Genomic DNA, 72,089 nt, shown 5'->3' with positions numbered 1-72,089 from the left:
TTTTGCTGCCTTATCTCTGATAGAGAAAGGGAACAAAAGTAGTTTGTAGGTGTCAGGGTGTACACTATTGGACTTTACAGTGTCACAAATCCTCAAGAATATAGTGAGATGTTGGTTTGGGTCTTCTTGGGTACCCCCTCCATATAAACAATTATTCTGGACAAGTGTGATGAGTTGAGGTTTCAACTCAAAGTTGTTAGTATGGATTGTTGGCTTTAGAATGCTGCTGCCATAGTTTCCTGGATTTGGGTTGATGTAGGAGCCTAAGACTCTCCTCTTTTGCCCAATATGATTGCCAGCATCTACTCCAACATGGTTTTGCACTTCTTCCTCTATAGTAGCTCCCATATCTTCCTCGACTACTTCCTTTCCAACTATTCCTTTGCCTCTTGCTTCCCTCCTTAACCTCAGGAAGGTCCTATCAGGTTCACTATCAAAAGAGGATGAAGTTTCTCCTCTCCTACCTGTCATACATTCAACAAACAGCAGATAGAGGACAAGTGAAGGAATCACTTCTTGTTAAGACTGGTGGTTAGTTTGGTTGGTAGAATTAATCAAACAGTTAATAGAGTAGTAAGAAAAATGGAAGTATGAACAATGAATAGCAAAAATGATCAAAGTAAAAATAAAATAAAATAGAAACAGAGAAAATTAAAGAACTGAAAAAGAATTAACAAGGTAATTAAAGTGCTTAATCTAGCTACCCATCAATTTAATCATTGTCAAATTCAAGCCAATCCCCAGCAACGGGACCATAAAACTTGATAACCGGAATTCACTCTCCATATAAAAAATAATAAATCCGTTCTTTTGGCAAGCACACCAAAAATATCATCAAGTAATAACCCACTAGGAAAGGGATCGTATCCACAAAGATTGGTAGATTTGAGCAATTTTAATCAATGGGAGAATTAGTCAAGCTGAGCAAAGTAGATTGTGATTGCAGAATTGTAAATGAGCAGAAATATAAATGACTCAAAAGTAAAGATAAGTAGTAAAGTGCAGAAAAAGAAATGGCCAGAATGTATAGTGTAGAAATATAAATGACTTAATTGTAAATGGGAATGGGGAATAACAGAATGTAAAGAAAGCTATAAAGAATGTGAAAGATAAGAATAGGGGAATTCATTAAGATCAGGAGATATTGTTCTCTTTGGATTAAATTCAGCTCATCTCATCTTCAATCATGCAACTCATTGACCTCTTGGCAATCATGATTGATTGAACCCCAATCCCTTGGTGATTCAATCTCTCAGATCTTGATCAATAGCCAATTTCTTGGTCTAATTGCTCATGAAGAGAGATATGATTGGTCCCTGATTATACCACACATCCTCATAGATCCAAGTAGAGGGTGGATTATATGTCACCATATCCAATCACCAAAACCCAGATTCTACTCAAGTGTGAGAAGCGATTTCTAGCATGGTTTCATGTTTCTTTATCCAAGGTTCCCATGAAACCCATTTTGCATTCAACCTCTTTCCCAAGATGATTGAACACTAATATTAAAATGAAATTCCTTCTAGCAAATCAAAGAGAAGATGAAGAGAAGAAGAAATTCACTATCATTAATCCATCAAGTACAACAGAGCTCCCTCTCTCAATGAGAGGGAATTTAGCTACTCATAGCTTAAGAGAAAAGTACAATAGATGGAAGAAGATGATGTGAAAAGTAGATCTAACTATAATTTAACAAAACTATTACTCAACAACCCCTTCTCAGTACTTTCAGGGGTTATTTATACTACTCCTATCACTAGAATAAAGAAAATACAAAAGAGAAAAGAAAAATACGATTTGGAGGGAAAAGAAAACTCAATAAACGTGACCTTCCAGCTTGGTGTGTAATTGGCGTGTAATTGGCGTTTAAGTGGCTTGCCACGCCCAGCATCCAATTTGGCTTGGCGATCCATGCCCAGCTCTTCAAGTGGCATGCCTCATGTTTTGGTGTCCCTGGCATGCCACGCCTTCGAGCCTAAGTGGCACGCCCTAGCCTCTTCCTTCTTCTTCTCCTCTCTGGAAAGCTGAACTAGCGTGGCACGCCCAGGGTCTGGCGTGCCACACCCATTATGTGTGCTTGGTTCTTCTTTCTGGTCAATTGAACTAGCGTGGCACGCCCAGGATCTGACATGCCATGCCCCTTGTATGTGCTTGTTTTCTTTGATGGCGTGCCACGCCCAGAACTCAAGTGGCACACCCATGGCCTCCTAGTATTGGCATGCCACACCTTGAAGATCAAGTGGCACACCTAAGTCTTCTTCTTGTTGATTGATGATGCTGGTGTGCCACGCCTGAGGCCCAAGTGGCACGCCCAAGTAGGAAATAGTAGCTGGCATGCCACGCCTTCGACACCAAGTGGCACGCCCATATATTTGGTCCTCTATCTTCTCCTCTGGAAAGTTCTACTGGCGTGCCACGCCCAGGTGTTCAAGTGGCATGTCCACCTTAAGGTGGCTCCTTTAAGCTTGGCGTGCCACGCCTGGGTCTTCAAGTGGCACGCCTAAGTGATGGTTTGGAGCTGGCGTGCCACGCCTTCGATACCAAGTGGCACGCCCAGGTGATTGTCCCTTCTGGATTGATGAACTAGCGTGCCACGCCCCTCTTGTGGCCTTCAGCATTGCTCTCTGGAAAACTATACTAGCGTGTCATGCCCAGTTTCTGGCATGCCACGCCCATGTAAAAGCTTTGAGGATCCTTTATGGGAAACATAACTGGCGTGCCATGCCCAGCTCCTGGCGTGCACGCCCATGTACTTTCATGGCATTTGTTCCAAGTGGCACGCCAGTTTCACACGCACAGCTTTATTTTGTTGTTTTTTTTCCTTTTTGTTGCTATTTTCACCTGAAATTCAGCACAAACCCATTTCAAAGTAATGTACCATAATATTCATCAATTAGTTCATGAATTGCAATGATTAAATAAGATTATGCTCTTTTATGGTCCTTTTTGGATAAGAAAAAAGGGTAAATGATGCAAGTCATCAGTAGTCAAAGAAGAGCACAAGGGAGCAGAACTTGCAAGATTATTGGGACCACCCCTTCCTAAGTCACCATCATCCATCCTTTCATTCAAGTGGGTAAATCTCTTATCCCTAAGCATTACTTTTCCACTTGAATATAGTTTGCTTGAGACGGATGGGCAACTTAGAGCTCTTTGTGGAGTTAAGAGTAGAGGAGAGTTGTGTAGTGGTTGACAAAATGATGTTAGGCTCATTAAGGTTGAACCCTCAAGGCATAGGTACCATGGTTGGAGGAATGCTAAATTGTATGGATCTTGGAGGAGAATTTGGTGCTCCAATGAGAATTCTATGTGCCTACCACCCGAATGGAACAATGATGATCAATTATAAGACGGGTGTGAAAATAAGATATGGGATCCCGGATCACAACATGAAGACCAATTTTGGAAGCTCATATCTTGGGAAGAACTTCACCCAAGCTTGGTGAATTCGGTTGGAAATTCTGACAACCGTTTGAGAAGCAAGCATCCTTGGAAGTTCAAGGACCAATACAAGCATAAACTACCTTGACAAGGAGCCTCCCAATTGTCTAACTTAAGGACAATAAATAAAAGTGTTAGGTGGGAGACACCCCACCATGGTAAACTCTTTTCATTCTCTTGTAGATAAATTTAATGGATGAATTGAGTTGCCATTGTAGGTAGTTTTTTTTTATTTTCAATACCCTTTTACATATTGCTTTGATTGATAGGTTTCTTGTTGGATTCATGTTTTAATTTAGAATAGTTGTTTTTGAATTGCATTTTGCTTGAAGTTCAAGTTTCGTTTGCATTGTCTTTAAAAATTTTTCAAAAACTAAAAAGATTTTTTGTTGAATTTAAATTTTGGTGGGCTTAGAGTTATACATAGTGTAGAGAGTACTATTCTATTTTTAAGCTTCTTTAAAAAAAAAGGGGGCGTTCCACGCGTAAGCATGGACGACGCGTACGCGTCACTGGTCTTTTTCGCACACCCATGCGTGAGCATGGATGACGCACATGCGTCATATGCTGAAGTTGGAACTCCTAGTACAAAAACCAGAGAGTTGCACTGGTACTGTGCGGATTTCATGCGCGGAGCACAATCGCTCTCCACGCGTAGGCGTGAACGACGCTTGATGAGGGAAAAACGATTCCACACAAACCAACCGGCAAGTGTACCGGGTCGCATCAAGTAGTAAAACTCACAAAAGTGAGGTCGATCCTACAGGGATTGATGGATTAAATAACTTTAGCATGGTGATAAATTTAGTTAAGCTAATATTGATGAATTGAGTGAAATTGGATTGACAGAAAGTAAATTGCAAGAATTCTAAAGTGCAGAATCTAAAGAACTTGAAAAGTAAATGGCATGAAGCTTAAATGACTGAAATTTAAAGTACAATAAATTAAAAGGACTGAATCTTAAATTGCAAGGGGTGTAAATAATTGAATCTTAAAGTGCAGAAAATTAAAAGTGCAGAAACTTAAAGGACAAGAAAACATAAATTGCATGAATTATAAAGGGATTTGGGTGCTAGGAATCAAAACAAAACTGGACAATGTAAATTGCAGTGAAATCAAAAAGATTTAAGTTGAAGAAATTCAAAGAAAATGATTCATCAGGGTTGGAGATATTATAATCCTTCATGAATCAATTAGATCTCAACTCCTTTCTCAATCATATGAGTAGATCTATGGCAGATTAAAATTGATTGGATCCCAATTTCTTGGCAATCCAATCTCTCTAATCATAATCAATTTTCCCAATTCCTTGATCTAATTGTCATGAGAAGAGGTTAAATGCATATCTATCATCATAAGCCACACTAACTCTTAGGATCTCAATTCCTCCCGAATGGTTTTGATCAAGAGAGTAATGAAGGATAGAGCTCTAATTCTAATGCAAGTGATTCCCCTTCCGAGGCTCACACAAGCATTCACTGAATTAAACCCCGTTCCGGAGTGAGTAATCCAAAATCAAAACAGAAGATACTCAATAGCTACACAAATGAATAGAGAAGAAGAAGAATTTCATTGATTCATTGGAATTACAATAGAGCTCCTCCCCCTAATGAAATTGGGGTTTAGTTCATCATTGATCTAAGATAAAATAGAAAAGAAAAATTATAGAAGATGAAGAACAGAAAGAAATTAGAAAATCAAAACCAGATCTGCTAGCTAGCCTACCTAAACAAACTAAAAACTCTTAAAACTCCAAAAAGAAGAACTAAAAAAAAGCCTCCTAATGAAATCAAATTCTCCTCTATTTATACACTTTCCAATTTAGTCATCAAGTACTTGGAGTGGACTTTTTGGCCTCTGTTGAAGTGGGTCAGAAAAGGTACTTCAAGGCAGCATCAGGAGAACGTAGCGTTCTCAAAGAGAGCGCAACGCTCATTCACCGACGAGTACGCGTCCCCTGCGCGTGCGCGTCCCTTGCATTTTTGCAATAGCGACGCGTACGCATATCATATGCGTGCGCGTCGTCACTATCTTCAGCCTCAGCCATGCTTGCGAGAATCATACATGTGTGCGCGTCCTTTGGCAGCGTTCTTTAAATGAGTGCTACTTTCACGCCATGAGCGCTCCCCTCGCGTGCGCGTCCTTTGCGCGTGCGCGTGGATGTCAAATTGTCAATTCCCAACTTCCGCGCCATCCACGCGTATGCGTGCTTGTTCCCAGATGCCCCATCCACGCATGCGCATCATATACGCGTGCGCGTCGGTGGCAAATCTTCAATCTCAAATTTGAAATTGTCACAGGCGCTCGTTCAAAGATAACGTAGCGCTCTTTTGTAACTAGCGCTGAGCACACCCACACGTACGTGTCATGCACGTGTACGCATGGGTCTTCCAAAATTCTTTCCCTACGCGTAAGTGTTTTGTACGCATGCGCGTCGCTATAGAGCGTAGCGTTCTTCTTCCTTGCTTCTTTCTCTGTTTCTTCCTTGCATCTTTTCATCTGTCTCAATCAAACATGCAATCAAAGCCTTGCTAAAATCATAAGGTTTTGCATCATTTCATAATAATCAAATAAATCTTGCATAAATCTCATAATAATGCATAAAATCAACAATGTTTGATTGAATCAAGATAAACATGAAATTCCAATCCAACTACTTACTTATTGTGCAAGAAATGCATGAAACCTAATGAAAACAAGTAAAAATTACTAGCAAAACCAGCCTAAAATGACTTGTCATCAATGCTCACGCGTCAGTCATTCTTTTTTGCCATCCACGCGTGTGCATCGCCGAGGCGTACGCGTCACTTGGCCTTCCTGCTTCTCGCGCGTCACCTTCGCGCCCTGTTTCTCCCTTGTTTCTTCTCCTTTCTTCTTCTTTCTTCTTCCTTCTTCTCTCCTTTTTTCTGCTCTCTTCTTCCTTTATTACTTTCTTCTTCTCTAAAATTCCACTTCTTATTTTTCTTATTTTTCATTTTCTTTTGTATGTTGCATTTGCTTATTTTCATTCATTGCATTTTAATTTTGTTTTTATAGTTTGTTCTTATTTTCTTTTCTAAGTTTCTTATTTTAATATTGGTATTGAATTTTTCTACTCAACTGTTGAAGCATTTCTTAGATTATTTTGGTGCTTCTTGACTTGTTTGATATTGTTGGGTGATGAAATTTTTAGGTCAATGCTTAATCTTTGATGACTCTTGCATCCTTTGTGCATTGATATAAATTCATATTGTCTTTCATGACCCATTCTTTCCTATTTGAACTTGATGCTTCTGAGTGTTCTCTTCATGCTATTTGCCTGTGCTGTGACTTTACTCTTGTATCAAGTATTAGCGATATGCCCTTTGCTTACATTGCTCTCTCACTTACATGTTGTAGCTACCATGTAATTAAGAACCATACTCTTATTTGGCATTAGCCCCCACCTATGTTCTATTTTCTTTGATATCTTTATTGTGGGCTTAATTTTCTTTTTTTTTCTCTCCTTTTAGGTTGGCCACCAAGAGGGAAAGAAAAAGCTTCTAAATGGGGCAACAAGCAAGTCCCTCTACACAACCTTTTGAAAGAGCTCATCAGTTGTAGCAACCCATCCACCTTGCTCATCTTTGGATGCACCGAGGACGGTGCAATCTTTAAGTGTGGAGAGGTCGAGACCAACCTCCATGGGTAACTACTTCCTTTTCCAACACCAATGCTTAATTTTCTTTGTTAGATAGTTATTGGATTGCATGCTAGATTGTATATTAGTTAGAATTTGTACATATTCTACCCATTTTTATGTTAAGACTACTTGGTTAGAGTGATGATTTTCTTTCCAAGAAAACTGTTTTAGGGCACCTTACCAATTTGAATAAAAAAAATTGTGTTGAACTTGCTTGAAGGAATTAATTTTGGAACATGGTTTTTGAGCTAAGAACACATAAGCTTGTGAGTTTTGAGCCCAATTGTGTGGTTACATCATATAACCACTTATTTCCATTCTTGTGTGTATTATTCTCTTTCTATGATTGTAATCTTTGATTTGTTTGATTCTTTATGTCCATTATTTTGTGTATGAATGCATTTATATGATTGAGACCATCATTTCATTTAGCTCACTTACCCAAATAGCCTACCTTTCATCAACCATTGTTAGCCAATTTTGAGCCTATTTAATCCCTTTTGTTCTCAATTTTAGCACATCACTATCCCTAAGTGAAAAATAATAAATGTATCTTAATTTGGATCTTTGATTAGCTTAGGCTAGTGAGGATGTGTATCATTTGGGTATGGGAAACTTGGGAACATTGGTTGAGATAAAAGTGTATTTTGTATTTTTGTTGAAAATCATGGGATTGGATACATATTCATGCACTAAATGTTTCAACCATATGCATTGATACTCTTGTATATATTTTATCTTAAAAAAAATATAGAAAAAAAAAAGAAGAAAAAGAAAAGAAAAATAAAAAGAATGTAGAAAAAAATAGAAAAATAAAAGAAAGAAAAATATATAGAAAAAGGAATCAATAAAAAAGGGAACAAAAATGCCCTAAAGTAAAGTAATAATAATAATGCATATGGGTTGTGAATTGAAAGAGAATGCATGAGTGTATGAAAAGTGAATAAATAGGTAGTTAGGTTGTGTATTAGAATTGTATAGGTTGTTATATGTGTTTGGTGAGAGTTTAGGCTAATCAAAGATTCAAATTTCAAGCTCACTTAACCATATACAATCCTACTGTTCATACACTGGGTCGAGTTACGTAGCCCAGGTTGACCGAAGACAAAAGTGACCGACCTCTTCAGGTTGAATCGCACCCGACCTCTCCTTAAAGAGCTCGGACAAATCACTATAAAGGCATAAGTAGGCCCAAACAGAGGGACACAGCCCACTCCGAAGGAGGTTGGCCTAAAAGATAAGATGACTTCACTCAAAGATAAGATAAGATAACTAACTTATCTTATCTAGAAAGGTCAGCTCACACCACTATAAATACGTTGGAGCACCCAGGTATAACTCATACTCTGATTCTACATAAAATACCTGCTTAAAGCCCATGCTAACTTAAGCATCAGAGTCTCTTGCAAGTACCACCACCCTTCGGTGATCAAGGATCAGCAGCACCACCAAAAGTCAACAAGTCGGACACAACAGCTCCGGCCACCACAGCAGATCTCATCCGAGATCGACCTTCAGTTTCAGGTTACCCTCAGAATATTGGCGCCATTGCCGGGGAACCTGGAAGTCATCCCATCATCATGGCGGACAACCATGACAACGATCACAACTCCGGATTGGAGGAAGGAACCCTGCTTAAAAATATGGATGCCACATCAAAGGATGAGCCTCAAACCAAGGGAGACAAGTAATCTCCAAACACCGAAATCCTGGATGCCCTACAAGCTCAATAGGATCATCTCAAACAGCTCAAAAAAGAGGCCGAGCATCAACGAGAAGCCGAAAGGGATCTCTAAAGAGAAACTAGGCGACACCGAGAGCTAGAAGACAAGCTCCTAAAGCTCGAGGCTGATCTCAAGGCTAAAACCATTCAGTCCAGTCACGATGACAGCTCCCACAAGGACCAAGATCCCTTCACCAAAGAGATCATGAAAGCTAAAGTCCCAAAGGATTTTAAAGCTCCCAACATGACTCCATACGACGGTACCTCTGATCCAAGCCATCATCTCAGCAATTTCAGAAGCAGAATGTACCTCACTGATGCCTCGGACACCATTCGATGCAAAGTCTTCCCGACTACCCTAACAAAGACAGCAATAAAGTGGTTCGACAGTTTACCTCCAAGATCAATCACAAGTTTTGACGACCTAGCCAAAAAACTCCTCGCCAGGTTCTCTATCCAGAAGGACAAGAACAAACATGCCCCAAGCCTGCTAGGAATTAAACAAGGAGATCGGGAAAGCCTCCGCAGCTATATGGAAAGGTTCAACAAAGTGTGTTTGGACATACAAAGTCTGCCGACAGAAGCAGCCATCATGGGTTGATGCGTGAGCATCTTTCCTATCTTTTCCTAGTGAATTTGAATTTAAATTGTTGAGTTTAATTAAGAATTAATTATCTTTTAGCCACTATAGATGCTACTTTGAGTCTTGTGTAATTCTGTTTATTTTAGGTAGCATTCAGCTGAATTTGATGGAGTTTCTGTAGAAGAAGAGATGAAGGCGAATGATACTGTCAACTCTGACCTCTCTGTACTCAAACCTGAATAACTCGAGCTACAAAGGTCCAATGGACGTGATTTTAGTGGCGTTGGAAAGCTAACTTCCATAGCTTTCCAACGATATATAATAGTTTATGCTTCTTCTCCGAACTCGCTGCCAAGGCGGCGCCTAACTTGAAATTTCTCAAGTTAAGCGCAAGACACAACAACAATACGCGAGATTGGTCCTGCCCACTTCAAGTTAGGCGCACTAAAGCCCAAGTTAGGCGTGGATCCTAGTGAAGCCAAGTGGTTACCATCCATCAATTGAAGATTTGCTGATTGCTATAATTAATTCTAATTTAAATTCAAATTTTAAAAATAGGAAAAGATATTATTTTAGTTTTAAAGATAAATTTTAAATTTATTAGGATTAGTTATAAAAGGGAGAAACTTTCCTTCCTTTAGAGAGATCCCAGACTACCAAAATACATTTTATTAGAATTCTTATTTTCTACTCTGAACCATGAGCAACTAATCCTCCATTGTTAAGGTTAGGAGCTCTGTCTATTTCTATGGATTAATTTTATTGCTTTTTCTATTTTAATTTATGCATGGATTTATAATTTAAGAATTATTTTTGCTCTTTATCTTATGAATTTGGGTGGAACGGAAGTATGACCCTCTTTCTATTTGAGTTCTTGTATAACTTGGAAAAGCTCTTTACTTAAACAACAGCTTGAAAACATATTCTCCTAAATTTTAATTATCTGGATTTAACGGGATACGTGACATATAATCCTTTTATTTTTGGGTAATTAGAGTTTTTGTGGCATATAAACTGGAATTTGATCATGTAGCTTCTAATTGGAATTAATTGACCAAGGAATTGGCAGTTAATGAATTTTAGAGGAGACTAGAAAGGTCTAAGGAATTAGGGTCTAGTCACATATAGTTTGCCATAAATTAAATCCTACATAATTAAAATAGTTAGTAAGAAAAATAAATCCGGAAAAATAGATAACTCTGAAACCTTAATATTTTATTCCCAACATTTTTACTTGTCTTTCTTCAATATTCTTTATATTGTTTAATATCTTTTAAACTCCCAAACATTATTTTCTGTTTGTCTAACTAAGTCTTTCAAACACTGTTGTTGCCTAATCCATCAATCCTTGTGGGATCGACCCTTACTCACGTAAGGTATTACTTGGTACAACCCGGTACACTTGCCGGTAAGTTAGCGGGTTACAAATACCGCACCAAGTTTTTGGCGCCGTTGCCGGGGATTAATTGTGATTGACAACTACTCGTTGTTTGATTTCTTAGATTAGATAATTTTTCTTTTAATTAAATTTATTTTATTATTATTAATTTCTATTTTTTATTTTTGTTTATTCTCATTCCCGTAACAATTTTTTTCTTTTCTTCTTCGTTCTTCCGTTCTTTCTTTCGTCCCCCCTTCCTGATTCATTTTATTTCCTTTTTTTTGCTTTTATTTTTTTAGTCCGTTTTTAACTTTTTTTTTATTATTTCATTTTTATTTTATTCTTTTTTATTTTTCATTTTTTTTATTTTTGTTTTTGTTTCCTTCCATTTTTTTATATTTTATTAATTATGTTTTATTTTTGTCTTTAAATTTTAAAAAAAATTAGCACTAAAATTTTTCTTAATTTCTGAATTAAGTTTGGTGTTACCCGGTTGATTTTATTTTAATTTTTCTGTTTATTTTTTCTTTCAAATTTTTGAAATTTTTTTTAATTTTAATTTTAGTTATTATTTTTGAAATTTTTATTTAGTATTTTTTTTATTATTTTATACAGGTTACCTCACAGGGACTTCTCTGCACTCTGACGTAGAGAGTCCCATCTTTTCTTGTCTTCTGTTTGTTTATGCGCAGGAACAGAGACAAAGTACATCTCTTAGACTTTGATCCTGAACCTGAAAGAACTTTCAGGCGGCGTTTACAACAAGCAAGACTTTACAAGACTGCAGAAACTATGGATCCTAATAATAATGCTGTTAATGCCAATGTGGCAAATCCGAATGGGGATGATCAACAAAGAAAAGTGCTTGGTTCTTATTCTGCCCCTACTGCGGATCTTTATGGAAAAAGCATTGTGGTGCCTCCTATAGCTGCAAACAACTTTGAGTTGAAGCCACAATTGGTCACCCTGGTGCAGCAAAATTGTCAATATCATGGATTTACTCATGAAGATCCAAATCAGTTCATATCTGATTTTCTGCAGATATGTAATACTGTAAAGACAAATGGAGTGAACCCAGAGGTGTACAAACTCATGCTCTTCCCGTTTGCTCTGAGGGATAAAGCAAAGCTGTGGTTAGATTCCCAACCAAAGGAGAGTTTGAATACATGGGAAAAGGTTGTTACTGAGTTTCTCACTAAATTTTTCCCACCAAAGAAGCTGACTAAGCTTAGGTTGGAAGTTCAGACCTTCAGGCAAAAGGAAGGTGAAACTCTTTATGAGGCTTGGGAGAGGTATAAGCTGCTGATTAGGCAATGCCCTCCGGACATGTTCTCCAAGTGGACCCAACTAGATATTTTTTATGAAGACTTGGGTGAGATGTCCAAGATGAGCTTAGATACTTCTGCAGGCAGTTCACTGCACAAGAAGAAGACACCAGAAGAGACTATTGAGCTGATTGAATTGGTTACAAGCAACCAATATTTATACTCATCTAACAGGAATCCTGTGAACTCTGAGACCCCTTAAAAGAGAGGTGTGTTAGAAGTAGAAGTTGTTAATGCTCTTCTTGCTCAGAACAAGCTGATGTCTCAGCAAATAAATCTACTTACTCAACAGATGGGTGGCATGCAAGTCTCAGCTATCAACACCTAAAATCCACCACAGGAAGTCTCCAATGACATGGCAGGTAACTTTATGCAAAATGATAATTATGATTATGCTCAATCTTCTTCTGAACAGGTCAATTACATGAGGAGTGGTCCTAGAAATCCCAACAATGATCCATATTCTAAGACATACAATCAGGGATGGAGGAATCACCCAAATTTTGGATGGAGAGATCAACCTCAGAGACCTCAGAACTTCAACAATAGTTCTCAGGGCAGTTTCCAATAGAACAATGATTTGGAAGCAATATTGACAGGTTTTAGACAGGAAACCAGAGCATCCATCAAGAACCTGGAGATTCAAATGGGTCAATTAGCCACAAAAGTTAATAAAATTGATCAGAGGACCACTAATAGCCTTCCTGGTAACACAATTCCAAATCCAAGAGAGGAATGCAAGGCTATCAACGTAATAAGTGAACAAGTGGCAAGTACGGAAGCACAAGTTATGCAGGAAACCAGAGCCTCCATTAGAAACTTAGAGGTGCTAGTGGGCCAACTGAGCAAGCAAATACTTGAGAGGTCTGCAAGTACATTTCAAGGTGATACAGTGGTGAACTCTGGAGAAGATTACAAGGTTATTCAATTGAGAAGTGGTAAAGTAGCTGGCTCTGAGACCAAGGCCAATGAAGAGCTAGTTGAAAACGAAGCTCCAGAGGAAAAGAAGGAAGAAGTAGAGCACGCCCCTCCAAAGCATTCGGACAACCCATTCCCAGACTCTCTTGACACTTATCCTACATTGCCAAAGGCTCCTGAGTACAAACCAAAAATGTCATATCCTCAGAGACTTCAAAAGGAGACCAAGGACAAGCAGTTTTCAAAGTTCTTGGAAATCTTCAAAAGTTGTAAATCAATATTCCTTTTGCTGAGGTTTTGGAACAAATGCCTCTCTATGCCAAGTTCATGAAGCAGTTGTTGTCAAAGAAGAAGCCTTTAAAGGGAAATGAGACAGTAGTCCTGACTAAAGAATGTAGTGCCATCATTCAGAATAACTTACCAAAGAAGATGCCAGATCCAGGGAGCTTTCAAATTCCATGCACCATTGGGAGCACAATCTTTGAGAAAGCGTTATGTGATCTGGGAGCAAACATCAATTTAATGCCCTTGTCTGTGATGAAGAAGCTGCAGATCCAAGAGGCACAACCCACAAAGATAGCATTACAGATGGCAGACAAATCTATGAAACCTGCATACGGATTAGTGGAAAATATCTTGGTCAAAGTGAGTAAGTTCTTTCTCCCAGCAGATTTTGTAATTCTTGATACAGGGGAGGATGAGAATTCCACTATAATTCTAGGAAGACCATTCCTAGCCACTGAAAGAGCTCTGATTGATGTAGAAGTGGGTGAATTAGTGCTTAGAGTGCATAATGAGCAACTGGTCTTTCATGTCTTCAAAGATATACATTCAACAGGTGAAGGAGAGAGGTGCATGCAGGCTGAGCTTATTGATCCAAACCTTCAAGAACCCCCTGATGATGCACAGAAGAGTCTCCAACTTAAACTCCTTTGGTGACAATCAGTAAAATTCCTCCTGACATCAAACCTAAGTTTGGTGTTGGAAATGCATCATCCACCAAGGAGGAGGTTCCCAAAAAAAAGAAAATACCCAAGGGATGGAGAAACAAAAAGATCCCCACTGAAGGTTTCTCCCCAGGAATGAAGGTGGTATTGACTAAGACTCTAGCATGAATTTATACAGTAAATAGAATCCTCTCTCTGGAGCATATTGAGCTAATTTATGAAGACACAGGAAAGAAGTTCAAAGTAAGGGGTGAAGAGCTGAGCCCCTATGATCCCCCTCCTTAGGGGAGCTGATCGTCAAGCTAGTGACGTTAAAGAAGCGCTTGTCAAGAGGCAACCCGATAATTTCGTATCCTTAGTTATTCTTCATAGTAGTAGCTTTCTTACTTATTTGATTTTTATTGAGTTTTTATTATTTTTCTGATCATGCAGCTATTTTAGAACAGGAACCGGAGATTCCTCTTACTATTTATTTTTATTTTCAGTTCTTCTTTGCTTGAGGACAAGCAAACCTTTAAGTTTGGTGTTGACGCTTCGCTTAAGGGTTTTCTGTTTATTTTTATTGCACTAAGGGAGGTGAATCATCTTCACAAAGGAGCACAACCTGAAGAATAAAACGACCGCTCGGATAACTAAGGTGGTTAAGTTCCTTTCATTTTTTATTCCTTTCCGCTTTTATTATGTTATGTTCCAGTTTCCTGCTATTTTGCTTTGTTTGTTGCATGATCCTTTATTAGTTAGAATCCTAGGTCTAGTTTAGTTTTCTCTTAATTGCTTTAATTTTGAAAAGATGTCTCATGTATTACTCATTGAGCTTGAAATTCAAAAAAAAAATACAAAAGTGATGTATTGCATGAGAAAGTGAGTTTATATTGAAGAATAGTCTTATTTACTTAGATGTGGTGGTACTTTCTGTGATTCTGAATGCATGACTTGAACAGTGCATATTTTTTATAGTGAAGTTTATGAATGTTAAAATTGTTGGCTCTTGAAAGAATGATGAAAAAAGAGAAATGTTATTGATAATCTGAAAAATCATAAAATTGATTCTTGAAGCAAGAAAAAGCAGTGAAAAACACGAAGCTTGCGAAAAAAAAGAGAGAAAAGCAAGCAGAAAAAGCCAATAACCCTTCAAACTAAAAGGCAAAGGGTAAAAAGGATCCAAGGCTTTGAGCATTAATGGATAGGAGGGCCCAAAGGAATAAAATCCTGGCCTAAGCAGCTAAAATCAAGCTGTCCCTAACCATATGCTTGTGGCGTGAAGGTGTCAAGTGAAAAGCTTGAGACTGAGCGGTTAAAGTCATAGTCCAAAGCAAAAAGAGTGTGCTTAAGAGCTCTGGGCACCTCTAACTGGGGACTCTAGCAAAGCTGAGTCACAATCTGAAAAGGTTCACCCAGCTATGTGTCTGTGGCATTTATGTATCCAGTGGTAATACTGGAAAACAAAATGCTTAGGGTCACAGCCAAGACTCATAAAGTAGCTGTGTTCAAGAATCAACATAATGAACTAGGAGGATCAATAACACTATCTGAATTCTGAGTTCCTATGGATGCCAGTTATTTTAAACTTCAAAGGATAAAGTGAGATGACAAAACTATTCAGGATTGTAGTTGTAAACCCCACTATAAGAAGAGACATGAGCTTAAGCGAATTCTCATTCTCATGCAAATTCACATCCTAAGTTTATATTAGTTTTGGTTGCTTGAGGACAAGCAAAAATTCAAGTTTGGTGTTGTGATGCGTGAGCATATTTCCTATCTTTTCCTAGTGAATTTGCATTTAAATTGTTGAGTTTAATTAAGAATTAATTATCTTTTAGCCACTATGGATGCTACTTTGAGTCTTGTGCAATTCTGTTTATTTTCTGTTTATTTTAGGTAGCATTCAAAACTATTCAGTGGCGTTGGAAAGCTAACTTCCAGAGCTTTCCAACGATATATAATAGTCCATGCTTCTTCTCCGAACTCGCTGCCAAGGCTGCGCCTAACTTTAGATTTCTCAAGTTAAGCGCAAGACACAACAACAATACGCGAGATTGGTCCTGCCCACTTCAAGTTAGGCGCACTAAAGCCCAAGTTAGGCGTGGATCCTAGTGAAACCAAGTGGTCCCCATCCATCAATTAAAGATTTGCTGATTGCTATAATAAATTATAATTTAAATTCAAATTTTAAAAATAGGAAAAGATATTATTTTAGTTTTAAAGATAAATTTTAAATTTATTAGGATTAGTTATAAAAGGGAGAAACTTTCCTTCCTTTAGAGAGATCTCAGACTACCAAAATACATTTTATTAGAATTCTTATTTTCTACTCTGAATCATGAGCAACTAATCCTCCATTGTTAAGGTTAGGAGCTCTGTCTATTTCTATGGATTAATTTTATTGCTTTTTCTATTTTAATTTATGCATGGATTTATAATTTAAGAATTGTTTTTGCTCTTTATCTTATGAATTTGGGTTGAACGGAAGTATGACCCTCTTTCTATTTGAGTTCTTGTATAACTTGGAAAAGCTCTTTACTTGAACAACAACTTGAAAACATATTCTCCGAAATTTTAATTATATGGATTTAACGGGATACGTGACATATAATCCTTTTATTTTTGGGTAATTAGAGTTTTTGTGGCATATAAACTGGAATTTGATCATGTAGCTTCTAATTGGAATTAATTGACCAAGGAATTGGCAGTTAATGAATTTTAGAGGAGACTAGAAAGGTCTAAGGAATTAGGGTCTAGTCACATATAGTTTGCCATAAATTAAATCCTATATAATTAAAATAGTTAGTAAGAAAAATAAATCCGGAAAAATAGATAACTCTAAAACCTTAACTGCTTTCTCAATATTTTATTCCCAACATTTTTACTTGCCTTTCTTCAATATTCTTTATATTGTTTAATGTCTTTTAAACTCCCAAACATTATTTTCTGTTTGTCTAACTAAGCCTATCAAACACTGTTGTTGCTTAATCCATCAATCCTCGTGGGATCGACCCTTACTCACGTAAGGTATTACTTGGTACAACCCGGTACACTTGCCGGTAAGTTAGTGGGTTACAAATACCGCACCATGGGTCTCATCAATGGCTTGCGAGAAGGACCTTTTAGTCACTTCATATCAAAAAAGCATCCAACATTTCTGAACAAGGTGCAAAAACGGGCAGAAAAGTATATTAACATGGAAGAGAATTCTCGATTAGGAGAAACCTTAAAACCTGGATTCTCCTACCCCTCTCGGGACAAGGATAAAGAGTCCAAGAAAAAAGAAGATCAACCCAGTGAGAAGCCTAGAAAATACCACAACTACACCCCTCTTCGAGTGTCTCTTGTGGACATTTACTAAGAAATATGTGATAAACCATTATTTTATGGTTTATATTGTGTCTAATAGTGTGGTTTTATCAAATCTTTACCCACTTATTCATTAAATTAGCATGCATTTACAATTCCTTCCCAAAATTACTCCATGATTGAAAAATTGCTTTATAGAGACTTTCAATTATGTATCTTAATTCTCCTTTATTCCATTCGATGCCGTGATCTATGTGTCAAGTGTTTCAGGCTTTATAGGGCATGAATGACTTGGAGATTGGAAAGGAAGCTTGCAAAACTGGAAGGAACACAAGAAATTGAGGAGATGACCAGCGAGAAGTGACGCGGATGCATGGCTCACGCGACCGCGTGAAATAGAGGAAATTGCAGTGACGCGCTCGCATGGACGACGCGCACAAGTGACGCGAATGCATGGACGACGCGCACGCATGGCAAGGCAAAACGCTGGATGACGCAATCGCGTGACGTGCGCGATCTGCAGAATCTGCATAATTCACTGGGGGCGATTTTGGGCCCTATTTTGACCTAGTTTTTGGCCCAGAAAAGCAGATTAGAGCCAGGAAACAAGCAGAGACCAAAGAACAACATCCATTCCGCATAATTTTAGTTTTAGATCTGATTTTACTCCTCCTCTAGGTTTTCTCTCTACATCGATAGTTCTTAGGATTTTGATTTCTATTGCTTTTTGGATTGGGATATTGAGAAGAGTTATTACCTCCGTCAAGACTTCATCATTCTAGTTTGTTTCCTTACTTGTCACTTACTCTTCCATGTCCTTAATTTATTCAGAGTTACTATTGGATTATTTTTAGAATTTATTAATACAAGAACTATTTTTATTTTTAATTGATCCTTTTGATTATTATTTATCATGTCTTTCTTTATTTCCCTTTCTTATTTCATGGATTTTACAATCATAATGAGTGAGTAGTTCCATAACTTGATTGGGAGTTGATTGAAAGGAGGACCTTGAGTTGGATACTCAAGAGTAAAATTATAGTTGGGTTTAGCGTTGGGTCGCCCTCTAATCACTGACACTAGTCCTTCCCAAGGGAGAGGATTAGAACTTGTGAATAGAAACTGACTTCCAACTTGCTTAACTTTCCTTTATCTGGTAAAGGATAACTGAGCAGGCAACCTTCAATTATCAATTGATCTTGGGAGAACTCCATCAAGGATAGGGCTTCCAACTAATCTACTCTCGGTCAAGGTTTTTATTTAAATTACATAAATTCTCTGATTTAATTTCCTGTTTATCAACTCAACCCATTTTAGAAAATATCTGATTAATAAAATAGCACATCTTTCTGCAACTCGTTAGGAGACGACCTGGGATTCATACTCCCAGTATTTTAATTCTAATTTTGTGATAACCCTTCTAAATTGATAAGCAGATTTTGGTTGGTTAAGAACTATACTTGCAACGTATCTCTTATAATAATTTTTTAACTCGCCAATTTTCGTCACGTCAATTTTTGGCGCCGTTGCCGGGGAGTTGCAATAGAGTGCTAAGTTATTGATTGAAATTTATTTATTTGCATTTTATTTTATTTTTGCTACTATGAGCTACATGTTTCTTTCATTAAATGACGCGTTCACTTCCGGATCCAAGCTTGCCAGTATTTTATCCTGAGATTGAAAGAACTATTTCACATCTAAGGCAAGCTCGGCGTCGGTTAGTCCTCCCCGAGGACGAATCTAAAACGTCACGTAAAGGAGAAACAAGCTCCCGTTCTACTGATTCGGTTGATTTACATGCAGGTGACATGGCAGCACCTAGGAGAGTTACTATCCAGGAGGCTGGAGCCCCTGATTTTACAATGCAACCGTTTCAAGCGCATCACCCAGCGGTGGCTACAGATTTTGAAATAAAGACTGCACTGCTCAACTTGATGCCTAAGTTTCATGGCTTACCTGCTCAAGAGCCTATCAAGCACCTTAGGGATTTCCAAGCAGCCTGTTCTACTGTCAGGCGTGATGGTACAGATGAAACTTCTATTCTGTTAAAGGCCTTCCCATTCTCTCTTGAGGGAAAGGCGAGAGAGTGGTACTACACTCAACCCGCAGCAACCATTTCTGACTGGGATACGCTTAGAAGAGAATTTTTGGAAAAATTCTTTCCAACTGAAGTTACTGATAAACTGAGGAAAGACATTTCCATGATTGTTCAGGACGAGTCCGAGACTCTCTACGAATACAGGGAGCACTTCAATAATCTTCTGGAAGCATGCCCCTACCATATGATTGACAAGATAGTGTTGCTCGGCTACGTCACACAGGGCATGAGGCCTCAAGATAAGATCACATTGGAAAGTGCTAGCAATGGGTCTATGAAAAAGTACAAGACCACTGATGAGGCATGGCAACTGATCAACGACTTGGCTGAATCTACTAGGAATCACAGACAGAAACAAAGTCGGTCGAAAGCTATTGCAGAGGTATCTTCTAGCAAAGAGACTACTGCTCTGACTCAGAGTATATGTGAAATGACCAACTTACTGAACCAGATGCAATTGAATCAACAACAAGCACAGCAAAGCCAACAGTTAGTCCCACAGAGAGTGTGCAGGATCTGTGCTGATTATAGCCATTATACTGATGAATGTCTGCAACTCCAACAGGAAGACAACACTGTAGCAGCCACTCATAACTTTTATGACCGCCCCAATCAAGGATACAATCAAGGTGGCAGTTACAACCATGGATGGCAGGACAATTCCAGCCAAGGTTGGAAAGATAATTCTAACCAGAGTTGGAGGGACAACAATAACAGAGGAGGCAGAGATAATCAAGAATATCAGAGGTGGAATAATAACAACAACAGGCAGCAGAACCAGAACCAGCCTTACAGAGCACCTCACCTGAGGCAGTCCCAAGGACCACAGCATAACCAACAACAAGTTTCGCAGATCACTCAATCTAATTCCTCTTCGAGTGACGAGGTGCTTCAATCCATTGCGCAAGGACAAAAGAACGTGGAAAGTTCACTTAATGGCCTAGCATCTGCTATACAAGCTCTCATCTCTCAGCTGGCATCACCCAATACTTCAAACACTCAACAAGCAAGCTCCAGTGGGATTCCTTCTCAACCCTTACCCAATCCAAAGGGTGGCATCAATGCCATCACCCTAAGGTCTGGCACCACACTGCAAGAGAGGAATCAGGAGGAGCCAATCCCATCAGAAAATGCCTCAGCTGAAGAGGTGGTGGAAGTAGAGGATGCTAAAGAGGAAGAGGAGATACAAGACATGGTTAAAGAAGAAGAAGCTCAACCACAGAAAGAAGCACCAAAGGAGGCAGACCCTACAGAAAACGCCCTCCCTATTTCATTTTCACAAATTGCAAGAAAGTCCAGGAAGCAGATGGAATTTGATCCCAAAATGGTAGAAATATTCAAAAAGGTTGAGGTAACTGTTCCCATTTTTGATGTTATTCAGCAGGTACCTAAATACGCAAAGTTTCTAAAAGATTTATGTATACATAAAGACAAAATTAATGAATTAGAAACTATTCCTTTAGGTAGTTCTATATCTGCTTTAATGGGAGGTATACCTGAAAAGTGTAGTGATCCAGGTCCATGTATGGTTAACTGTATTATTGGAGGTGTGATATTTTCTGACTGCATGTGTGATTTAGGAGCATGTGTTAGTATAATGCCTTTGTCTATATATGATACTTTGAGGCTCCCTCCCTTAAAAAGGTCGGCAGCTCGTTTTGTGTTAGCAGATAAAAGCATTATTACAGTGATTGGAATTGCTGAAGATGTATTAGTGAGCATTAAGGGGCTCACATTTCCCATTGACTTCTATATCCTGGAGATGCCCCCTAATGACTCAGGAAGGCCATCATCAATCCTTCTTGGAAGACCATTCCTGAAGACTTCAAAGATCAAGCTGGATGCATTTTCTGGAACTTATTCTTTTGAAATAGATGGCAGAATGGTGAAATTCAGTTTTAATGACGCGATGAAGCACCCTCCGGATGATTATTCTATCTCCCAGTGTGACATCATAGATGAAACCGTGGCTGAAGTTCACTAGGAGGAATTAAAAGAGAAGAACACAGGACAAGGTCCAAGTGTGGGGACATTCTCGGAGGACAATGAGAGCACTTCACCATTATCACCAGCTCCGGATGATCTAGAGCCTGGCCATGAGCAGAAATTAGAATTAAAGCCCCTCCCTCCACACCTCAAGTATGCTTACCTTGAGGACAAGCAGAAGTTTTCAGTTATTATTGCAAGGGAACTTACTTCTCAACAAGAAGAACAGCTACTCAGTGTGCTGAGAAAACACAAGAAAGCAATTGGATAGAGCCTAGCGGATATAGTAGGCATCAGCTTTCAAGTTTGTGAGCACAGAATATTCCTAGAAGAGGGAGAAAAGCCTGTTCGTCAACCTCAGAGAAGACTGAATCCCACCATCTTAGAAGTTGTCAAGAAAGAAGTGACCATGCTACTTGAAGCAGATATTATTTACCCCATCTCAGATAGTGAATGGGTCAGTCCAGTACAAGTGGTGCCCAAGAAATCTGGAATCACAACAGTAAGAAATGAGCATGGAGAGCTCCTGACAACTAGAGTGCAGAATTCATGGAGAGTTTGCATTGACTATAGGCGTCTCAACCAAGCCACTCGCAAGGATCATTACCCCTTGCCATTCATTGATCAGATGCTTGATCGCCTGTCAGGTAAATCCCATTATTGCTTTTTAGATGGTTATATAGGCTATTTTCAAATCCATATAGCTCCTGAAGATCAGGAAAAGACTACTTTTACATGTCCTTTTGGCACTTATGCTTATAAGAGAATGCCCTTTGGCTTGTGCAATGCACCAGCTACTTTCCAAAGGTGCATGATGAGTCTTTTCTCTGACCTTATTGAGGACTGTATGGAGGTTTTTATGGATGATTTTAGCATTTTTGGTGATTCATTTAGCCTTTTCTTGGATAGTTTATCTAGATTATTAGATAGATGTGTCAGTACAAACCTTGTATTGAATTTTGAAAAATGTCACTTTATGGTTAAACAAGGGATTGTACTAGGACATGTTATGTCTAATACTGGCATTTCTGTAGATCCAGCAAAGGTGGATGTTATTTCTAGTTTACCTTACCCCTCCTCTGTGAGGAAAGTCCGTTTGTTCCTTGGCCATGCAGGTTTTTACCGGAGATTCATTAAGGACTTCAGTAAGGTAGCACTACCCTTATCCAGACTACTGCAGAAAGATATTGAGTTCGAGTTCAGTGAGGATTCTAAACAAGCGTTTGATAAGCTGAAGACCGCCCTGACTCAAGCTCCAATTGTGAGAGGACCAGACTGGAGCCAGCCATTTAAAATCATGTGCGATGCTTCCAATCATGCAGTAGGAGCAGCGCTGGCTCAGCGTGAAAGTAAGGACCCTTTTGTAATTGCTTATGCATCTAAGACTTTAGACACCGCTCAGTCTAATTACACTACTACTGAGAAGGAGCTTCTTGCTATTGTTTTTGCTCTAGATAAATTCCGAGCCTATTTACTTGGTGCTAAATTAGTAGTGTACTCAGACCACGCAGCTCTAAAGTATTTATTAGCTAAAAAGGAGTCCAAACCAAGGCTTATACGTTGGATACTACTACTACAAGAATTTGATTTAGAAATTAAGGACAGGAGTGGTAACCAGAATCTAGTGGCATACCACTTAAGTCACCTTGAGCACATTAAGGATACCGCCACTCCTATAAATGATAATTTTCCGTTTGATAACTTACAAGCAGTATCTGAAGTAGTCCCTTGGTATGCGCCTGTAGCTAATTATCTAGTTAGCCACACATTTCCTCCAAACTTTACTAAGCATCAAAGAGACAAGCTGAAAAGCGAGTCCAAATATTATATATGGGATGACCCATATTTATGGAGATGTGGCGCTGACCAGGTAATTAGACGGTGTGTGCCTCAATCAGAATTCCAGTCCATTTTAGAGGCCTGCCACTCATCTGAGAGTGGAGGATATTTTGGTCCTCAAAGAACAGCTAGAAAAATTTTAGACTGTGGATTCTGGTGGCCTACTCTTTTTAAAGACGCTGCTGAATTTTGTAAATCTTGTTTCCCATGCCAAAGGTTTGGTAATATATCCAAGAGGGATGAGATGCCTCAACAGACTATGCTTTTCTATGAAATTTTTTATGTTTGGGGCATTGACTTCATGGGTCCATTTCCAAATTCTAATGGTCATTTTTATATATTGTTAGCTGTAGATTACGTTTCTAAATGGCTGGAAGCAATTTCTACCCGCACTGATGATGCTAACACTGTTATTTCCTTTGTTAGAACCCATATTATTTGTGGCTTTGGATCACCACGAGCAATCGTGAGTGATCAAGGCACCCATTTCTGTAACAGGAAACTAGCAGGATTACTGAAGAAGCATGGGATAGTTCATAAAGTGGCAACAGCCTACTATCCCCAGACTAACGGGCAAGCTGAGGTGTCTAACAGAGATATAAAGAGTATATTGCAGAAGATAGTCAAACCTAATAGAAGAGACTGGAGCACCAGGCTACAAGATGCACTCTGGGCATAGATGAGTCCCTTCCGCTTAGTTTATGGAAAAGCCTGTCACCTCCCAGTTGAGGTAGAGCACAAAGCCTTTTGGGCAGTAAAGGAGTGCAATATGGAATTTGAGAAGGCCAGAACTGAGAGGAAGTTGCAACTGCAAGAATTAGAGAGCCTACGCCTAGAAGCTTATGAGAACTCAAGGCTGTACAAGGAAAAGATGAAGGCTGTGCATGATAAGCACATCAAGAGGAGAGAGTTCCAACCTGGGGACTTTGTCCTCCTTTACAACTCTAGACTGAGGCTCATGCCAGGCAAGTTGAGATCAAGATGAGAAGGTCCATATAGAGTAGAAAAGGCTGAGCCATACAGAGTTTTCCACCTAAGTCATCCTTCAAGCTCTGAATTCATCAAAGTTAATGGACATCGCTTAAAGCTATATCAGCGTGAGAAGGCGACGAAAACCAAGGAGCTAGAGATCTTTCTCTTGGAGGATCAACCCACAGAAGAAGACTGAGCTAGTGGAGCGTCCAACTTAAGGACGTTAAAGCAAAGTGCTAGGTGGGAGACAACCCACCATGGTATGATCGTTCCTTTCTTTCTTCTTAATTTTCTTTTTCAATAACTCTTCTCATTATTAGCACATTCAATTTGCATCTTCATTTGCACATTTGCATATAAAAAAAAGAGAGGGAGGAGAGCGGCATGCGACGCGACAGCGTCCCCGACGCGTCCGCGTTGTATTGGCCCTGGGAAGCAAAAACAAAATCGAATAGAAAGTCACGCGAGAGCATGGCTGGAGGCGTGCCTTTGGCACAAATTGATCCACGTGACCGCGTCGCTGACGCGTCCGCGTCATATGGGAAAAATGCCTCCCATGCGTCCGCGTCAACCACGTAGACGCGTGACCTGAAAATCGACGTAAGAAAGGGTACATGGCCGAAAGTTGTGCTGGAGTGGGTGATGAGCAGATAATTTATACGCTTTTTGGCATTGTTTTTACATAGTTTTTAGTATGATTTAGTTAGTTTTTAGTATATTTTTATTAGTTTTTAAATAAAATTTACATTTTTGGGCTTTACCATGATTTTGTGTGTTTTTTTGTGATTTCAGGTAATTTCTGGCTGAAATTGAGGGACTTGAGCAAAAATCAGATTTAGAGGCTGAAGAAGGACTGCAGATGCTGTTGGATTCTGACCTCCTTGCACTCAAAGTGGATATTATGGACCTACAAGGGTCCAAATGGCGCGCTCTCAATTGCTTTAGAAAGTTGACATCCAGGGCTTTCCAGCAATATATAATAGTCTATACTTTTCCCGAGTTTAGACGACGCAAATTGGCATTCAACGCCAGCTCTCTGCCCTATTCTGGAGTTAAACGCCAGAAACAGGTTGCAAAGCAGAGTTAAACGCCAGAAATAGGTTACAAACTGGCGTTTAACTCCAAGGAAGACCTCTACACATAAAAGCTTCAATGCTCAGCCCAAGCACACACCAAGTGGGCCCAGAAGTGGATTTCTGCATTATTTACTTATTTCTGTAACCCTAGTAACGAGTTTAGTATAAATAGAACTTTTTACTATTGTGTTAGGGCTTTTTGATCATGTTTTAATGATTGAACCCTCTTTGGGAGGCTGGCCATTCGGCCATGCCTGGACCATTATCCCTTATGTATTTTCAATGGTAGAGTTTCTACACACCATAGATTAAGGTGTGGAGCTCTGCTGTTCCTCATGAATTAATGCAAAGTACTATTGTTTTTCTATTCAACTCAAGCCTATTTCTTCTCTAACATATTCATTCATACACAAGAACATGATGAATGTGATGATTATGTGACGCTCATCATCATTCTCACTTATGAACGCGTGCTTGACAAACACTTCTGTTCTACATGTAAACAAGCTTGAATGTGTATCTCTTAGCCTCCTGATCTACGATCAGAGTATTCGTGGTATAGGCTAGAATTATTGGCGGCCATTCTTGAGATCCGGAAAGTCTAAACCTTGTCTGTGGTATTCCGAGTAGGATCTGGGAAGGGATGGCTATGACGAGCTTCAAACTCGCGAGTGCTGGGCGTAGTGACAGACGCAAAAGGATTACTGAATCCTATTCCAGCAGGATCGAGAATCGACAGATGATTAGCCGTGTGGTGACAGCGCATCTTGGACCATTTTCACTGAGAGGACGGGAAGTAGCCATTGACAACGGTGATACCCTACATAAAGCTTGCCATGGAAAGGAGTATGAAGGATTGGATGAAAGCAGTAGGAAAGCGGAGATTCAGAAGGAACTAAGCATCTCTATACGCTTATCTGAAATTCTCACCGATTAATTACATAAGTATCTCTATCTTTATTTTACGTTTTATTTATATTTTAATTATCAATTCTCCATAACCATTTGAATCCGCCTGACTGAGATTTACAAGGTGACCATAGCTTGTTTCAAGCCGACAATCTCCGTGTGATCGACCCTTACTCACGTAAGGTTTATTACTTGGAAGACCCAGTGCACTTGCTGGTTAGTTGTGCGAAGTTGTGATAAAGTGTTGAGATTACGATTGTGCGTACCAAGTTGTTGGCGCCATTGATGATCACAATTTCGTGCACGAAGTTTTTGGCGCCGTTGCCGAGGATTATTCGAGTTTGGACAACTGACGGTTCATCTTGTTGCTCAGATTAGGTAATTTTATTTTAATTTTAAGCTTTTTATGTCTTATTTTCGAAAAATACAAAAATAAATTTCTTCTTTTTCGTTTTTCCCAAAATAATTTTTGAAAAATACAAAAAAAAAATTTCTTCTTTTTCGTTTTTTCCCAAAATAATTTTCGAAAAATACAAAAAAAATAATAAAATCATAAAAACCAAAAATTTGATGTTTCTTGTTTGAGTCTTGTGTCAATTTTTAAGTTTGGTGTCAATTGGATATTTTTAATTTTTCTTAAAATTTTCGAAACTCATGCATGGTGTTCTTCATAATCTTCAAGTTGTTCTTGATGAATTTCTTTGTTTGATCTTTGCATTTTCATGTTTTGTGTCTTTTCTTGTTTTTCATATGCATTTTCAATTTGTTAGTGTCTATACATGAAAAATTTTTAAGTTTGGTGTCTTGCATGTTTTTCTTTTCTTAAAAATTTTCAAAAATAAATTCTTGATGTTCATCTTGACATTCAAAGTGTTCTTGGTGTTCATCTTGACATTCATAAGTGTTCTTGCATGCATCATTTGTTTTGATCCAAAATTTTCATGCATTGAGTCTTTTTGATGTTTTTCTCTTTCTTCATTAAAAATTCAAAAATCAAACAAATATCTTTCCCTTATTTCACTCATAATTTTCGAAAATTTGATTTGATTTAGTCAAAAGTTTTTAAATTTAATTGTTTCTTATGAGTCAAATCAAATTTTCAATTTAAAAATTCTATCTTTTTCAAATCTTTTTCAAAAATCAAATCTTTTCCATTTTTTTTCTTTCTTTCATAATTTTGAAATTTTCAAAATTTATTTTTCGAAATCTTTCTCTTATTTCTATTTCATATTTTCGAAATTAATGCTAACAATTAATGTGATTGATTCAAAAATTTTTAGTTTGTTACTTGCCTAGTAAGAAAGATTCAATCTTTAAATTTTAAAATCATATCTTTTTGTTTCTTGTTAGTCAAGTAATCAACTTTAATTTTCAAAATCAAATCTTTTTAAATTTCTTTTTCAAATCTTTTTCAAAATAAGTTTCAATCACATCTTTTTTAAAATCAATTTCAAAATCTTTTCTAACTTCTTATCTTTTCAAAAATTGATTTTCAAATCTTTTTCAATTAACTACTTGACTTTTTGTTTGATTTTAAAAGTTTACTATTTCAATCATATCTTTTTCAAAAGTACCTAACTAATTCTCTCTCTAATTTTCGAAAATCACCTTCCTCTTTTTCAAAATTCCTTTTTAATTAACTAATTGTTTTAAATTTTAATTTAATTTAATTTAATTTTTCTTTTTTTAAATTTTTGAATTTTAACTTTAATTTTAAATTAAAAACAAAAATATTTTTATTTTATTTTATTTAATTTTCGAATTCTTCCCTCTCTCATCTCTTTCTAATTATTTATTTATCTACTAATACATCTCTTCTTAAAAATTCGAACCCTCTCCCTCTTTCTGTGTTCGAATTTCTTTTCTTCTTCTACTCACATAAAAGAATCTCTATACTGTGACATAGAGGATTCCTCTTCTTTTCTATTTTCTTCTTTTTTATATGAGCAGGAACAAGGATAAGAACATTCTTGTTGAAGCTGATCCTGAACCTGAAAGGACTCTGAAGAGGAAGCTAAGGGAAGCTAAAGCACAACTCTCTGGAGAAAATCTGACAGAAATTTTTGAAAAAGAAGGAGACATGGCCGAAAAATAATAATAATGGTAGAGATGCAAGGAAGATACTTGGTGACTTTACTACACCAAATTCTAATTTACATGGAAGAAGCATCTCAATCCCTGCCATTGGAGCAAACAATTTTGAGCTAAAGCCTCAATTAGTTTCTCTGATGCAACAGAATTGCAAGTTTCATGGACTTCCATCAGAAGATCCTTTTCAGTTCTTAACTGAATTCTTGCAGATCTGTGATACTGTTAAGACCAATGGGGTTGACTCTGAGGTCTACAAGCTTATGCTTTTCCCGTTTGCTGTAAGAGATAGAGCTAGAATATGGTTGGACTCTCAACCTAAAGATAGCCTGAACTCTTGGGATAAGCTGGTTACGGCTTTCTTAGCCAAGTTTTTTCCTCCTCAAAAGCTTAGCAAGCTTAGAGTGGATGTTCAAACCTCCAAACAGAAAGAAGGTGAATCCCTCTATGAAGCTTGAGAGAGATACAAGCAACTGACCAAAAAGTGTCCTTCTGACATGCTTTCAGAATGGACCATCCTGGATATATTCTATGATGGTCTGTCTGAGTTATCAAAGATGTCATTAGACCATTCTGCAGGTGGATCCATTCACCTAAAGAAAACGCCTGCAGAAGCTCAAGAACTCATTGACATGGTTGCAAATAACCAGTTCATGTACACTTCTGAAAGGAATCCTGTGTGTAATGGGACGCCTCAAAGGAAGGGAGTTCTTGAAATTGATACTCTAAATGCCATATTGGCTCAGAATAAAATATTGACTCAGCAAGTCAATATGATTTCTCAGAGTCTGAATGGATTGCAAGCTACATCCAACAGTACTAAAGAAGCATCTTCTGAAGACGAAGCTTATGATCCTGAGAACCCTACAATAGCAGAGGTGAATTACATGGGTGAACCCTATGGAAACACCTATAATCCCTCATGGAGAAATCATCCAAATTTCTCATGGAAGGATCAACAAAAGCCTCAACAAGGCTTTAATAATGGTGGAAGAAATAGGTTTAGCAATAGCAAGCCTTTTCCATCATCCACTCAGCAACAGACAGAGAATTCTGAACAGAATCCATCTAGCTTAGCAAATATAGTCTCTGATCTATCTAAGTCCACTTTAAGTTTCATGAATGAAATAAGGTCCTCCATTAGAAATTTGGAGGCACAAGTGGGCCAGCTGAGTAAAAGAGTCACTGAAACCCCTCCTAGTACTCTCCCAAGCAATACAGAAGAGAATCCAAAAAGAGAGTGCAAGGCCATTACCTTACTTGGTGTGGCCGAACCCAAAGAGGAGGAGGAGGACGTGAATCCAAGTGAGGAAGACCTCCTGGGACGCTCAGTGACCAATAAGGAGTTTCCCTTTGAGGAATCAAAGGAATCTGAGGCTCATCTAGAGACCAAAGAGATTCTATTGAACCTCCTTTTACCATTCATGAGCTCTGATGACTATTCTTCCTCTGAAGAGGATGAAGACATCATTGAAGGGCAAGTTGCCCAGTATTTAGGAGCAATCATGAAGCTGAATGCCAAGTTATTTGGTAATCAGACTTGGGAGGATAAGCCTCCATTACTCATTAATGAACTGAATACCTGGGTTCAGCACACTTTACCTCAAAAGAAAAAAGATCCTGGTAAATTCCTAATTCCCTGTAACATAGGCACCATGACCTTTGAGAAGGCTCTGTGTGACCTGGGATCAGGCATAAACTTAATGCCACTCTCTGTAATGGAGAAACTAGGAATCTTTGAGGTACAGGCTGCCAATTTCTCATTAGAGATGGCAGACAAATTCATAAAAATGGCTTATGGACAAGTAGAGGACGTGTTAGTAAAGGTTGAAGGCCTTTACATCCCTGCTGATTTCATAATCCTAGACACTGGGAAGGATGAGGATGAATCCATCATCCTTGGAAGACCCTTCCTAGCCACAGCAAAAGCTGTGATTGATGTGGACAGAGGAGAATTGGTCCTTCAACTAAATGAGGACAACCTTATGTTTAAAACTCAAGGATCTCCTTCTGTAACCATGGAGAGGAAGCATGAAAAGCTTCTCTCACTACAGAGTCAACCAAAGCCCCCACAGTCAAACTCTAAGTTTAGTGTTGGGAGGCCACAACAAAACTCTACGTTTGGTGTTGAATCCCCATATTCAAACTCTAAGTTTGGTATTGGGAGGTCCCAACAATGTTCTGAATATCTGTGAGGCTCCATGAGAGCTCACTGTCAAGCTATTGACATTAAAGAAGCGCTTGTTAGGAGGCAACCCAATGTTATTTAATTATATCTATTTATTTTCCATTGCTATTTTATGTTTTCTTTAGGTTGATGATCATGTGGAGTCACAAAAACTACTGAAAAATCAAAAACAGAATGAAAAGCAGCATTAAAAATAGCTCACCCTAGTGGAAAAACTTACTGGCATTTTAAACGCCAGTAAGAAGCATCAAACTGGCGTTTAACGCCAGAAAGAAGAATCAAGGTGGCGTTAAACGCCAGAAACAAGCACCAGACTGGCGTTTAACACCAGAACAGAGCATGGAAGTGGCGTTAAATGCCAGAAATAAGTAGCAAGCTGGCGTTAACGCTAGACTTGCATTCTAAGGGCGTTTTGCACGCCTACTTGGAGCAAGGATGTTAAATCCTTGACCCCTCAGGATCTGTGGACCCCACAGGATCCCCACCTTTTCTTCTCTCCTCTTCACACCTTTTCATAACTCTCTTCCCCAAATATCCTTCACCAATCACCTCAATCACTCTTTCCCATCACCTCTTCACCACTCACATCCATCCTCTCTCCACAAAAACCCCACCTACCTAAAAATTCAAATTCATTACCCACCCAAAACCAACCCCATGACCGAACCCTAAACCTTCCCCCACTCCTATATAAACCCTTCATTCCTTCTTCTTTTTCACCCAACACAACTCTTTCTTCTTCCCCTTGGCCGAATACACACCTCTCTCCCTCTCCTCTATTTTTCTTCTTCTTCTTCTTCTTTCTTTCTTCTTTTTCTCGGGAATGAGCAAACATTTTAAGTTTGGTGTGGTAAAAGCATTGCTTTTTGTTTTTCCATAACCATGAATGGAACCTAAGGCCAGAGAAACCTCAAGAAAGAGGAAAGGGAAGGCAATTGCTTCCACCTCTGAGTCATGGGAGATGGAGAGATTCATCTCAAAGGTCCATCAAGACCACTTATATGAAGTTGTGGCCAAGAAGAAAGTGATCCCTAAGGTTCCTTTCAAGCTCAAAAAGAGCGAATATCCGGAGATCCGACATGAGATCCGAAGAAGAGGTTGGGAAGTTCTCACTAACCCTATTCAACAAGTCGGGATCTTAATGGTTCAAGAGTTCTATGCAAACGCATAGATCACTAGGAACCATGATCAAAGTGTGAACCCGAATCCAAAGAATTGGCTTACAATGGTTTGGGGGAATTACTTAGATTTCAGTCCGGAAAATGTAAGGTTGGCGTTCAACTTGCCAATGATACAAGACAACGTATGCCCCTACACTAGAAGGGTCAATTTTGATCAAAGGTTGGACCAAGTCCTCATGGACATATGTGTGGAAGGAGCTCAATGGAAAGTTGACTCAAGAGGCAAGCCGGTTCAATTGAGAAGACTGGACCTTAAGCCTGTAGCTAGAGAATGGTTGGAGTTCATTCAACGCTCAATCTTCCTACTAGCAACCGATCTGAAGTTACTATAGACCGGGCCATCATGATCCATAGTATCATGATTGGCGAGGAAGTGGAAGTTCATGAGATTATACCTCAAGAACTCTATAAGGTGGCTGACAAGTCTTCCACTTTGGCAAGGTTAGCCTTTCCTCACCTCATTTGTCACCTCTGCAATTCGGTTGGAATTGACATAGAGGGAGATATCCTCATTGATGAGGACAAGCCCATCACTAAGAAAAGGATGGAGCAAACAAGAGATCATGGACCTCAACAAGAGCATGAGGAAATTCCTCACCATGAAATCCCTAAGATGCCTCAAGGGATGCACTTCCCTCCACAAAACTATTGGGAGCAAATCAATACCTCCCTAGGAGAATTAAATTCCAACATGGGACAACTAAGGATGGAGCACCAAGAGCACTCCATCATCCTCCATGAGATTAGAGAAGATCAAAGAGCTTTGAGGGAGGAGCAACAAAGACAAGGAAGAGACATAGAGGAGCTCAAAAGCACCATTGGTTCTTCAAGAAGAGGAAGACGCCACCCTCACTAAGGTGGACCCGTTCCTTAATCTCCTTGTTCTTATTTTTCTGTTTTTTGGTTTTTGAGCCTTATGTTTTATTTATGTTTGTGACTTTATTACATGATCATTAGTGTTTAAGTGTCTATGTCTTAAGGCTATGAATGTCCTATGAATCCATCACCTCTCTTAATTGAAAACTGTTCTAAAAACAAAAGAACAAGAAGTACATGGTTTCGAATTCATCCTTGAAACTAGTTTAATTATTTTGATGTGGTGACAATACTTTTTGTTTTCTGAATGAATGCTTGAACAGTGCATATGTCTTTTGATATTGTGGTTTATGAATGTTAAATATGTTGGCTCTTGAAAGAATGAGGAAAAAGGAGAAATGTTATTTGATAATCTGAAAAATCATAAAAATGAATCTTCAAGCAAGAAAAAGCAGTGAATACAAAAGCTTGCAAAAAAAAAAAAGAAAAGAAAAATGGCGAAAAAAAAGGAAAGAAAAAGAAAAAACAAGCAGAAAAAGCCAAAAGCTCTTTAAACCAAAAGGCAAGAGCAAAAAGCCAATAGCCCTTAAACCCAAAAGGCAAGGTTAACAGAAAGGATCCAAGGCTTTGAGCATCAGTGGATAGGAGGGCCTAAAGGAATAAAATCCTGGCCTAAGCGGCTAAACCAAGCTGTCCCTAACCATGTGCTTGTGGCGTGAAGGTGTCAAGTGAAAACTTGAGACTGAGCGGTTAAAGTCAAGGTCCAAAGCAAAAACAGAGTGTGCTTAAGAACCCTGGACACCTCTAATTGGGGACTCTAGCAAAGCTGAGTCACAATCTGAAAAGGTTCACCCAGTTATGCCTCTGTGGCATTTATGTATCCGGTGGTAATACTAGAAAACAAAGTGCTTAGGGCCACGGCCAAGACTCATAAAGTAGTTGTGTTCAAGAATCAACATACTGAACTAGGAGAATCAATAACACTATCTAAATTCTAAGTTCCTATAGATGCCAATCATTCTGAACTTCAATGGATAAAGTGAGGTGCCAAAACTATTCAAGAGGCAAAAAGCTACTAGTCCCGCTCATCTGATTGGAGCTAAGTTTCATTGATATTTTGGAATTTATAGTATATTCTCTTTTTTTTATCCTATTTGATTTTCAGTTGCTTGGGGACAAGCAACAATTTAAGTTTGGTGTTGTGATGAGCGGATAATTTATACACTTTTTAGCATTGTTTTTACATAGTTTTTAGTATGATTTAGTTAGTTTTTAGTATATTTTTATTAGTTTTTAAATAAAATTCACATTTCTGGACTTTACTATGAGTTTGTGTGTTTTTCTGTGATTTTAGGTAATTTCTGGCTGAAATTGAGGGACTTGAGTAAAAATCAGATTTAGAGGCTGAAGAAGGACTGCAGATGCTGTTGGATTCTGACCTCCCTGCACTCAAAGTGGATTTTCTGGAGCTACATAAGTCCAAATGGTGCGCTCTTAATTGCGTTGGAAAGTAGACATCCAGCGCTTTCCAGCAATATATAATAGTTTATACTTTGCCCGAGTTTAGATGATGCAAACTGGCATTCATTGCCAGCTCTCTGCTCTATTCTGGAGTTAAACGCCAGAAACAGGTTGCAAAGCAGAGTGAAATGCCAGAAACAGGTTACAAACTGGAGTTTAACTCCAAGGAAAACCTCTACACATGAAAGCTTCAATGCTCAGCCCAAGCACACACCAAGTGGACCCGAAAGTGGATTTCTGCATCATTTACTTATTTCTGTAACCCTAGTAACTAGTTTAGTATAAATAGAACTTTTTACTATTGTGTTAGGGCTTTTTGATCATGTTTTGATGATTGAACCCTCTTTGGGAGACTGGCCATTTGGCCATGCCTGGACCATTATCACTTATGTATTTTCAACGGTAGAGTTTCTACACACCATAGATTAAGGTGTGGAGCTCTGCTGTTCCTCATGAATTAATGCAAAGTACTATTGTTTTTCTATTCAACTCAAGCCTATTTCTTCTCTAAGATATTCATTCGCACACAAGAACATGATGAATGTGATGATTATGTGATGATCATCATCATTCTTACTTATGAACGCATGTCTGACAAACACTTCCGTTCTACATGTAAACAAGCTTGAATGTGTATCTCTTAGCCTCCTGATCTACGATCAGAGTCTTTGTGGTATAGACTAGAATTAATGGCATCCATTCTTGAGATCCGGAAAGTCTAAACCTTGTCTGTGGTATTCCAAGTAGGATCTGGGAAGGGATGGCTGTGACGAGCTTCAAACTCGCGAGTGCTGGGCGTAGTGACAGACACAAAAGGATTACTGAATCCTATTCCAGCAGGATCGAGAACCGACAGATGATTAGCCGTGCAGTGACAGCGCATCTTGGACCATTTTCACTGAGAGGACGGGAAGTAGCCATTGACAACGATGATGCTCTACATAAAGCTTACCATGGAAAGGAGTATGAAGGATTCGATGAAAGCAATAGGAAAGCAGAGATTCAGAAGGAACTAAGCATCTCTATACGCTTATCTGAAATTCTCACCAATGAATTACATAAGTATCTCTATCTTTATTTTACGTTTTATTTATATTTTAATTATCAATTATCCATAACCATTTGAATCCTCCTGACTGAGATTTACAAGGTGACCATAGCTTGCTTCAAGCCGACAATCTCCGTGGGATCGACCCTTACTCATGTAAGGTTTATTACTTGGACGACCCAGTGCACTTGCTGGTTAGTTGTGCAGAGTTGTGATAAAGAGTTGAGATTACAATTGTGCGTACCAAGTTGTTCGCGCCATTGATGATCACAATTCGTGTACCAGTAGGGCTGGACTGGCGCTAGACGCACAAGCCCTACCACGCGAACGCGTACCCCACGCGTCCGAGTCGTATCCCAATATTGGCCACACACGCGATCGCATCCACCACGCGAACGCGTCACCCTGGAATTTGGCAATAATGAGTTTCGAACAGAGAGTTGTGCGAGCGCAAGGCTGTCCTCGCGCCAGTAGCACAAACGAGTCATGCGTCTGCGTGACCGACACGAACGCGTCGATTCATATAAGCGCCATCCGCGCGAACGCGTACCCCACGCGTCCGCGTCGGTTGCGCCGCACAGCTTATCCTAATCTGCCAAAATATCTTATCTTTCTCTTCCCCTAATCCTACTTTTTCTTTTCTTTTCCCTCCTTATTTTCTTCCCCTTTCTTCCTTCTTCATTCTCTCTCACTTTCTACTTTCTCTCTCTTACCACCATTATCAAGGTTTTTCTTTTCTTCTTCCCTCCTTACTTTTCTATTCTTCTTCTTAATTTATGTTTTCTTCTTCTTTTCTTTTTCTTTTCACTTTCATTATCCATGTTTTCTTTTTCTTTCTTTTTCTTTTAATTGGTGTTGGAAATTTATTTGGGTCATTGTTTCTTATTATATGCTTGTGGATTGTTGCAAAATTGTTTGGCAATTATATATTAATTTTTAAGGGTTACTTGCATGTTCCATTTGTTATTTTCATTAGCTTCTTTACCATGCATGCTATGTGTTTGTGAAAACACCCGTATGGCATTGTGCACTGTTTTTCGATATCTTTTATCCTACTACTCTAAAATGCTTGCTTTTCACAAAACCCTTTTTATATCATATTAATTCAATATAATTGTCATTACAAACAGGTTATTAGTTTGAAAGGCTCGGTAATCTAACTTGGACATTAAATGCTTGATCTATGCTACTCATGCCTTTGCTTGCATGCCAATAAACACCTTGCATTTAATTGTCATCCATACACTTGCTATATTTTCGTTGATGATTTTTCACATGTATTCATGACCATGTGTTAACATCATTCATCTTTTAATGTGCTTTGATTACCACCTTCCCCGCCCTCTTCCTTGCTCTACCCTTGACATTTTAACATACTTTCTATTTTCTTTCTTTTAGGATGGCCACCAAGAAAGGCAAGGAGAAAGCTACTCCCAAATCAACAGCAAGGAGAGGAACCAAACGAGCTTTAGTGGCAGAGCCATCTTCAATTGCAGTTAAGCCCTCAACAAAAAAGATTAAGAGGATTATAAAGGTTGATAAAAAAGAGAAAGCCTTTCCAGCAAAGGACACTGCGCAATTTACCAATCACTACTGTGAGCAGATGTTCCCCATCCTGCCGGAAAGGAGTTACAACAACGAATACCTTCTTATCCTTCCAACCCGTATTGCTGAATTCGTTGAGCCGCAAATTGAAAGAAGACAATGGGATTTCCTTCAGAGACAACCATGGCAGGTTAATCTTTCCTGGATAGTCGAGTTCTACTCTAATTTCCACCTGCCAACCCTGCAGTCTGTCTATGTCCGTTAGAAGCAAGTCCCAATTACAGAAGAGGTCATTCAGCGAGCTTTAGATCTTTCCCCTACTCCAGAAGGACTGGACGCATTTCAAGAAGCCTCACTCAAGCGCCAGACGTACCAATTTGACTGGGACGCTGTTCTCAGAATTATCGCACTACCTGACAGCAGATGGATCTACGGATACCATCGTTCCCGTCCTAAGGGAATATCGGCTCCCGCACTTACCTTGGAGGCTCACGTATGGGCACAGATTATGTCCCATTATGTCTTTCCGAGCACCCACGAGTCCTCCTTCACTGCAGACATGGCCGTTCTACTATGGTGCATCCTTACAGACCAGCCTCTGAACCTACCAAGACACATCCGGAATGCCATGGGACACGTACAAATTGCGGGCAACTTACCTTTTCCCGCCTTAGTTTCAGATCTCGTCTCAGCAGCCAGAGTCTCCTACAGAGATAGGGACACCAAAGCCATGCTCCCACGGGATGATCAGTATGTCCCTAACGGGAAATATATCAGACCTTCAGCAGCCACTACAAGCCAGCCTACTGAACCGGCTGAAGACATTCCTCCTTCAACACCACAAGCACCTACAACAAACCAACTGCTCCATCAGATACTTGAAAGGTTGGATCGGCAGGAACACAAAGCAAAGCTAAGAGAGCGCCGTAACAAGCGCCGATTCACATACCTCAAGGAGCTACTTAAAGGAAAATACAGAGACTCAGTCACCCCGGACTCCACTTCGTTTACCAGCACAGGGAGCCATGACGGTCCCGACTGTGGAGATACTGCTACCAGCCCACCTTTGTTCCTGACAGATGGCACCGAGGACGGTGCAAAGCCTTAAGTGTGGGGAGGTCGGTCAGTACCTGACTTCCAAAGGTAATTTCTCTTCCTTAACACCAATAAAATAGGATATTTAGTTAGTTTTTCTTTGTAGAATAGGATAAATTGCATAGTAATAGGTTAGTTGCATGCATGTTCTACTTGATTGAAAAGACAATAAGTTTCTTCTAAGACCCTATTTTTAGAACAAAATTTCACTAATTTTAATCAAAACTTTTATTTAAATTTGCTTGAAGTTGTATTTGGAACATGGTTATTGAGCTAAAGAACACACAACCTGTGAGACTTTGAGCCTAAATGCATGGTTACATTAATTAACCATAATTATTTTATTCTTGTGTGTTTACTTCTCTATGATTGTAATCTATATTTTGTTTCATCCTATATGTCCAATGTTTAATATATTTATATGCTTGCATATGATTGAGGCCATTATTTGTTTAGCTTACTTATCCTAATTAAGCCTACCCTTTCAATTACCTTTGTTAGCCACTTTGAGCCTTTAAATCCCATTTATTCTTTATTTTACCACATCACTAGCCTTAAGCGAAAAGACAATTATATATCCCAATTGAATCTTTGGTTAGATTGAGATAGAATTGTGTGTTAATTGAGTATGGGAAGATTGTGGGAACAAAAGATAATAAGGGAATATGTCATGATAATATAATGGGAATTTGGTGCCAACTCATGTGAAACTATAAAAATTAAAAATCTATGTGCATTGATAAACTATGTTTATTTTTATGTTAATATATATATATATATATTCAATAATTAAATAAGGGGACAAAATTACCCCAATGCTAAGTTAAATTTCAAAGATCAATGCAGATATGATAAAATCAAAATAAAGTTGATGCATGAGTATGGAATGTGAAAAGGAAATTTTGGGTAACTAGGTATGAAATTTTGTGTGTGTGTGTGTGTGTGTGTTAGGTGAAAGCTTGGGTTAATTAAAGATTCAATTTATGAGCTTACTTAGCCATATATGTACCCTTACCCCTACCTTGGCCCCATTACAACCTTGAAAAGACCTCATGATGTTTGCATTGGTACATTAAATGTTGTTGATTGGTTAGGTGAAGAACAAAAATTAGAAAGCATGATTAGAGGAGGATAGAGTGATTACTGTATACACTAGAGAGATTAGAGCGTACATACATCATCAGTGAGGGTTCAATGCTTAACTTCTATGTTCCCTGCTTTCATGAGCTACCTTCTTACATTTTTATCTGTTGTTACTATATAAGAATTGAATTAGTGGAATTTGATTTGTGATTGTCTTGAAGAACTTATTTACTTTTAACCAAGTGAACAAGAATCATATAGTTGCATTCATATGTATAGGTTACATTGCATTGCATGAGTTTTACATGTTCCTACTCATTTATTTTATCTCCTTCAACTAAGCATGAGGACATGCTGATGTCTAAGTGTGGGGAGGTTGATAAACCATTATTTTATGGTTTATATTATGTCTAATTGTGTGGTTTTATCAAATCTTTATCCACTTATTCATTAAATTAGCATGCATTTACAATTCCTTCCCAAAATTACTCTATGATTGAAAACTTGCTTCCTAGAGACTTTTAATTATGTATCTTAATTCTCCTTTATTCCATTCAATGCCGTGATCTGTGTGTCAAGTGTTTCAGGCTTTATAGGGCATGAATGACTTGGAGATTGGAAAGGAAGCTTGCAAAAATGGAAGGAACACAAGAAATTGAGGAGATGACCAGCGAGAAGTGACACAGACGCATGGCTTACGCGACCGCGCGAAATAGAGGAAATTGCAGTGACGCGCTCGCGTGCCTTACGCGAACGCATGAATTGGAAACTGCACAAGTGACGTGAATACGTGGACGATGCGCACGCGTGGCAAGGCAAAACACTAGATGACGCAAACGCGTGGATGACGCGATCGCGTGACGTGCGCGATCTGTAGAATTTGCTGGGGACGATTTTGGGCCCTGTTTTGACCTAGTTTTCGGCCCAGAAAAGCATATTAGAGCCAGGGAACATGCAGAGACCAAAGAACAACATCCATTCAGCATAATTTTAGTTTTAGATCTGATTTTACTCCTCCTCTAGGTTTTCTCTCTACATCGATAGTTCTTAGGATTTTGATTTCTATTGCTTTTTGGATTGGGATATTGAGAAGAGTTATTACCTCTGTCAAGACTTCATCATTCTAGTTTGTTTCCTTACTTGTCACTTACTCTTCCATGTCCTTAATTTATTCAGAGTTACTATTGGATTATTTTTAGAATTTATTAATACAAGAACTATTTTTATTTTTAATTGATCCTTTTGATTATTATTTATCATGTCTTTCTTTATTTCCCTTTCTTATTTCGTGGATTTTACAATCATAATGAGCGAGTAGATCCATAACTTGATTGGGAGTTTATTGAAAGGAGGACCTTAAGTTGGATGCTCAAGAGTAAAATTATAGTTGGGTTTAGCGTTGGGTCGCCCTCTAATCACTGACGCTAGTCCTTCCCAAGGGAAAGGATTAGAACTTGTGAATAGAAACTGACTTCCAACTTGCTTAACTTTCCTTTATCTGGTAAAGGATAACAGAGTAGGCAACCTTCAATTATCAATTGATCTTAGGAGAACTCCATCAAGGATCGGGCTTCCAACTAATCTACTCCCGGTCAAGGTTTTATTTAAATTACATAAATTCTCTGATTTAATTTCCTGTTTATCAACTCAACCCATTTTAGAAAACATCTGATTAATAAAATAGCACATCTTTCTGCAACTCGTTGGGAGACGACCTGGGATTCATACTCCCAGTATTTTAATTCTAATTTTGTGACAACCCTTCTAAATTGATAAGCGGATTTTGGTTAGTTAAGAACTATACTTGCAACGTATCTCTTATAATAATTTCTTAACTCGCCAATTTCCGCCACGTCAATATGCAACACTGATAAGATCCCACCACCCCAACCATTCAAAAACAAAAGAGGAGGGGGAAGTCGGATAGAGTACTGCGGATACCACCGAATTTATGGACATCCCACTAACGAGTGCTTCAACCTAAAGAATGTCATAGAAAAATTGGCAAGAGAAGGGCGACTAGATCGGTACTTAGCCAACAAAGCGGATGAACCAAGAAAAAGAAGAAGGGATGAAGAGGTCGAATGGGCTGAATGACCACCCTACACCCCTGAGAGACATGTTCATATGATAAATGGAGGATTCACAGGAGGGGGATCTCTAAATCATCTCGCAAAAGACACCTTAAAGAGGTTTATCATGTAGGGGAAGGAGAGAGGTCATCCGACCTCCCCACTATTACCTTTTTCCCGGAACATGATGATCCCATGGTCATTACTATCATATTGGCTAACGCTAATCTCCACCGAACACTAGTAGACCAAGGAAGCTCCGTCGATATCTGGTTCAAATCCGCCTTCGACAAACTCGGTTTGCAAGATAAAGAGCTCAGAGCATATCCAAATAGCTTGTTCAGACGGGGAGATACTCCAATCCAACCACTGTGATATATCTCACTACACACAACCTTTGGAAAAGGAACCTGGTCAAGGACACTTAACATAGACTACATCGTAGTCAACGTAAGATCAGCTTACAACACCCTAATAGGTCGGACAACACTGAACCAGCTCGCCGCAGTGGTCTCGACTCCACATCTGTGCATGAAGTTCCCAACTCCGGAAGGGATCACCATGATAAAATGAGACCAAAAAACTGCGCGACGCTGTTATAATGAAAGTCTGAACCTTAAAGGCAACCACAAAAGAGAGGAAGTCAACACTATTGAACTCGAGGGAGATCGAGCTCGCGAGGAACTTCGTCCACAACCTGAAGGCGAGACTAAAGAGGTCCAAATCGGTGATGCCTGGGATAAGACGACAAATGTCGGGGCAACCTTAAAGGGAGACCTAAAGGAGTCTGATGAGCGGATAATTTATACGCTTTTTGGCATTGTTTTTAGTATGTTTTTAGTAGAATCTGGTTACTTTTAGGGATGTTTTCATTAGTTTTTGTGTTAAATTCAGATTTCTGGACTTTACTATGAGTTTGTGTATTTTTCTGTGATTTCAGGTATTTTCTGGCTGAAATTGAGGGACTTGAGAAAAAATCAGATTCAGAGGTTGAAGAAGGACTGCTGATGCTGTTGGATTCTGACCTCCCTGCACTCAAAATGGATTTTCTGGAGCTACAGAACTCAAAATGGCGCGCTTCCAATTGAGTTAGAAAGTAGACATCTAGGGCTTTCCAGAAATATATAATAGTCCATACTTTGCCCAAGTTTAGATAACGCAAACTGGCGTTCAACGCCAGCTCTCTGCCCAATTCTGGCGTCCAGCGCCAGAAACAAGTTGCAAAGTGGAGTTCAACGCCCAAACTGGCACAAAAGCTGGCGTTCAACTCCAGAAAGAGCCTCTGCACGTGGAACATTCAAGCTCAGCCCAAGCACACACCAAGTGGGCCCCGGAAGTGGATTTATGCATCAATTACTTACTTCTGTAAACCCTAGTAACTAGTTTAGTATAAATAGGACTTTTTACTATTGTATTTGACATCTTTGATCAGTTGTATGCTATCTTAGATCACGTTTTGGGGGTTAGCCATTCGGCCATGCCTGGACCTTTCACTTATGTATTTTCAACGGTAGAGTTTCTACATTTTATAGATTAAGGTGTGGAGCTCTGCTGTTCCTCAAAGATTAATGCAAAGTACTACTGTTTTTCTATTCAGTTCAACTTATCCCGCTTCTAAGATATTCATTTGCACTTCAACCTGAATGTGATGAACGTGACAATCATCATCATTCCCTATGAACGCGTGCCTGACAACCACTTCCGTTCTACCTTCGATTGAATGAGTATCTCTTAGATCTCTTAATCAGAATCTTCGTGGTGTTAGCTAGATTGATGGCGGCATTCATGAGAATCCGGAAAGTCTAAACCTTGTCTGTGATATTCCGAGTAGGATTCAGGGATTGAATGACTGTGACGAGCTTCAAACTCGCGATTGCTGGGCGTAGTGACAGACGCAAAAGGAGGGTGAATCCTATTCCAGCATGATCGGGAACCTCGGATGATTAGCCGTGCTGTGACAGATCATTTAGACCATTTTCACAAGAGGAGGGGATGTAACCATTGACAACGGTGATGCCCTTGCATAAAGCCAGCCATGGAAAGGAGTAAGACTAATTGGATGAAGGCAGCGGGAAAGCAGAGATTCAGAGGAACGAAAGCATCTCTACACGCTTATCTGAAATTCTCACCAATGAATTACATAAGTGTTTCTATCCTTAGTTTATTATTTATTTTTGAAAACTCCATAACTATTTTATATCCGCCTGACTGAGATTTACAAGGTGACCATAGCTTGCTTCATACCAACAATCTCCGTAGGATCGACCCTTACTCACGTAAGGTTTATTACTTGGACAACCCAGTGCACTTGCTGGTCAGTTGTATCGAAGTTGTGACAAATTATGAATTGAGATAAGAGCACCAAGTTTTTGGCGCCATTACCAGAGATCACAATTTTGTGCACCAAGTTTTTGGCGCCGTTGCCGGGGATTGTTCAAGTTTGAACAACTGACGGTTCATCTTGTTGCTCAGATTAGGTAATTTTCTTTTTGGTTTCTTTTCAAAAATTTTTCAAAAAATCTTTCAAAAAAATTCTCCTTTGTTTTCGAAAAAAAAAATTTTAAAATAAAAATGTTTTCAAAAATCTATTTTTGTTCAGAATTTTTAAGAATGAATTCTAGTGTTTCATGAAGCATGTTGAAGCCTGATTGGCTGTAGGGCATGTTAGGCGTGTCATGTCTGAGTTACATACTAAAGCTTGGCTGGCTATTAAGCCATGCCTGACCCTTTGATTGGAGCTTTAGTCTAAAGAGTATAAGATTCCTGGAATTCATATTAAAAATTTTGGAATCCTTATTTTTCTTTTTCAAAATGATTTTCGAAAAAAATATAAAATAAAAATACAAAAAAAAAAATCATAAAATCATAAAAATTCAAAAATATTTTGTGTTTCTTGTTTTTGTCTTGAGTCAAATTGTAAGTTTGGTGTCAATTGCATATTCATCTTGCATTTTTCGAAAAAATTCATGCATTCATAGTGTTCTTCATGATCTTCAAGTTGTTCTTGGTAAGTCTTCTTGTTTGATCTTGATGTTTTCTTATTTTGCATCTTTTCTTGTTTTTCATGTGCATTTTTGCATTCATAGTGTCTAAACATGAAAGATTTCTAAGTTTGGTGTCTTGCATGTTTTCTTTGCATATAAAAATTTTCAAAAATAAGTCTTGATGTTCATCATGACATTCAAAGTGTTCTTGGTGTTCATCTTGACATTCATAGCATTCTTGCATGCATTCATTGTTTTGATCCAAAAATTTTCATGCATTGAGTATTTTTGTTGTTTTTCTCTCTCATCATAAAAATTCAAAAATAAAAAAATATCTTTTCCTCTTTTCTCTCATAAATTCGAAAATTTGAGTTGACTTTTTCAAAAATTTTTTAAAAATCTAGTTGTTTTTATGAGTCAAATCAAATTTTCAATTTAAAAATCTTATCTTTTTCAAAATCTTTTTCAAAAATCACATCTTTTTTATTTTTTCTTATTAATTTTCGAAAATTTCAAAAATATTTTTTTCAAAAATCTTTTTCTTATTTTTATTACATAATTTTCAAAAATCACATCACCAATTAATGTTTTGATTCAAAAATTTCAAGTTTGTTACTTGCTTGTTAAGAAAGATTCAAACTTTAAGTTCTAGAATCATATCTTGTGATTTCTTGTGAATCAAGTCATTAATTGTGATTTTAAAAATCAAATCTTTTTCAAAACTAATTTCAATCATATATTTTCAAAAATATCTTCTTATCTTTTTCAAAAATTTGAGTTTAAAATATCTTTTCTAACTTCTTATCTTCTTATCTTTTCAAAATTGATTTTCAAATTTGTTTCAACTAACTAACTAACTTTTTGTTTGTCTCTTATCTTTTTCAAAACTACCTAACTAACTCTCTCTCTCTCTAATTTTTGAAAATATCTTCCCTCTTTTTCAAAAATTCTTTTTAATTAACTAATTATTTTAAATTTTGATTTCAATTTACGAAAATTACTAACCTTTTTCAAAAACTATTTTCAAAAATCACTAACCCTTTTTCAAAAATAATTTTCGAAAATCCTTCTCCCTCATCTCCTTCTTATTATTTATTCATCTACTAGCACTTCTTTTCATCTCACATCACTGCTCTTATCCTTACCCTTGTGTTTGGATCCTTCATTTTTCTTCTTCTACTAACAATAAGGAACCTCTTTACTGTGACATAGAGGATTCCTCTTCTTTTCTTGTTCTCTTCTCTTTCTTATGAGCAGGAACAAGGAAAAAGGCATTCTTGTTGAAGCTGATCCAGAACCTGAAAGGACTCTGAAGAGGAAACTAAGAGAAGCTAAATTACAACAATCCAGAGACAACCTTATTAAAAATTTCGAACAAGTAAAGGAGATGGCAGCCGAACCCAACAACAATAATGCAAGGAGGATGCTTGGTGACTTTACTGCACCAAATTCCAATTTACATGGAAGAAGCATCTCCATTCCTGCTATTGGAGCAAACAATTTTGAGCTAAAACCTCAGCTAGTTTCTCTGATGCAGCAGAACTGCAAGTTTCATGGACTTCCATCTGAAGATCCCTTTTAGTTCTTAACTGAATTCTTGCAGATCTGTGATACTGTTAAGACTAATGGAGCAGATCCTGAAGTCTACAGGCTCATGCTTTTCCCTTTTGCTGTAAGAGACAGAGCTAGAGTGTGGTTGGACTCTCAACCCAAAGACAGCCTGAACTCTTGGGATAAGCTGGTCACGGCTTTCTTAGCCAAGTTCTTTCCTCCTCAAAAGCTGAGCAAGCTTAGAGTGGATGTTCAAACCTTCAGACAGAAAGAAGGTGAATCCCTCTATAAAGCTTCGAAAAGATACAAGCAGCTGACCAAAAAGTGTCTTTCTGACATGCTTTCAGAATGGACCATCCTGGATATATTCTATGATGGTTTATCTGAGCTATCAAAGATGTCATTGGATACTTCTGCAGGTGGATCCATTCACCTAAAGAAAACGCCTCCAGAAGCTCAAGAACTCATTGACATGGTTGCTAATAACTAGTTCATGTACACTTCTGAGAGGAATCCTGTGAGTAATGGGACGCCTATGAAGAAGGGAGTTCTTGAAATTGATACTCTGAATGCCATATTGGCTCAGAACAAAATATTGACTCAGCAAGTCAATATGATTTCTCAGAGTCTGAATGGAATGCAAGATGCATCCAACAGTGCTCAAGAGGCATTTTCTGAAGAAGAAGCTTATGATCCTGAAAACCCTGCAATAGCAGAGGTGAATTAATTAGGTGAACCTTATGGAAACACCTATAATCCATCATGGAGAAATCATCCAAATCTCTCATGGAAGGATCAACAAAAGCCTCAATAAGGCTTTAATAATGGTGGAAGATACAGGTTTACCAATAGTAAACCTTTTCCATCATCCACTCAGCAACAGACAGAGAACTCTGAACAAAATACCTCTAATTTAGCAAACTTAGTCTCTGATTTGTCCAAGGCCACTGTAAGTTTCATGAATGAAAAAAGGTCTTCCATTAGAAATTTAGAAGCACAAGTAGGCCAGCTGAGTAAAAGGATCACTAAAATCCCTCCTAGTACTCTCCCGAGCAATACAGAAGAGAATCCAAAAGCAGAGTGCAAGGCCATTAAATTAATCACCATGGCCGAACCTGTGAAGGAAGGAGAGGACGTGAATCCCAAGGGGGAAGACCTCCTGGGATGTCCAGTGATCAATAAGGAGCTTCCCTCTGAGGAACCAAAGGAATCTGAGACTCATTTAGAGACCATAGAGATTCCATTGAACCTCCTTATGCCATTCATGAGCTCTGATGAGTATTCCTCTTCTGAAGAGAATGAGGATGTTACTGAAGAGCAAGCTGCCAAGTTCCTTGGTGCAATCATGAAGCTGAACGCCAAATTATATGGCATTGAGACTTGGGAAGATGAACCTCCCTTGTTCACCAATGAACTAAGTGATCTAGATCAACTGACATTGCCTCAGAAGAAACAGGATCCTGGAAAGTTCTTACTACCTTGTACCATAGGCACCATGATCTTTGAAAAGACTCTGTGTGACCTTGGTTCAGGGATAAACCTCATGCCCCTCTCTGTAATAGAGAAACTGGGAATCTATGGGGTGCAAGCTGCTAAAATCTCATTAGAGATGGCAGACAATTCAAAAAAACAGGCTTATGGACAAGTAGAGGACGTGTTAGTAAAGGTTGAAGGCCTTTACATCCCTGCTAATTTCATAGTCCTGGATACTGGAAAGGAAGAGGATGAATCCATCATCCTAGGAAGGCCTTTCCTAGCCACAGCAAGAGCTGTGATTGATGTGGACAGAGGAGAATTGATCCTTCAAATAAATGAGGACAACCTTGTGTTTACAACTCAAGGATCTCTCTCTGCATCCATGGAGAGGAAGCATAAAAAGCTTCTCTCAAAGCAGAGTCAACCAAAGTCCCCACAGTCAAACTCTAAGTTTGGTGTTGGGAGGCCACAACCAAACTCTAAGTTTGGTGTCAAACCCCCATATCCAAACTCTAAGTTTGGTGTTGGGAGGTCTCAACAAAGCTCTGCACATCTGTGAGGCTCCATGAGAGCCCAGTGTCAAACTATTGACATTAAAGAAGCGCTTGTTGGGAGGCAACCCAATGTTTATTTATCTAATTTTCATTGTTTTTCATGTTTTATTAGGTTCATGATCATGTGGAGTCACAAAATAAATATAAAAATCGGAAACGGAATCAAAAACAGTAGAAAAAAATTCACACCCTGGAGGAAGACCTTACTAGCGTTTAAACGCCAGTAAGAAGCATCTGACTGGCGTTCAACGCCAGAACAGAGCATGGTTCTGGCGCTGAACACCCAAAATGGGCAGCATCTGGGCGTTTGAACGCCAGAATTTCACCCTGGAGAAGAGCTGGCATTGAACGCCCAGAACAAGCACCAATCTGGCGCTGAACACCCAGAGTTGTGTGCAAGGGCATTTTACATGCCTAATGGGTGCAGGAATGTAAATCCTTGACACCTCAGGATCTGTGGACACCACAGGATCATCTCAGGATCTGTGAATCTCACAAGATCCCCACCCACCTCACCCTCTCTCTCTCCATTCGTGGTCATCCCTTCTGTTTTCCATTCACCACTCACATCCATACACACATCCCTCTATCTCCTCCATATCTTCTTCTTCTTCATCTATTCTTTCTTCTCTTGCTCGAGGGCGAGCAATATTCTAAGTTTGGTGTGGTAAAAGCATAAGCTTTTTATTTTTCCATTACCATTAATGGCACCTAAGGCCAGAGAAACCTCAAGAAAGAGGAAAGGGAAGACAATTGCTTCCACCTCTGAGCCATGGGAGATGGAAAAATTCATCTCACAAGCCCATCACTAAGAAAAGGATGGAGCAAACAAGAGAGCACATTCATGGATCTCAACAGGCACATGAAGAAGCTCATCATCAAGAAATCCCTGAGATACCTCAAGGGATGCACTTTCCTCCACAGAATTTTTGGGAGCAAATCAACACCTCCCTAGGAGAATTAAGTTCCAACATGGGACAATTAAGGGTGGAACATCAAGAGCACTCCATCATCCTTCATGAAATTAGAGAAGATCAAAAAGCAATGAGGGAGGAGCAACAAAGACAAGGAAGAGACATTGAAGAGCTCAAGGACATCATTGGTTCCTCAAGAAGGAAACGCCACCATCACTAAGGTGGACTCATTCCTTGTTCTTACATTCTCTGTTTTTCGTTTTCTCTATAATTAAGTGTCTATCTATGTTTGTGTCTTATTACATGATCATTAGTATTTAGTAACATTGTCTTAAAGTTATGAATGTCCTATGAATCCATCACCTCTCTTAAATGAAAAATGTTTTAATTCAAAAGAACAAGAAGTACATGAGTTTTGAATTTATCCTTGAACTTAGTTTAATTATATTGATATGGTGACAATGCTTCTTGTTTTCTGAATGAATGCTTGAACAGTGCATATGTCTTTTGAAGTTGTTGTTTAAGAATGTTAAATATGTTGGCTCTTGAAAGAATGATGACAAGGAGACATGTTATTTGATAATCTGAAAAATCATAAAAATGATTCTTGAAGCAAGAAAAAGCAGCAAAGAACAAAGCTTGCAAAAAAAAAAAGAATAGGCGAAAAAAAAAAAGAGAGAGCAAAAGCAAGCAGAAAAAGCCAAAAGCTCTTAAAACTAAGAGGCAAGAGCAAAAAGCCAATAACCCTTAAAACCAAAAGGCAAGGGCAAATAAAAAGGATCCCAAGGCTTTGAGCATCAGTGGATAGGAGGGCCTAAAGGAATAAAATCCTGGCCTAAGCGGCTAAACCAAGTTGTCCCTAACCATGTGCTTGTGGCGTGTAGGTGTCAAGTGAAAACTTGAGACTGAGCGGTTAAAGTCAAGGTCCAAAGCAAAAAAAGAGTGTGCTTAAGAACCCTGGACACCTCTAATTGGGGACTTTAGCAAAGCTGAGTCACAATCTGAAAAGGTTCACCCAATTATGTGTCTGTGGCATTTATGTATCCGGTGGTAATACTGGAAAACAAAGTGCTTAGGGCCACGGCCAAGACTCATAAAATAGCTGTGTTCAAGAATCATCATACTAAACTAGGAGAATCAATAACACTATCTGAACTCTGAGTTCCTATAGATGCCAATCATTCTGAACTTCAATGGATAAAGTGAGATGCCAAAACTATTCAAGAGGCAAAAAGCTATAAGTCCCGCTCATTTAATTGGAGCTATGTTTCATTGATAGTTTGGAATTTATAGTATATTCTCTTCTTTTTATCCTATTTGATTTTCAGTTGCTTGGGGACAAGCAACAATTTAAGTTTGGTGTTGTGATGAGCGGATAATTTATACGCTTTTTGGCATTGTTTTTAGTATGTTTTTAGTAGAATCTGGTTACTTTTAGGGATGTTTTCATTAGTTTTTATGTTAAATTCACATTTCTGGACTTTACTATGAGTTTGTATGTTTTTCTGTGATTTCAGATATTTTCTGGCTGAAATTGAGGGACTTGAGCAAAAATCAGATTCAGAGGTTGAAGAAGGACTGCTGATGCTGTTGGATTCTGACCTCCCTGCACTCAAAATGGATTTTCTGGAGCTACAGAACTCAAAATGGCGCGCTTCCAATTGAGTTGGAAAGTAGACATCTAGGGCTTTCCAGAAATATATAATAGTCCATACTTTGCCCAAGTTTAGATAACGCAAACTGGCGTTCAACGCCAGCTCTCTGCCCAATTCTGGCGTCCAGCGCCAGAAACAAGTTGCAAAGTGGAGTTCAACGCCCAAACTGGCACAAAAGCTGGCGTTCAACTCCAGAAAGAGCCTCTGCACGTGGAACATTCAAGCTCAGCCCAAGCACACACCAAGTGGGCCCCGGAAGTGGATTTATGCATCAATTACTTACTTCTGTAAACCCTAGTAACTAGTTTAGTATAAATAGGACTTTTTACTATTGTATTTGACATCTTTGATCAGTTGTATGCTATCTTAGATCACGTTTTGGGGGTTAGCCATTCGGCCATGCCTGGACCTTTCACTTATGTATTTTCAACGGTAGAGTTTCTACATTCTATAGATTAAGGTGTGGAGCTCTGCTGTTCCTCAAAGATTAATGCAAAGTACTACTGTTTTTCTATTCAGTTCAACTTATCCCGCTTCTAAGATATTCATTTGCACTTCAACCTGAATGTGATGAACGTGACAATCATCATCATTCCCTATGAACGCGTGCCTGACAACCACTTCCGTTCTACCTTCGATTGAATGAGTATCTCTTAGATCTCTTAATCAGAATCTTTGTGGTGTAAGCTAGATTGATGGCGGCATTCATGAGAATCCGGAAAGTCTAAACCTTGTCAGGGATTGAATGACTGTGACGAGCTTCAAATTCGCGATTGCTGGGCGTAGTGACAAACGCAAAAAGATGGTGAATCCTATTCCAGCATGATCGGGAACCTCAGATGATTAGCCGTGCTGTGACAGAGCATTTAGACCATTTTCACAAGAGGAGGGGATATTGACAACGGTGATGCCCTTGCATAAAGCCAGCCATGGAAAGGAGTAAGACTGATTGGATGAAGGCAGCGGGAAAGCAGAGATTCAGAGGAACGAAAGCATCTCTACACGCTTATCTGAAATTCTCACCAATGAATTACATAAGTGCTTCTATCCTTAGTTTATTATTTATTTTCGAAAACTCCATAACTATTTTATATCCGCCTGACTGAGATTTACAAGGTGACCATAGCTTGCTTCATACCAACAATCTCCGTGGGATCGACCCTTACTCACGTAAGGTTTATTACTTGGACGACCCAGTGCACTTGCTGGTCAGTTGTATCGAAGTTGTGACAAATTATGAATTGAGATTAGAGCACCAAGTTTTTGGCGCCATTACCAGAGATCACAATTTCGTGCACCAGAGTCTATGATACAGTTTCTAAAGGATAACGCTAACCTCTTTGCATGGAAGGCCGCAGACATGCCAGGCATAGATCCCAAACTAATATGCCACAAACTGGCGGTATACCCATGATCTCGGCCAGTGCAGCAGAAGCGAAGGAAGCTCGGACCAGAAAAGTCCCAAGCTGTTGAAGAACAGGTACAAGCCTTACTGAAGGCAGGATTCATAAGGGAGGTCAAATACCCACTATGGCTAGCCAACGTTGTCTTGGTAAAAGAGTCAAACGGGAAATGGCAGATGTGCACTGACTACACCGACCTCAATAAAGCCTGCCCAAAAGATCCTTATCCACTCCCAAGTATAGACGCTCTAGTGGATGCATCTTCCGGATACAAGTACCTCTCCTTCATGGATGCTTATTCAAGATACAATCAAATCCCGATGTATCCACCCGATCAAGAAAAGACCTCGTTCCTAACCCCAAAAGCAAATTACTGCTATATCGTCATGCCATTCGGGCTCAAAAACACAGGAGCTACCTACCAAAGGTTGATGAACAAGGTCTTTGTAGATCACATTGGAAAATTAATGGAGATTTACGGAGACGATATGCCGGTAAAAACACAAAGTGAGGAATCCTTGTTACCCGACCTCACCAAAGTGTTTGACACCATCAAAAAGCATGGAATGCGACTTAATCCCGCAAAATGCACCTTTGCGGTGGAAGCTGGCAAATTCTTGGGCTTCATGCTCACGCAAAGAGGAATTGAGGCGAACCTAGATAAATGTCAGGCTATACTCGACATGAAAAGTCTGGTCTGTGTCAAAGAAGTGCAACAGCTCAACGGAAGACTTGCAGCCCTGTCCAGGTTTCTAGTCGGGTCAGCCATCAGATCTTTCCCCTTTTACGCCACATTAAGGAAAGGAAAGAGGTTTGAATGGACAACAAAGTGTGAGCAAGCCTTCCAAGATTTCAAAAAATTCTTGGGGCAACCACCCATTCTTACCCGACCATGAGAAGGAGAAGTACTCATATTATACCTCGCAGTGGGAAATCGGGCAATCGCTTCAGCACTAGTCAGAAAAGACGAAGGTGGGCAGCAACCCATCTACTTTATTAGCAAAGCTTTACAAGGGGCCAAACTAAACTATCAAAGGATAGAAAAGTTCGCCTACGCACTCATACTCACCTCTTGATGACTCCGCCCATACTTTCAAGCGCACACTATCTAGATTCAGACCAACCAGCCCATAAAAGGCATCCTACAGAAGACAGACTTAGCTAGAAGAATCCTGCAGTGGGAAGTCGAGTTGTCTGAATTTGATCTGTAATACGAAGCTCAGACCGCCATCAAATCACAGTATTTAGCCGACTTCATCGCCGAGTACACTGATACCCCAGAAAATCCCACAAAATGGAATATCTACGTGGACAGCTCTTCAAACAAAACTGGGAGTGGCGCAGGTGTGATAATAAAAAGCGATCAGGGAACCCAAATCGAAATCTCACTAAAGTTTGAATTCCCTGCTTTAAATAATCAAGCTGAATACGAGGCATTACTGGCTGGTTTGAGGCTGGCTAAAGAGGTAGGGGTTCAAAAGCTCACCATCTTCAGCGATTCACAAGTAGTTACCTCACAAATAGAAGGGAGCTACCAAGCTAAGGATCCCACCATGAAAAAGTATCTGGACAAGACTAGAGAATAGCTCAGACAACTCAGGGAATATGAGGTCCAACATATACCTCGGAAACAAAATGCTCGAGCTGATGCACTCTCAAAACTAGCCAGCACCAAACCAGGGGGCAATAATAGAAGCCTCATCCAAGAAACACTGCAAAGCCCATCAATCTCAGAGGAAGAAAAGGTCTTAACCATATCAGGTAAGGATCAAAGGTGAATGACCCCCATAATTAACTACCTCAAGACGGAGACACTTCCCACAGACAAAAAGGAGGCAAAAAGACTAGTATGAGAAGCACAGCACTACACCATAGTAGGCAACATCTTATATAGGAGAAGGATTTCAACACCCCTCCTAAAGTGTGTGCCGACCTCCAACAAAAAGGAATTTCTAGAAGAAATACACAATGGTATGTGTGGTAACCATCTCGGGGCACGAGCTCTCTCCAAAAAGGTACTCCGAGCTGGATTCTTCTGGCCGACCTTACAAAAAAAAGCAACAGAGTTTGTCAAGACATGCTCACCATGTCAGAAGCATGCTAACTTCCACATCGCTCCACCAGAAGAGCTCATCAGTGCAACATCACCTTGGCCGTTTGCAAAGTCGGGACTCGACCTCCTCGGACCCTTTCCCCAAGGGTCGGGACAAGTCAAGTTCCTCATTGTAGGGGTAGACTATTTCACAAAATGGATTGAGGCAGAGCCCCTAACTAATGCCACCACTCAAAGAAGTCAAAAATTCCTATACAGGAACATTATTACAAGGTTCGGGGTCCCTTACTCCATCACCACAGATAATGGCATTCAATTCACTGATACAGGTTTCAGGAACTTGGTAGCGGACTTGAAAATAAATCACCAATTCACATCCGTAGAACACCCACAAGCCAACGGATAGGCAGAAGCTGCCAACAAAGTCATACTAGCTGGGTTAAAATGGAGACTACAGGACACAAAAGGAGCTTGGGCCGAAGAGCTCCCATAAGTCCTATGGGCATATCGGACAACTCCGCACTCCACCACAGGAGAATCACCCTTCCGACTTGCTTACGGAATAGAGGCAATGATCCCAGTGGAGATAGAGGAAGGATCCCCCAGAATGATCCTCTACAATGAAGAGGACAACTCCCAAAATCAAAGGGAAAAGCTCGACCTACTTCCAGAAGTCCGAGAAAGAGCTCGGATTAGAGAGGAAGCGTTAAAGCATCGAATGACTTCGAGGTATAATCAGAGAGTAGTTCAGCGAAGCTTCGCCAACAATGATCTCATCCTAATCCGAAATGACATCGGAACAGGTCGATCAGGAGAAGGGAAGCTAGCAGCTAACTGGAAAGGACCTTACCGAGTCGTAGAGGTACTGGGAAAAGGGCTACTACAAGGTGTCCAACCTCAAGGGACGAGAGCTACCAAGGTCATGGCATGCCTGTAACCTAAGAAGGTACTATAGTTAGAAAGTAATAAAGATATTAGGTCAAGGTGCAAACCTTTTCCTGGCGCCAAACCAAGATCTACAAAATTGTCCGATTTAGAAGGGTAAGCACTCATATGTATATATTCTTGTCTATATGCCTCTTTTCTATTTAAATAAAAATTTTCAGATTCTCTAAAAAGTTTTCCTACCAAGATGCATTAATCTGAGCGCAAAATTTCATCGCCCGATTATAACAAGATCGGCAAGGTGAAAACTAAATTCATCGTCCGATTACAAAGAGGTCGGCAAGGTAAAAGCAATAAAAACAAATTGATGTAAGAAGTTATAAAAAGTAATCCATAAAAAGTGGCCTGACGATGTCTGACTAAAAATGGACTACTAAAAATAACTTAGCTTGGACCGACAAGAGAAGTCGGACCAACAAAAAACCTAAGAAGGACCAACAAGAGAAGTCGGACCAACGAAAGCTAAAGAAAGACCGACAAGAGAAGTCGGACCAACGAAAGCTAAAGAAGGACCGACAAGAGAAGTTGGACCAACGAAAACTTAAGAAGGACCGACAAGAGAAGTCGGACGAATGAAAAGCGTGTGCTAAAAGGGACACGGCTTAGCCCAAAAATCCACAACTCCACCAAAATTGTTCGGACTAACTAAAAAGGTTCTACGAGAACACTAAAAAGTTATCGGATAAGATGGCCCCAAGGATCACCCCGCCCAAACAGAAGATAGACAAAACAAGAAATGATCAAAAAGAGGTCGGACAGTAAAGTACCAACCCTCTATAAAGATTTGCAAAGGTTGCAAAATATATGATCAACATATCAGAGAAGCATATCCATCAAAAAACATTAAAAACTCAAAAGGCCACCTAAGGGGCAGCCTTAGAGTTCAAAAGTGTTTTGTCTTTCCAAAATAAGGTTGCATAGAAGCAACCAAAGTATCAGAAAAGTCATCCACCACAAAAAGTTGCAAAAAATAATAAAATTTCAAAAGTCCACAGGCCGGACTATGTAAATATACAGAAACCATAAGGGGTCCAAATGCTTCCCAGTAGCGGCATCCTTGGCTGAAGTAGGAGGAGCAGTCACGAGCGGGACAGCATCAACAGTTCCATCGGGACGAGTTAAGATCTGCACGTCAGGATCGGATTCTGGCTGGTCGACCTCAGAGGGGGCGGAAGAGGCTGAAGTAGCTACAGTTTTACCTGGCGGCACAAGGGGAGGACTTTCATCCTCATCATTAGGAGCAGGCACTATCTTGCCATCCTCCACCACATTATCCAAACTGAAGAGAGTCAGGTCGAGATCAGGGGCAAAAACCCAGACTTGAGCCTTCAAGTTCTCATAAGCATCAGTCACACTACCCACCAGGTGACACTGAAGCTCGGCATAATCAGCATGAGCAGATTGAAGCCTTTCCCTGATCTCTAACAGCTCGCCATATGTGCGGGTGTAGCTCTCCATGTGTTTCTTCGCTGTTTCCTCCTCCAAATTCATAGCTGCCTCAACCATGGTAGCTCGGGACTTCTCCTTCTCTAGATCTAACTCCATCTTAATTACCGTAGCATCAAGCTCATCTTTCAACCCCTTGATTCTATCAAACTCCGATTTAGCATCCTCCAGAAAAGCCTTAATTGCATGGACTGGAAAACCCTGGACAGTACAAAACAAGGCTGCACCCATATAGGCCATCCAAACACTATTGCTGGTAATGAAATCCAAGTAGCAAAGGATGGACACATCGTCCATTGGAAGATGGCCATAAGGAGCAATCTGATTGTCAACAAACCCCATGACGTCAAAATCAGGGGCATTCAAGCCGTAGGAATCAACAGTCTTTTGCCTTTTTGGAAGAGGACCAGAAGTAGGAGCAGAGGCAGCACCAGAGGTCGGTTGGATAGGGTCGGAAGGAACCACACGAACCTGGGGACTTGGAATGATCTTCCTCGATCCAGAAGTGTCTGAAGTTGGCTTCGTCGAGGGAACTTGAGAAGATCCTTCTCCAGAAGCCTTTGCCGAGATGTTTTGAGCAGCTGTTGCTTTCTTAGCCCTAGGAAAGTGTTTCATGGTGTCCGTAGATTTCACCATCTCTGAAAATAGAAACCAATAAAACAAGTCACAAACAAAAAGGAGTAAAATTCAATAACAAAGTACGAAACTACAGAAAAGAGGTTGCCCACTACCCAGTTCAGCACGAAGGAGGGAAGGATCTCCTAAAAACTTCTTCGTATCAAGATGAGGAGGCTCTCCCCAATTCTCCTCTAACACACTCACAAAAGCCTGTTCAGTCTCATTCAGGCTCTCCTAAGAATACTTAGTAGTAACTACATCTTTTTGCCAATACAAAGGAAAAGTTGGCTCGTTATTTTCATCTAAAAAGAAAGGGTGGATGTCTTCAATAACTCGGACTTTAAAGTAGTAATTCTTAAAGTCCCGAAAAGATTCATCATACATAGAGAACACCTTCTTTCCCTGGGTAGCTTGGAACGAGACCCAAGAAGCCTTTTTCTTGGCTACTCCAGGTTTGGTCAACACGAACAGATAAAGGAAGAGAGATATGAAAGGTCGGACACCCAACTCTTGACACAGTAGTTGAAAAATCCTAATGAAAGGCCAGGAATTCGGATGAAGCTAGGAAGGGGCTACGTTACAAGACCACAACAGGTCGAATTCAAAAGCAGTAAAAGGGATAGTGATGTTTAACAAACTAAAGAAATAGTCATAGGCATAGAAAAAGGGTCGTTCTCCCTGAGTTAGGGATGGAAAGCTAACCCTCTCCTCCGGGTTAGGCGACACCAATTCATACTTCTTCTCCTCGTCCCTATTACTACAAACCCTATAAGACCTCCTAAGTCTCACAGAGTATTCAGGGTCAGCCACTGTAACACACATTAGGACTATAAATTCCAGCCAGTCAGACATGCCTTCAGGAATCTTGGTAGATATTTCAACAATATTTTTGCGAGAAGACATAGGTTAACTATTCCTACAGTAAGAAAAAGAAAAATTGGGTTACTACCAAACAACTCGGGCAAATAAAGAAACAACTCAGATAATAACAGCAAAACATCAAGCGCCAGATAGGGCGGTAAAAGGGAAACCCCAGGACTCACATTAAAGTCCAGGGGAACCCTTTGGAGGCAATAACAAGGCAAGAATTCAGGAAAGGGAACTCGACAGTCTATACCCTAAATAAGAAAATATAAAAAAGTTCAACTCTTTTTCTGGTAATGTCACTCCATACAAACAGCAAGAAAACCACCATCATCAACAGACCATGCAAAAATCATCAAAGCTACAATCTCCTCCCTACCAATTGTTCAACAAAGGCTAAAACTTTGTATAAAAAGATATCATGCAAGGGAGAAAAAAGACAGAAACAGCGACAAACAAAAACTCTACGGAAAGCAAGATCACCAAAAAGAACGCATTTTCCTCAAACAGAAGCATGTAAAGGGAATCGTAGCATTTATCAAAAATAAAAAGATACAATCTTTGGCGGAAAGGGTCAAGCTTTTCAAAACAGACTTGGTGAAAACCAAAAACTTCGCAGACATGCAGTATAAAGGCTACCATTGAAATACGAAGGAAGAAATACCAACCTGCAAATAAAGAGGAAACGAGCGCGAAGGAAGAGGCAACGATCGAAATTTGCACCAGTAAAACGCTCTCGAGCAAAGAAGATAGAAAGCATGAGGGCGTGCAAGCAAGGAGAAATCAGAAAACAATGAGCAAAGAGCGAAAAGAAAGGGAGGAAGAAACTGTAAAATGATTCTTTGAAATTCAAAATAAGAGATGAAAGAGGGAAAAAAGGAAAACGGCGAAAGGAATTAATGAGCATTTAACCCTCGCACGTTCCCAAGAAAGTGCAACGCGCGCTGTAATTAACAAGGAAACAAGAAAAACGCTTCGCATTCAAGGAGTCCAGCAGGAGTTATACAGAGATTGACTAAAAGGCAAAATGCTCGAGCTCGACTACTCAAAAAGGGTTGAAGTCTAAAGACACGACATTAAAAGGTAAAAGTCGAGCTCAAGTAGGGGTACTGTTCATACCCTGGGTCGAGTTACGCAGCCCAGGTTGACCGAAGACAAAAGTGACCGACCTCTTCAGGTTGGATCGCACCCAACCTCTCCTTAAAGAGCTTGGACAAATCACTATAAAGGCCCAAGTAGGCCCAAACAGAGGGACACAGCCCACTCCGAAGGAGGTTGGCCTAAAAGATAAGATGACTTCACTCAAAGATAAGATAAGATAACTAACTTATCTTATCTAGAAAGGTCAGTCCATACCACTATAAATACGCTGGAGCACTCAGGTATAACTCATACTCTGATTCTACATAAAATACCTTCTTAAAGCCCATGCTAACTTAAGCATCGGAGTTTCTTGTAGGTACCACCACCCTCCGGTGATCAAGGATCAGCAGCACCACCAAAAGTCAACAAGTCAGACACGACAGCTCCAGCCACCACAGCAGATCTCATCCGAGATCGACCTTCAGTTTTAGGTAACCCTCGGAATACCTACCTTGACCCTAGCCCCATTACAACTTTATGAAAAGTCCTCATGATAAATGTATGCATGCATTGAATAATTGTTGATTGTTAGATGAAAAACAAATCTTGGAAACCATGATTAGAGGGGAATTGAGTGAATCAACCTTATACACTTGAGCGACTAGAGCGGATACACTTCCGGTGAGGGTTCAATGCTCAATTCCTTGTTCCCTACTTTCACGAGCTTTTTTTTTGCAAATTTGTATATACCTCATTTTTTATATTTGAATTGGTAGAGTTTATGAAACGTCATATGACCTTAGCCCTACTTGTTCATATATGTTCTTGAAGATTGATTTACTTTTAACCAAGTAGGTAGAAGCATCTTGCATTTAGTTGCATACATTAGATAGGTTCATATAGTTTATTTGCATTGAATAAATATTCATACCCCATTTCTAGTCTTTCTTGGTTTAGCATGAGGACATGCTTAGTTTAAGTGTGGGGAGATTTGATAAACTCCAATTTTGTGGTTTATCTTGTGTTAAATTCAGGGGATTTTATCAACTTATCTCATATTTATTCAATGAAATATCATGGTTTTGTGAATTTCTCCTAATTTGTGCTTAAAAGTGAAAACATGCTTTTTAGGCCCTAAAATTACTAAATTTAATTCACTTTAATTCCATTCGATGCCTTGATATGTTTGTTAAATGATTTCAGGTTTAGAAGGCAAAGATTGGGTTGAAGAAATGAAGAAAAAGCATGCAAAAATGGAGAATTCATGAAGAAATGGGATTTTGGTAATCTGTCCAGCGATGCGTATACGTGGCCCACGCGTACGCATGACCGACGCGTACGCATGACAAGGAAAGTTGCCAGTGATGCGTACGCGTGACCCATGCGTACGCGTGACAAGCGACACGTGACCAACTTAAAAGCAATATGCTAGGGGCGATTTTTGTGCTGAAAGAGGCCCAAATCCAACTCATTTCTGATGCTTTTGAACCCAAGAATTGTAAGGGAATATGGGGAGAAGTAGTCATAGAGAGTTTTCATCATGTTCTAGGTTAGAATTCTAGAGAGAGAAGCTCTCCCTTCTCTCTAGAATTTAGGGTAGTTTAGGTCAAATTTTCTTAGAATTAATTCTTGTTTTTAATTTAACTCTCTTTATATTTTATTGTTCTATTATCTCAATCTTCTTAGCTTTCCTTGTTAATTTTCTTATTTTTCCATTTTTACTTTTATGAACTCTTGTGGATTTCTAGTTTTTTTTAAGGCAATTTTATGTTTCCATGTCTTTTTATGTTTATCTTAATTGATATTGTTGATTTCTTGTTTGTGTGAGTTATGGGTTTCATTAATTCTTGCATTTTGTGATGTTTATTTTTATTGCACACTAGGTGTTTGATAAAATATTTACACTAGTTATTGAGTAGTTTCCTTTACTCTTGGCCTAGCCTAAGAGAGTTAGGTGACCTTGAGTCATTGGGTCTAATTAAATTGGTGATTTGAGAACCCCTAGTGGTCAAATTGATACCCATTAACACTAGCCTACTACTAAGTTAATTAGTAGCTAGGTTGGGACTTATGGGTTGATGTTGATCAAGCATATTTGACTTACTTCAAGTATAGAAGTAGACTTGATCGGTTGGTCCCTCATAATTGTCAATATAAGGTTGTTAGACAAGGATGGTGATCTCAATTTCCATGCCTTAGCCAAGAGTTCTTTTCCTTTCCTTTATTAGTTAATTGTCATTTACTTTCTTGTTATTTACTTTTCTTGTCAATCATCAAATCAAACCCCCCTTGTTTCTTCATAGCCAATAATTGAGCATTTCATTGATATTTCTTGTGAGACGACCCGAGGTTTAAATACTCTCGGTTATTTTATTGGGGTTTGTACATGTGACAACCATATTAAAACTTTGATTGAGTGTTGTTAGTTAGTTTGGAACTATACTAGCAACGGAATTATATATATACAATATAGTTTGAAAAGGGTTTGTAACTAGGAGCCTTTGAAGAAAGATTTTGAACAAAGGGTGAAACGCTCACGTAAACGGAAAGCTTGCATACGAAGGAACGTAAATATATATATATATATATATATATATATATATATATATATAGACACACACACACAAAAAACAAGAGTAAAGGATCAAGGGTACATAGTAATCAAGCTCCAAGCTCAGCCTGCGAAGCTAAGGCTGGCCGAGAGTATTTACATACATACATATAATCTGAAATCTAAGGTTCTCAAAATAAACCCTAGTTCTCTAATAAAAGCCTCTATGAGACACCAAGGTATAATATATAAAAGGAAAAGTCTAGGCATAGATACATATACACATAACAAAACTTAAAAGCCCAAAATTCCCTTCTTCACGGCAGTAGAACTCCAGATGCCTAGCAAGGTGCATCTCGACCTGCATCTGAAAAACAATAGTATCGTATAGGATGAGAATAGGGAGTTCTCAGTATGGTTAAAGTGCCCACATATATAATGAAAAAGGTCCGGGGAAAGCCAGAGGCAATCCTAGAACTCTGACGCTATTGATTATAAAGTTTTAAAAGATTAACAGACGAAAGCCATAATCAAGGTAGTCCTCTAAGGTTCCTATAACTAAACTCTAACTAAAACCCTTAACTATTCCCTTCCTCCACCATCCTCCAAAACATCAGTAGAACCACACAGACAAACAAACAGGCAAAGTAAGTACAGGTAGAATACAGGTACAACAAATAGAACATATAGCAGTTAAGCATGAAATAACAAGTAGGCAATGCCAAGAAAGCAAACCAAAGCAAACAAACAAATGCATATGATGTATGCCTGCCCTATGGCTGTTGATATCAACTGTCGGTTACTTAGCCTGCCTGATGTGTCCTGGTGCACGAAATTGTGATCTCAGGCAACGGCGTCAAAAACTCTGTACGCACGTCTTAATAAATTATTTTTCATTCACAACTTCGATACAACTAACCAGCAAGTGCACTGGGTCGTCCAAGTAATAAACCTTACGTGAGTAAAGGTCGATCCCACGGAGATTGTTGGTATGAAGCAAGCTATGGGCATCTTGTAAATCTCAGTCAGGCGGATATAAAATAGTTATGGAGTTTTCGAATAATGATAATAAATAAACATAAAATAAGGATAGAAATACTTATGTAAATCATTGGTGAGAATTTCAGATAAGCGCATAGAGATGCTTTTGTTCCTCTGAACCTCTGCTTTCCTGCTGTCTTCATCCAATCAATCCTACTCCTTTCCATGGCTGGCTTTATGTAAGGACATCACCGTTGTCAATGGGTACTTTTTATCCTCTCTGGAAAATGGTCCGATGCGCTGTCACTGCATGGCTAATCGTCTAGAGGCATCACCCTTGTCAATGGCTGCATCCCATCCTCTTGTGAAAATGGTCTAAATGCTCTGTCACAGCACGGCTAATCATCTGAGGTTCTCGATCATACTGGAATAGGATTCACCCTCCTTTTGCGTCTGTCACTACGCCCAGCACTCGCGAGTTTGAAGTTCGTCACAGTCATTCAATCCCAGAGTCCTACTCGGAATACCACAGACAAGGTTTAGACTTTCCGGACTCTCATGAATGCCGCCATCAATCTAGCTTATACCACGAAGATTCTGATTAAGAGATCCAAGAGATACTCATTCAATCTAAGGTGGAACGGAAGTGGTTGTCAGGCACGCGTTCGTGGGGGAATGATGATGATTGTCACATTCATCACATTCAGGTTGAAGTGCGAATGAATATCTTAGAAGCGGAATAAGTTGAATTGAATAGAAAAACAGTAGTACTTTGCATTAATCTTTGAGGAACAGCAAAGCTCCACACCTTAAACTATGGAGTGTAGAAACTCTACCGTTTGAAAATACATAAGTGAATATAGGGTAAGCATGGCCGAGTGGCCAGCCTCCCATGGAGGTCTAGGAACTAGAAATGATCAAAAGATGATCCAAAGATGTCTAATACAATAGTAAAAAGTCCTATTTATAATAAACTTGTTACTAGGATTTACAGAAGTAAGTAATTGATGCATAAATCCACTTCCGGGGCCCACTTGGTGTGTGCTTGGGCTGAGCTTGAATGTTACACGTGTAGAGGTCAATCTTGGAGTTGAACGCCAGTTTGTAACGTATTTCTGGCGTTCAACTCTGGCTTGTGACGTGTTTCTGGCGTTTAACTCTAGACAACAGCATAGAACTAGCGTTCAACGCCCTTTTACGTCGTCTAAACTCGGCCAAAGTATGGACTATTATATATTTCTAGAAATCCCTGGATGTCTACTTTCCAACGCAATTAGAAGCGCGCCATTTTGAGTTCTGTAGCTCCAGAAAATCCACTTTGAGTGCAAGGAGGTCAGAATCCAACAGCATCAGCAGTCCTTCTTCAACCTCTGAATTTGATTTTTGCTCAAGTCCCTCAATTTCAGCCAAAAAATACCTGAAATCACAGAAAAACACACAAACTCATAGTGATGTCCTGAAATGTGAATTTAACATAAAAACTAATGAAAACATCCCTAAAAGGAACTAGATTCTACTAAAAACATACTAAAAACAATGCCAAAAAGCGTATAAATTATCCGCTCATCATGTCCTGGTAGCTAACCGTGGACAGAACACCAAACACGGAGCAAGTAGAACAACGCCTCAACCCTTGCATCTTACTTGCGTACCCGGAGCAGGGTACAACTTCACCCTGCCTCTTACCCAGGCGGTGTTACAGTTCTCGACCTGGAGTAAGCAGTGACAGAGCACAACCCTTGTGTCTTACCCGAAGCCTTGAACTTTTCCAGAGCAAGTAGGACAACGTCTCAAGTAGGACAAAACACCAAACACGGAGCAAGTAGGACAACATCTCAACCCTTGCATCTTACTTGCGTACCCGGAGTAGGGTACAACTTCACCCTGCCTCTTACCCAGGCGGTGTTACAGTTCTCGACCTGGAGCAAGCAGCGACAGAACACAACCCTTGCGTCTTACCCGAAGCCTTGAACTTTTCTGAAGCAAGTGGATAACACAACTGCATCTTACCCGGCTCATTGACTCTTTCCCGGAGCAAGTGGATAACACCACTGCATCTTACCCGGCCTTTTCGCCTCTTACCCAGAGCAAATGGTTAACACCACTGCATCTTACCCGGAGGCATAACACAATCAAATTCAAGTTCATTTACTTTATTACCTCAATTCATTCATTAATTCATTTTCCATACATTCTCAACATCTCTATACTTTTTTAACGTATACCCGGAGCAAGTGGTCATTGCCACCGCCTCTTACCCGATCACCCCTATCTCGTTCAATTCATTCTAATTCAACCACCATTATACCTTTTAAAGATATTTTTTCATCTCCAAGTTACCACCTTTTCCCTAGCTTCATCCTATTACTAGGCTTACTACTAATATCTAGGGTTAAAAGAATGAAAATAGAGGTTTAAAGGTTCAAAATTTGGTTTGAAACATAAAATGTTCATTTGCTGAAAAATAAGGCTATGCGTATGCATGTCATGTGTATGCATACCCATACATGCCAGACAGAGACGACCCTTCGCGTATGGAGGGGTTCGCGTATGCATACAGTGCAGATTAGTCAAAAAATGGCTAAGTCTGCAGAATTTCAGCTCTGCATTCCGAACTTCCGACGCGCATAGCTCCCTCGTTTTAAAATATTTTTCATCCGTTCTTCGAACGGTGTAAACTTCACGGACCCAATTTTTACACAACATAACTTTAAAACAATTTGGGGGTCCAGAAGTCGAGTTATAGCTCGCCGAATTTTGGCCAAAAATCAGATTTTCACAAAAGTTCACAAACCTCTATTTCCACAAAAAATCAAACTCAATATCAACTTTCTATACACATAAACAACACCACAACACACCAATGGAGCATTACAACCTCCACCTTCTACCACAACCAACTTCACCTCAAGGCAAATTATTTCAATCCAAAATTCTCAATTATACCAATACAATTACCAATTATTCAACACTCATATATCCTTAGTCATCATTACCATTTATCATCAACCAAGACATCATTCTTCAATCATTTTTCATCAATAAAATCCATATTCGCATCATAAATCATTAATCTCATCAAACATCATCAAATATCCATTTAATGTCTACTAACATTACTAAACATGTTCCAAAGTCATGATTAAACTTATTCTATGTCATCTAGCCTAAGTTTTTCACAAGACATTATATATTATATATGAGAAACCAAAACCATACCTTGGCCGATTCCTCATAAAACCCAGAATATCACAAATAACCACCGTTCCATAAGATCTAAGCTTCCACACCAAACGGGTCTCCGACTCCCCAACATCCAATATCAAGTCTCCAACTCCACCAATTTGTTTCCAAAATACACAATCCAAACTGATTTCACAAAATAACAATAAAATTACCATAGGGTTCACTAATTAGATAACTTGAAAAGGGTTAAACATTCTTCACCTTACCAACAGAGAATTGAGTCAAAACCTGGCAAGTTCGCTAAGTTAGTTTGATCCTAATCATTAAAAATCAACAAAGTCTCAACATCCAAATTCATCTAATTTTGAAAATTAGGGAAAGAAGAACTAAGATTGAAAATGAGACTTCCTTACCAAATTGACCACTGGGCTTTGTAGAGCTCAACACTGCGGTTGCGTGGACATAAACGGTGCGGCGATTGGAGCTCAGAGCGAGAAGTTATGGAAGATGGAATCAAGACCAAGGGTTTACAAACTTCTCCTTCCCCTTGGCTGTGTTCTTCAGCATTCTTCAAATGAAGAAAGAAGGAGATGAGTTGAAGCTCATCTATATTGAGGAATTAGGTCGAGTCTTGGCCAAATACGGGCTCAGTTAGCCCGATTCGGCCCGTTCGGCCCACTCTTGAGCCAAATTCTATAAAATTAGTGTCAAAATTCTTATTTTAATTAGCTCTATTACATTAACTATCAAATCCCATTTTCTAATCACTTTGATTAATAATTAATTTATTGTTTAATTATTTACTAATTACTCGGGGTTTACATACTACCCCCCTAACAAAAATTTTTGCCCTCGAAAATTTGCTTTTAAATCTTCGTATACGCTCTCTCAATACCAACCAATCTCATACCTAATTCTACCATTCTTTAACACAAATTCAAACACTAATTCACATTCTCATTCTCAGGTACAAGATCATCAACTTAACCAAATTCAAGCCTAAGCTATACCTGTTTGTTTCACTCTTAGCTTCGTCTAACTCTCTCTATGAATACAAACTTCCTTACCCTTCAAGGGTTCTCTCTAAATGAAATCAATCGTAATTCTTTCTCAGCTGCCCTAAACACTAAACAATTCCTTGATTTCTTAGTCTGAGTCAATGTGTTATAACCTAAACCACTCATTCACACTCTCTATTCCTTAATTCTATGTTAATCCTCGAATTATTCTCATATCCTAAGACTTCTTCCTCACGTTCCTATAGCTCTAGAGTCAAAAAAATCACCGCGCTTCCGCAGCGCCACTCCGATTCTAAACCATTGGGAACTTAGTCACTTGTCTATTCTGCTAGAATACTCCTTGAATCTCTTTATCTTTCTAACTAAGCGCTATTGACCTTTACTCCAGCTGCACAAGTTCTAATCCTTTGGTTTCTTCCATCACCAGGTCCATTATCGTTTCTATCACTATTTCTAGCTTATTGTCTCAGCTTGTCAGCAATTGCATACGCAGTGGCCCTATCGCCAATCGTATCACCTCACTCGCGTCCAGAGACGCCCTTTGGGTCTTGTCCACACTGAACAATCGATATTAAAGTTATCAGTCTTAATATTTCAAGTCTAGTGTTTCGAATCTCCAAAAGTAATGCTCATAAACTTTTATGGTATATATGTCAAGCAGACATCCTAAATAGCATATACACACAGCCAGAGTATGCTCAAAAGCATAGTAGGTCCATTCTCCAGGCTCTACGGGAACGAACATCTCTGATACCATAATGTAACACCCTACCACACAGAGCTTTACACCTAGGATGTAAAATAGAGGTGGTGAGGAGCTACGACCTCTAAAAACAAAATTATATATATATAATATAGTTTGAAAAGGGTTTGTAACTAGGAGCCTTTGAAGAAAGGTTTTGAACAAAGGGCAAAATGCTCACGTAAATAGAAAGCTTGCATACAAAAGAACGTAAGATAAGGCTGCGAAGCTAAGACTGGCCGGGAGTATTTATATACATACATATAATCCCAAATTTAAGGTTCTTAAAATAAATTCTAGTTCTCCAATAAAAGCCTCTATGAGACACCAAGGTATAATACATAAAAGGAGAAGTTTAGGCACAGATACATATACACATAACAAAACTTAAAAGCCCAAAATTTCCATCTTCGCAGTAGTAGAACTCCAGACGCCTAGCAAGGTGCATCTCGACCTGCATCTGAAAAACAACAATATCACATGGGATGAGAACTGGGGATTCTCAGAATGGTTAAGGTGCCCACATATATAATAAATAAGGTCCCGAGAAAGCCAGAGGCAATCCTAGAACTCTGACGCTCTTGATTAAAAAGTTTTAAAAGATTTACATACGAAAGCCATAATCAAGGTGGTCCTCTAAGGTTCCTAATTCTAACTAAACTCTAACTAAAACTCTTAACTATTCCCTTCCTCCACCATCCTCCAAAACACCAGTAGAACCACACAGACAAACAAACAGGCAAAGCAAGCACAAGTAGAATACAGGTACAACAAATAGAACATATAGCAGTTAAACATGAAATAACAAGTAGGTAATCCCAAGAAAGCAAACCAAAGCAAACAAACAAATGCATAAGATGTATGCCTACCGTATGGCTGTTGATATTAACTATCAGTTACTTAGCCAGCCCGACGTGTCCTGGTAGCTAACCGTGGACAGGACACCAAACACGAAGCAAGTGGGACAACGCCTCATCCCTTGCATCTTAACCACGTACCCGGAGCAGGGGACAAGTTCACCTTGCCTCTTATCCAGGCGGTGTTACAGTTCTCGACTCGGAGCAAACGGTGACAGAACACAGCCCTTGCGTCTTACCCGAAGCCTTGAACTTTTTCGGAGCAAGTGGATAACACAACTGCATCATACCTGGCTCATTGACTCTTTCCTGGAGCAAGTGGATAACACCACTGCATCTTACCCGGCCTTCTCGCCTCTTACCCGGAGCAAATGGTTAACACCACTGCATCTTACCCGGAGGCATAACACAATCAAATTAAAGTTCATTTACTTTATTACCTCAATTCATTCATTAATTCATTTTCCATACATTATCAACATCTCTATACTTCTTTAACATATACCCGAAGAGAGTGGTCATTGCCACCACCTCTTACCCGATCACCTCTATTTCGTTCAATTAATTCTAATTCAACCACTATTATACCTTTTAAAAATAATTTTTCATCTCTAAGTTACCACCTTTTCCCTAGCTTCATCCTATTACTAGGCTTACTACTAATATCTAGGCTTAAAATAATGAAAATAGAAGTTTAGAAGTTCAAAATTGGGTTTGAAACACAAAATGTTCATTTGCTGAAAAACAGGTGGTGCACGAAATTATGATTACACTTTTCACAACTCCGCACAACTAACCAGCAAGTGCACTGGGTCGTCCAAGTAGTACCTTACGTGAGTAAGGGTCGATCCCACGGAGATTGATGGCTTAAAGCAAACTATGATTATTTTGTAAATCTTAGTCAGGAGATTAATAATAAGAGTAATTTTTGTTTATGAAAAGTAAATAACATAAAATAGATGGTACTTGTGATTCAGTAATGAGAAACAGGTTGAGGTTCCGGAGATGCTCTGTCATCTGAATCTCTGCTTTCCCCTACTGTCTTCTTCTCTAAACACGCATGGCTTCCTTCCATGGCAGGCTGTATGATCCTCTCAGATGAAAAATACCAGGCTCTGTCACCACATGGCTAATCATCTGTCAGTTCTCACTAGCGTCGGAATAGGACCATTATCCTTTTGCACACTGTCACTGCGCCCAACATTCGCAAGTTTGAAGCTCGTCACAGTCATCCCCTTCTAGATCCTACTCGGAATACCACAGATAAGGTTTAGACTTTCCGAATCTCAGGAATGCTATCAATTAGTTCTAGCCTCTACCATGAAGGTTCTGATCTCATGGATTAGGTCCGTGGATCAGAGACCCAAGAGATACGCACTCAAGCTGTCGCCCAATGACTACGTTGAGCTCAAATAGAACGGGAGTGGTTGTCAGGCATGCGTTCATAGGGTTGAGGATAATGATGAGTGTCACGGATCATCATATTCTCCATATTGAAGTACGAGTGAGTATCTTAGAATAGAATCAAGCGAGATTGAATAGAAAATAGTAGTAATTGCATTAATCCATTGAAACACAGCAGAGCTCCTCACCCCTACCCATGGGGTTTAGAGACTCATGCCATCAGAAATACAATATGAAATGTGAAAAAATGAATCTCTAAAAGTAATTTTATACTAAACTAGCATCCTAGGGTTACAGAAAATGAGTAACTAAGTGCAGATAGTGCAGAAATCTACTTCTGAGACCCACTTGTTGTGTGCTTGGGCTGAGCATTGAAGATTTTTCGTGCTTAGGCTATTCTTGGAGTTAAACGCCAGCTTTGGTGCCAGTTTGGGCGTTTAACTCCAATTCTGGTGCCAGTTTAGGCGTTTTAGGCCAGAATTTTTAGGCTGACTTTAAACGCCAGTTTAGGCCATCAAATCTCAGGCAAAGTATGAACTATTATATATTTCCGGAAAGTCCAGGATGTCTACTTTCCAACGCAATTGTGAGCGCGCTAATTGGGCTTCTGTAGCTCCGGAAAATCCACTACGAGTGTAGGAGGGTCAGAATCCAACAGCATCTGAAGTCCTTTTTTCAGCCTGAATCAGATTTTTGCTCAGGTCCCTCAATTTCAGCCAGAAAATACCTGAAATTATAGAAAAATACACAAACTCATAGTAAAGTCTAGAATTGTGTTTTTTGAATAAAAACTAATAAAAACATAGTAAAAACTAACTAAAACATACTAAAAATATGTAAAATCAATGCCAAAAAGGGTATAAATTATCCGCTCATCACAACACCAAACTTAAATTGTTGCTTGTCCCCAAGCAACTAAAAACAAAATAGAATACAAAGAAGAGAATATACAATAAATTTCAAAATTATCAATGAAGATTAGCTTTAATTAGATGAGCGGGACTTGTAGCTTTCTGCTTCTGAACAGTTTCGACATCTCACTTTATCCTTTGAAGTTCAGAATGATTGGCATCTATAGGAACTCAGAATTTAGATAGTATTATTGATTCTCCTAATTCAGTATATTGATCCTTGAACACAGCTACTTTATGAGTCTTGGCCGTGACCCTAAGCATTTTGTTTTCCAGTATTATCACCGGATACATAAATGCCACAGACATATAACTGGGTGAACCTTTTCAGATTGTGACTCAGCTTTGCTAGAGTCCCCAGTTAGAGGTGCCCAGGGTTCTTAAGCACACTCTTTTTGCTTTGGATCACGACTTTAACCGCTCAGTCTCAAGTTTTTCACTTGACACCTTCACGCCACAAGAACATGGTTAGGGACAGCTTGATTTAGCCGCTCAGGCCAGGATTTTATTCCTTTGGGCCCTCCTATCCATTAATGCTCAAAGCCTTGGATCCTTTTTACCCTTGCCTTTTGGTTTAAAGGGTTATTGGCTTTTTTTGCTTGCTTCTTCTCTTTCTCTTTTTTTTTTGTGCAAGCTTCTTTTTCACTGATTTTTCAGATTATCAATAACATTTCTCCTTTTTCATTATTCTTTCAAGAGCCAAAAATTTTAACATTCATAAACAACAATATAAAAAATATGCACTGTTCAAGCATTCATTCAAAAAACAGAAAGTATTGCCACCGCATCAAAATAATTAAGCTAGCTTCAAGATAAAATCCGAAATCATGCATTTCTTATTCTTTTGTAATTAAAAACAATTTTTTTATTTAAGAAAGGTGAGTGATTCATGGAATTTATTCATAACCTTAAGACATGGAATCTAAATTTTATTGATCATGAAATAAAAATAAGACATAAAATAAACATAAAAGCAGACAAATAATAATAAAAGAAAGAAAATTAAAGACATAAAAATAAATGACTCTAATACTGATGCTCATGTGACTCTTAAAATAGATCTCTAATAACAAAAGTAATCACAGAGTTAGGACTCAACAACCTGCATTTGGAGAGGCAAGTGCTCCTTCAATTTGTGGGACGCCTGGCTCTTCAAGGGACAGCTTCTGGCGCTTTAGCTCCTGTATCTCACGCCCTTGTTTCTCTTGTTCTATGAGCAGTTTGCAAAGCATGTTGTTTTGATTCTGCTGCTCCTCTTTGAGTTGATTCACAGCTTCTTGCAGCTTGTCGACAGATGCTTCTAGGCGAGCCCAATAGTCAAATTGAGGAATTTCTGGAAGGAGTTCATGTGCCCCCCCTCTTGGTGGGGTTATCATGAATTTGAGGTCCATCCATCACTTTTTTGGTGATTGGGCATTCAACTGGGATAAATTCATCCACACCCATCTTTACCCCCGCATCTTTGCATAGCAGACTAATCAAGCTTGGGTAGGCCAATTTGGCCTCAGTGGATTCCTTATTTGCAATTGTGTAAATTTCAATGGGGATCAACTAATGAATCTCTACCTTCTTCCCTAGCATAATACAGTGAATCATCACTGCCCTCTTGACAGTGACTTCAGATCGGTTGCTGGTTGGGAGTATAGAGTGCCCAATGAAATCCAGCCAACCTCTGGCAACTGGTTTAAAATCTCCTCTCTTTAACTGGTTTGGGACACCTTTTGAATTGGTAATCCGTTTGGTTCCAGGGAGGCATATGTCCTCTAGAACTTGATCCAACTTTTTATCCTTGGCCATTCTCCTATTAAAAGACTCTGGATCATCTTGCAGTTGAGGAAGTTTAAGAACTTCTCTCACTTTGTCAAGTGGAAGTAAATAATCTTCCCTCTGACCATAGTCCGGAAGGTGTAGAAAGCAGTTCCTTCTAATCTTTGCTTCTCTGTCATCCATAGATTTTCATAGAATTCTTATACCATATTTCTTCCAACAGGTATCTCAGGATTAGCCAGGACTTCCCAGCCCCTGTTTTGAATCTGCTCTTGGATCTCCAGGTATTCATCTTCTTTCAGATTGAATCTAACTTCCGGGATCACTGATCTTCT

The 72,089-nt window shown here is 39.2% G+C and overlaps 1 protein-coding gene across 1 annotated transcript; it reads left to right on the top strand.

Moving 5' to 3' along the window:
* The first annotated feature begins 28,504 nt into the window (after positions 1 to 28,504).
* LOC148577068 (uncharacterized) lies at positions 28,505 to 30,436 on the top strand. The gene has a single exon (XM_088501322.1). It carries the CDS (start codon positions 28,739 to 28,741, stop codon positions 30,434 to 30,436), a length of 1,698 nt encoding a protein of 565 aa, XP_088357448.1. The 5' UTR covers positions 28,505 to 28,738.
* Positions 30,437 to 72,089: the final 41,653 nt, after the last annotated feature.

This window comes from Arachis ipaensis, chromosome B1 (assembly GCF_059453495.1).
Source record: "Arachis ipaensis isolate K30076 ecotype BB chromosome B1, ASM5945349v1, whole genome shotgun sequence".
NCBI classification, from domain to species: Eukaryota; Viridiplantae; Streptophyta; class Magnoliopsida; order Fabales; family Fabaceae; genus Arachis; species Arachis ipaensis.
The sequence above is the reverse complement of the archived record's forward strand: the minus strand, read 5'-3'. Positions and strand labels throughout refer to the sequence as shown.

Excerpts from the sequence above, each read along its gene's own strand:
- LOC148577068 (XM_088501322.1), top strand. The coding sequence starts at position 28,739 with ATGCTTTCAGAATGGACCATCCTGGATATATTCTATGATGGTCTGTCT.